The sequence below is a fragment of the Eretmochelys imbricata genome, chromosome 7 (assembly GCF_965152235.1).
Source record: "Eretmochelys imbricata isolate rEreImb1 chromosome 7, rEreImb1.hap1, whole genome shotgun sequence".
Taxonomy (NCBI): Eukaryota; Metazoa; Chordata; order Testudines; family Cheloniidae; genus Eretmochelys; species Eretmochelys imbricata.
The window spans coordinates 68723064-68789007 of NC_135578.1; the positions used below are offsets into that span (position 1 = coordinate 68723064).

Genomic DNA, 65944 nt, shown 5'->3' on the forward strand with positions numbered 1-65944 from the left:
TGTGTCAAGTTCTTGACAGCCTTCCCCAAGGAGAATCCCTTGTTGAACTTGCTTTGTACATTTCCAGAGAGTAGTCAATAGTGTAAGATTTGTAGTCTTTCAGCACTCTTCATAAAAGTTAGCTAACTTTTATGAAATCTAAAGGAGGACAGAATTTTGAAGCACTTAGCTTTGTTCTTATGATCAGTTCAAAGAGTAGGGCACTAGGTTACAGTCACTGCCCCCTTTGTGAAAGCCATTTTAAGATATATCTGAGAATTGAAAACAAGAGACTAGTTACCCTCTCTACCCACATGCCTTTTACTCTCACTCACCATTTCACTTTCCCTAGGCCTATGAAACCTTTACCTTTTTAGAAGAAAGTCATTTAAATATTAGTGTATTTTTCTGATTGTAAACCAGCTTTCATCTTGCTTACTGCTATTTCAACAACCTTTACACACAACTTGGAACTGGTCAGAAAAGGGTCTTTTAAGAAAACTGGCTTTTGCCAGCTACATAAATATTTGTATTAAAAAAAATAAAGCACGCATTTCATTTCAGGACAATGATATTTTTGGGGGTGGTGTTGAGGGTAAACATTTCTACATTTTGGAAAAACTGTTCCCATATGTGAAGACCAAACAATGGTTTGGTTTGGTTTTTAAAAGAAAAAATACCCATAAAAATTGGGTGCTGGTGGGAAGACACCAAGATGGTTCCTTGAAGGATAAAGGTGACTGGGAACTTGTCTCCTCTTCTTCTCCCCCCAACCCCCTATATTGCTATCAGGAGTGCCTTCAGTGATGATGATTAAGGGCACCAGAATCATCTCTGTTTCACACCTGTCAACAAAGACTAAGTCTTCAGACCACCTGGCCCAGACATATTCCCATCTGGTGTTTGAACTCTGTAAATTCATTGTAGACAAGTACTAGACTGCAACTATACTGTAAAACAAGGCCTTTCATCAGTATTTTGTGTTTCTGCAGCCCTCAGCAATGATCTTAAAGGCTATGTTATAATTATGAGCCGTAAAGGAAGTCTTAGCTATTTGAAAGAATGGAAGCAGTTCACCATCTTTTCAAGGCAGCCTGTTATTTCAAGTTCTGATTTAGACTGTCAGTCATATGCAGTCAATGAGATGTATAGTTTAATTTGGACAATGACGACAATAAGAGGCCTATTTGCTAAGGACGGGGACACACAAGTTTGCAATTGTGGTTGGCCAAGGAAAGGGTTTTGTTTGTCTGGTGGCAATATAAACCCTTCCATGAGGTACCTTGTTCTAAATAAATGAATAAATAAATAAAATAAAGGGAGCTCCTGAATCTACTGCCCCTTTAAGGTTCAAATACAAATACAGCTTCCACCAGCTATAGTCCAAAGACAAGGTAGAAAGTGTGGCTAACTTCAAGCAAGTCTGAAGTAAAATGGCTAAAGTGTAGGAGCCACCTCTCAGATCAAGTTTAAGTTTAGCTCTCTGATCAAGTTTAGCTCTCTCTATTTCTCCTAAAACCCCTCCCTCAAGGCATGCTTTGTTGCCTGCTACTATTGAAGAGTCATCAGCTGTCCTTGCTAGAGGCTCTGCTACTCCACCCATGCTGGTCAGCAGATCTCCAGGATGCATCTCTCATGAGTGTCCCTCCTTCCAAGGAAAGTTACTCATTAACATCCCCAAATAACTTATGTTCCACACCAGTTTGGTGTACCCTTACTTCCATTGACAGTGATTTACCTTAGAAATGAAGAGGTGGTTATGGACAGACTTATTTGAAAGGAAAAATTCCATCATATTTTACGTACCCAGTATGAATATTTTTGTTGTGACTGGCATCTAATGCCTTGTGTCCTACATTTGAGGCTTGGCAGGTTGGGAAATATGCAGGATGGTTGCTTGTTTGAGGAGGTGTTTTAAACCTATTTCTACAATAGTCTGCATGCAAGGTCCCTTCACATCAACACAAAGCTATACATGATAGAAAAATGGAATTGAAAGTAGTTGTAGGCCCATTTCAGAGGCAGTGGATAAAATATCCAAATGCTGACTATGTCACAATGAAGCCTGTTCAAATTGACATTGTCAACGGGGTGGGAGGTGGGGGGGGGGAATCATATTGTCAACTGCACCAGATACAGAAGTTAGTTACAATGAACCCGGATGTTTTTTAGAACTGACAGGAGTTAGTAAAAATGTTTCCATTTGCCCCTCCCATCATCATAGTATGAGTGCCTTATGAATTTAGCCCACTTATAAGACACTATTGAAATGGTTGGTTAAAATCTAATTTTGAAATAAATATAAAGGTAAACTGGGATAAAAGGGTGAGAGTTAACTGAGCTACAGCGCCCCATTAATGCTCACATCCCCCCTCCAAATGTCTTACATGCCGCCTTTTTCTGCTCCGTGTTGCATAGTCATTTGAAGTAGGTAATTACTGGGATGAATTTTTAATGTGCTCATTTCATCCCAGCCAAAATTTAAAAGAAAAAAAAAGTCAGTTCTGCTCTTTGTTTCCACTGTGTGAGCAGAAACTGCTATGCACTGTTACACTGGCTTTTCCTTTCCTCTCCGTATTAGCAGCTGCGGGAAGCTATAGAGCATTAAATGGGAAAATAAACTTCGGGTGGAAAAGAATGATGCAGTTGAGAATTATCTGCCTGCGTGTACGGGTTTGGGGGGGTGGGGTGAGAAAAAATTGAAACACAAATGGGAACAGAAAACAGTGGAGGAAAAGGAGGGAAAGGGAAGCAAGAGAAAAATAAATCAAAGGTTAAGACAAAACCTGAAGGAAAACTGAAGGCAAGAACGGAGTGAAGAAAGCACTATTAGAAGAAGAGACAAAACAGGTTAGCAAAACAAAGGCGGGGGAGGATAGTCTGATACAGAGGTGTGGAGAGGCCACAAGGCCAAAATTAACCAGCTCCTGGATAGAGCACACTGTACTCCTGCTGTTCTGGCTCCATGAAGAGTCAGCGCAGCATTAGTCAGAGAAGCTAAAGTGGAGAAAGATGATTGTGTGAAGAAAAGGAGGAAGAGGAGATAAAAGGGGAGAGTCAAAACCTACAAGCCAGTAAACTTTTTATGAGATGTGTATTCTATACAATTGGTGGCACAGGACACAATACAGCTAGCTATACTGAGAGGGGAAATATCCTTGTTGGAATGCAACCAGTCAGGCTGACTATTTAACTACAAACATGCAGCTAAGATAACAATAAGGGTAATCATCATATTCATGCTTCAGGGTGTAATCTGATCTGCCAGGCATCTGGACAGAATTTCTTCCTTCCCTGTACAGCATTGCACAATTTACTACAAGTGAAATTAATTCATCAAGTTACACTTATGTGGCTGAAGGGGAAGGGAGCAGCTTTGCTATGTGCTAGGGAGCTGTTCTCTAAACAGCCTTACCTAGACCAGAGGAGGGGGATACAAGATTGGGGTTTATGGACTTGAAGTTCAAAACTCCCTGCATAAGGGGAGCAGAGTGGGTGCACTGGCACTCCAATTGCCCAGAATGAAAGGGAAACTCCATCTCCCCAAAACCCATGAAAAATTCTTGGATTGGAAGCAGGGTTCAGGATTTGGTCGTCAATTAACAGGTTCTGTTTCCTTTTGCCTAATGCCAAAATGAAGTTCCATTTGGAATTTGCTTGATGATAAATCCCAATGTTCATAAAAAAAATGTCACCAGCAAAATCCTGCTAGCATTCATTAGCAAGTCAGGTGTGCCAGAGACCTTCTTCATCCATGGGTCACAGGATAAGATCCTTATTACAGATCCTTTGCCCTAGCCTTCAAGGACCTGCACAGTTTAACTCCTGCCTACCCCTCTGCTCCAATCTTGCTCCTTTATTGCCATTTGCACCACCTGAGATGCCTGACTTACCACTCAGCTACACACTTTTTCCAGTGCAGGCCCCTTCAACGGACTCTGTCCACCTGTCTTCAAGTTTCTCCTCAAAAGACCTCCTCCTTCAAGGAGGACTATATACGCTAATCCACTCTTAATATAAATAAAAATAAAGCAGCATTAGGACACATGCTAGACACTACATCTCACTCATTTGCTTTCTGCTGCACCATATCCCTCACCTTTTGTCTGTATGTTGTTTATTTAGGCCCTGATCCTGCAACCTGTACAGTGAGGGCAGACCATGGAATACATGCATTGATCACTGCAGGACTCGGTCCTTTAATTACAAGATCTCTGGGGAAGAGATCTTATTCCCTTTCTTGTCCATAAAGTGACCTGCACAATTGTGTCACTATATAAATAGACAGGTTTCAGAGTAGCAGCCGTGTTAGTCTGTATTCGCAAAAAGAAAAGGAGTACTAGTGGCACCTTAGAGACTAACAAATTTATTTGAGCATAAGCTTTCGTGAGCTACAGCTTACTTCATCGGATGCATTCATTTTTTCCACTGAATGCATCCGATGAAGTGAGCTATAGCTCACGAAAGCTTATGCTCAAATAAATTTGTTAGTCTCTAAGGTGCCACAAGTACTCCTTTTCTTTTTATATAAATAGAGCCCATCAAAACTGTATAAAGAGAATTTCAGTGGAAATAGCTTTTGGATAAAATGGAAGTTTGCTTGAAAAAAATACATTTAATCAAGAAGTTTGGGGGTTTCATCAAAAAGGAAGGAAATGCCAAAAACTGAACAAAAATAGGGTTTGAGTTTTTGGACAAACCCCCACAAAATTAAGAAAAAGGTAAATAAAGATGGGAAAAAATGTTTTTCCATCTACATTTTTCACAGAAGAAAAAGTGTCCAGACCCATTCTAATAAATAGCAATAATATAAAGTAACTCTACCAAGCAATTCTGTTTATGAGAGAGTCCAGACAAAATTCAGTGGTTGGATTCATGAAAGAAGTGACTGTGAGGAATGTTTTGTAGCTAATACACTAGCTACAAAACCTGTGTTCTCATTATTAGTCTCTCTTTGAATTCTAGGATATAGTTACAATGAAAATTCATGTATTTTCTACTATCACATATTTGCGAGTCAGTATTCAGTATGTATGAAGTTTTTGCATTTTGTACATGATGGAACAAATTCTCATCCCCTGTGCAAAGTCTAAGTGAGTGGGCTTTGTACAGGACTGTGGTGAGTTGTGTCTTGTCCCCACAAACCTTCCGGTATGGTGTGGAAAATCAGCACTGCTACTTTGTGGCTACCAAATGGCTAGGTTAACAGAAGCAGCCCTCTATGCTCTCCTGTTATAGAGAGGTTTTGGCTCAGTGGATCTGCATGATTTGTGCATTACCTAAAGTCATATAAACATAAGTGGCAGGTGGAAAAGGGTAGCTCAAGGATTGAGACTTCATTCATCTGGAATTTATTAAAACAACCCAAGAAGGGAACTTTAGAAATTAACATTGCTGGGATGAGCAGGTACTCATATCTTCAGTAAAAGAAACTACGGCCTCCTGAAAGAGTGTCTGACCAGTAGATTGCAATTCCTGGAGGAATGCTTCCATAAAACATTGTTTTATTTCTCCTACTTCTGACCCAGCTTAGCTTGTGAGAGATAATAGTATGATGTGATAATAACATGTAGATAATAATATGATGTGGCATAACTTTAAGGTTCTGAAGCTTTGATTTCATCTTCAGAGCCTGACCTGTAAACTATCAGCCTGTAGTTTTATGATAAACATATAAAAAAGTACTGTAGTGCTGACACATATCACCCTCAACTTTACAGGAGTAGAGAACAGATTTGTTTAAAACACCAAACTATACTGCTTCTCCTAGAGCTTTCCCCATCCCGTAAGCTGTTCATATGAGGGTGGCAGTGTGCTATATTACAATGGATATCATTAATGCACTTGCAGGGGTAACTGGCAGCAACCTAGGCCTTCTTGAATGGTTGGGGGTGGAGGGCTTAGGGTTTGTAGTTTATGCTTAGCCAGGCTATTGGGTTGAAATACATGTCTTACCAGTCTACGCCCAAGCGATGTGATCTCACACACACACTAACATGGTTCACCTACCACTGGGACACTTTCTTGTAGCAGGGTCTGAAGATCAGGTCTCATCCATTCTGGCATCCCCTTCTGTCATTTGCTTGTCCCATAGCCTCTCTCTGTCTCTCTGCAAGACTCAGACAGGTCACCCTATAGTTTTCCCCTTCCAGGGTATCAAAGCTTCTCCAGACAAACTGTCTGACACCATCTCAGATAGTCCTCCAAACCAATTCTAAGTCCAGGCCACTCACCCAGTGACTGATAGGGGAACCCAGGCCTGCCCACATTTCCAGCCCAGGGATCCAATAAACAGCAGCCAAAATCTACAAATTCTCAACCCTCACTGCTCTTTCCCTGGGCTTCTTCCTACTCTGCCTTCCACAGGATTTCTTCCCCACAACATCTCTGGGTAAACCCTGATCACAGGGCTCTTACTCCCCCACGTTTCTGCCTACCAACCCACCTCCCTGTACCCAGAGAAGAATACCAGACTCATTTCCTTCTGCTCTCAAATTCCTGGCTGTATATAAGCCTAGCCTGCTCCTGGCCAGCAGCGCTTCATCTCCAATTAATGCTTATCAGTCAAGCCTGACTCTCCCCAGAGTGTGGTTGATAATCTTTGAATTCATAGAATATCAGGGTTGGAAGGGACCTCAGGAGGTCATCTAGTCCAACTCCCTGCTCAAAGCAGGACCAATCCCCAATTTTTTCCCCAGATCCCTAAATGGCCCCCTCAAGGATTGAACTCACAACCCTGGGTTTAGCAGACCAATGCTCAAACCACTGAGCTATCCCTCCATTGGCCTCTTCTGAGCCACCTTCACCTCTTCAAGCTCAGGTGGGGGAAACACCGCATCTCACACACACACACATACACATACACACACACCCTCCCTCCCTCCCTCGCGGCAGGATGTCTCCCTTGGAAGGTACTTTGGGAGATGCTGCTTCACACCTCAGCACTGTGGCTGGTGAGCAGCATGGCAGCTCACAACCTATTGCCCACTAATGCGAGCTGGCCCAAGCAGAATCCCTCCAGCCACTCAAATCAGATCTGATTCTTCCTTTAAAAAAGAAGTCTCGATCCTGGCCAGCTGTGTAACATCTCTCCTGTTACTATAGCTCCTGCCTCCCAAGAGAGGGCTTCTAGTTCAGCTGGGGATACAGTACCTTTATAGGGAACAAGTCTCCACCTAGACCACATATAAGTATCAACATGGCTTCCTGTAGCTCACCTTCCTTCACCTGCCCTGGCGTGCAAATGCTTAATTATAGGATGTAGATAATGTGTCCTCTGCTCACTTCCTCATACTGTCTCCCTTAGATCACACCACGGATTTATCACTCTGATCTGAGCACAGAGCCAGCACTCCCTCCCTCTGCAGCAGAGCTGTCTCCTTTCCCGGTTGCTCTTCACACTACCTTGGGATCTAAAAAGGATACAGGATAAAGTAGGGCTGTCAAGTGATTATAAAAATTAATCGTGATTAATCGTGCAGTTAAACAATAATAGAATACCATTTATTTTAAAAATGTTGGATGTTTTCTACATTTTCAAATATATTGATTTCAATTACAACACAGAATACAAAGTGTACAGTGCTCACTTTATATTTATTTTTATTGCAAATCTTTGCACTGTAAAAAACAAAAGAAATAGTATTTTTCAATTCACCTAATACAAGTACTGTTGTGCAATCTCTTTATCATGAAAGTTGAATTTACAAATGTAGAATTATGTACAAAAAAAACCTGCATTCAAAAATAAAACAATGTAAAACTTTAGCGCCTACAAGTCCACTCAGTCCTACTTCTTATTCTGCCAATCGCTCAGTTTTGAACAAGTTTGTTTAGAATCATAGAATCATAGAATATCAGGGTTGGAAGGGACCTCAGGAGGTCATCTAGTCCAACCCCCTGCTCAAAGCAGGACCAATCCCCAACTAAATCATCCCAGCCTGACCTTAAAAATATCTAAGGAAAGAGATTCACATTTGCAGGAGATAATGCTGCCTGCTTCTTGTCACAATGTCACCTGAAAGTGAGAACAGGCGTTCTCATGGCACTGTTGTAGTTCATGTTGCAAGATATTTCCATGCCAGATGTGCTAAAGATTCATATGTCCCTTGATGCTTCAACCACCATTCCAGAGGACGTACGTCCATGCTGATGACGGGTTCTACTTGATAACAATTCAAAGCAGTACAGACCGACACATGTTCATTTTCATTATCTGAGTCAGATGCCACCAGCAGAAGGTTAGTTTTCTTTTTTGGTTTGGGGTCTGTAATTTCCGCGTCAGTATGTTGCTCTTTTCAGACTTCTGAAAGCATGAAATATGAAATAAAGCTCCACACCTCATCCCTCTCAGATTTTGGAAGGCACTTCAGATTCTTAAACCTTGGGTAGAGTGCTGTAGCTAGGTTTAGAAATTTCACATTGGTATCTTCTTTGCATTTTGTCAGATTTGCAGTGAAAGTTTTCTTAAAATGAACAACGTGCTGGATCATCATCCGAGACTGCTATAACATGAAATATATAGCAGAATGTGGGTAAAACAGAGCAGGAGACATACAACTGTTCCCCAAGGAGTTCAGTCACAAGTTTTAATTAACACATTTTTTTTTAACAAGCGTCATCAGCATGGAAGCGTGTCCTCTGGAACAATGGCTGAAGCATGAAGAGGCATATGAATCTTTAGCACGTAAATATCTTGCGACACCAACTACAACAATGCCAGGCAAACGCCTGTTCTCACGTTCAGGTGACATTGTAATTAAGAAGTGAACAGCATTAGTTCCCATAAATGTAAACAAACCTTGTTTCTCTTAGCAATTGGCTGAACAAGAAGTAGGACTGAGTGGGCTTGTAGGCTTAAAGTTTTACATAGTTTTGTTTTTGAGTGCAGTAATGTAACAAAAAAACTCCATTTGTAAGTTGCATTTTCATGATAAAGAGATTGCACTACAGTACTTGTATGAGGTGAATTGAAAAATACTATTTCTTTGTCATTTTTACAGTGCAAATATCTGTAATAAAAATAATATAAAGTGAGCACTGTACACTTTGTATGCTGTATTGTAATTGAAATAGATATATTAGAAAATGTAGAAAAACATCCAAAAATATTGAATACATTTCAATTGGTATTCTATTGTTTAACAGTGCGATTAATCACGATTAATTTTTTTGAGTTAATTGCATGAGTTAACTGCGATTAATCGACGGCCCTAGAATAAAGCAGAGCTCTGACAAGAACCTTAAACCCTGAGTGATCATCACAGTTTCTTGTTGCTTTCTCCTGGTTTTTTGAATAAGGTTACTATTATCTCAAAACAACTGAAATCCTGAGATGCTTGGCCTGAATAACAGAAAAGAGTTCATTATTCTGGCAGCTATATCCTATTGTGATGGGACCCTATCATAAGCTAGAGTGTGTAGGACAGACTTGACCCACAGCACTTGACAGACGGCACCCTTTCTGCTGAGCCAAAACCAGTTGTAAATCAAAGCGCCACAATGAAATTGGAGTGACCATACACAGCCTGAGTTGCTGCTGTCTTTCTGACAGGCTGTTACACTGAGTTCTTGCCTGCTTGCAGACCCATAAGATTGCGTGGATCTTCTTGAAAGAGTAGGAAGTATTAAGTCTGGTGCTGTGGATAAATTCTGCCTTTTTCCATCATTTCCACTCTATTTTGAATCAGAAAAAGTATCTTTGCCTCTTGTCCAGGATTGTTACGTGGTGGTGCTATATGGTATTAGGCAGCTTCACTCAGAGGTAGCTGCATTTCACTGGTGGATGAAGTGATCCTTGGGGACCATTTGTATTTCATTTCATATTTCAGGTTGTAAAGTATGTTGGAATCCTTTTTGCCATGAAAGTTGCTGTCTGCATTTAGGATTACTTTTCTCATCCTGCTCTGCTAGCAACCAGTTGTGTCACCATGGCCATATGGTGCCATCCTTCCCACCCTTTGGCTGTCTTGTCTCATTAGTCCCTGCCCCAAAGAGCTTACAGTCTATCTCCATGGGCTTGTAAAATGCCTTGAACAATGGAGCCTGATCTAAGGGTGGGCCTCTAAGCATGACCCAGGTTCACATATACCTAATAATTATTCTAAGCTAGTGTTTAGTCCCGAGAAACCACCTGTTTTCTAGAGGTGCATGGCTAGCACTGACAAATCTGAATGGGATATTGAATGAACCTTGTCCATGTGAAACAAACTCCCGGACAAACTAGGGCTGGTTGCTCAGCTGCTGCGATGAGTTAGGGCAGGTCTGTGCTAAATTGCTACAGCAGTGCCGCTGCAGCTTTTGAAGTGAAGATGCTACTATGCCAACAGGAGAGCTTCTCCCATCCCATTCCCATCGTAGTGAATTCACCTCCACGAGAAGCGGTAGCTAAGTCAAAGCAGTAGCATTGTCTACTCCAGGGGCTAGGTCAGTGTAACTATGTCACTCAGGGGTGTGGATTTTTCACCCCCAGAGAGATATAGTTATACAGATGTAAGTTTGTAGTGTAAACCTGGCCTCAGAACTCATCTGGGCCTTCAGTGAGTCAGCCCCCAGGCATGCAGGGGCAGCCTATCATTGAGCAGAGCCTGGGTCAGATGGCCCCAGGATCAAGTATTTCCACAGCCCCAGCAGAGCTGCAGTTCAGGCTGAGCAACAGCACGACCTGCCCAGGAATCCTCCTGCTGCCACACAGTGCACCAGACTCCAGCGACTCTCAGCCTCCTCCTCAGCCTTGCCTGAGCCCTGCACTAGCTTCACTCCAGCCTTATCACTGACCTGCTCCAGCCTTGTCTCTGCCTCCTGACCCAGCCACCCCACACCCTCAGACTCTGACTATCTGGTTTTCAACCTTTGGCATGTAACTGGACCCTGGCTTCGGTACCAACTTGGGTTGCCTTTGAACTCTGACCACTGGCCTGTACCTGGATCTCGATTCCGCATCCACTCTTCACTCAGGCCCAGTCCTCCGCCTAGCTGTGACCCACGCTCCAACCACTAGGCCTGATTGTCAGAGGCAGAGCCTGACGTTGTGTCTCTTTCTATAGCCTTCCAAACATTGCCAAATACTGATTCGGCTCCATTAGGGTTAGTGACATTGGGCACCATAGTGTAGACAGGCCGCTGACATCCATGTCAGGTAATGCTGTTCAGCGCAGGTCTAACTATGCAGTACTTAACACCAATGGAAGCTGGCTGCTCGTTAAGATCAATGAAGCTGAACTGGTGCTGGCCCCATGGGAAATGCTTGCATATTTTCCCCTGCGTAAACAAGACTCTTGTGTCCTGGAGACTGAAATCCGGGATTTCTGTATTGTACATCTAGATCTGATTTACTGTGTGGGCTTGAATAATACTTGTCTACCTCAAAGTGCTGTTGTAATTATTTATTGTCCTGTATTTGATTGTTTGCAGAACAATAAACATTGTTAATCTTAAATAAACTCCAGAAGATTATAAAGATGTGATCTAGTGCAGCATGTGCTAGGCTGGCAGTCAAGCGTTCCGAATTGCAGTCTCAGATGGGCCGTTTGCTGTGGTAGTTAACCCAATCTGTAAAGCAGGGATGCTAAATGCACTTTACAAAAATGGGCAACATCTCTGAATAAAAAGTACTAGCTTTATTAATAAGCTGTTACAGACAACAATTATTCTTGATATTCAAACTAAACTGTTCTTTCTCCATGTCATATCCTTACTCTTAGTAAAGTGAGTGCAAAGTAATCTTCAAGCAGACTTTTTAGAAAAAGACTTACGTGTGTTTTGTCTTCACAGATTCAGGTCTTAAAAGTGAGGAAATCATGGTGGACACTGTCTTGGCACCATGGACAATAATCTTGGTGATCTTTGCTTCAGTGCTGATAATGAGCTTTCTGATGTTTCTCCCCCCTGTTGCCGTGGTGATCTGGAAAATGAAGCATGTGCCCCAGATCTCTTTGCATGGAACTGTGTAACCAGGCCTAATGGACAGTGCAATGCCCTGGAAACCCACAAAGAATCCTGCAACTAAACAAGCTACAAACTTACTCACAAATAGCAACTATTTAACAGAATCCATCACAAAACCTGAGCTTTTCGCAGGCCTATTGCTGCTGAGGTCCTGCAGGACTCTGTATATAACTTTATATTAACTTGCTAAAATTCCTACCACTCTTCCTACATCTAATTGGCTGCACTGTACTTCATATCACTTGTTTCTTGGATTGTGCTTCTCTCTATGACCATAACTGACCAACCTATGACAAAAAGAAAAACAAGTAGCACATGACTTTGTAGTTATGACCACTTGTAAATAGCACCAAAAAGACACAAGGTAACTATATTAGTCTGAAAAGCATGGTAAGCCCTGGAGCTATATATATATATCTATATATAGTTTGATAGAAGCTGAATATATTTTCCCTCAAAGGGAACAGTGCAATGAATGGCATAGTCATTGCTATTAATTAACCACAGTCTTGTGTCTGTTTGGTTTGAAAACTCATTCTTCTGTTTTGACCATTTCTTCTTGTTGTTGGCTTTTTGGTTGGTTGGGTTTTTATTTTATTTTTTTCCCCAAATTCTAAGTGTCCCAACACAAAGCTATCCCTATCCCTTGGCTAAAATTCTTGTGTGCTTTATAACCTGGTGCTCAAAGCTCAACTGTGCAAACACAAACTGTGGCAGGTTAAAGCACACATGCTGCAGGAATTTCCCCTGAATTGTAGTGACCGAATTTACTATGGAAAACGGAATGTGATTATTTAGGTTTAAATATGTCCTGTAGTTCGTGTTCCTTGGTGTGCCTTAGCACTTCTCAAAGTGAATATTTTGGAAAAGCGGGACTAGAACAATTAAAAGCTTATTAGCACTCCTATCAGTATAGTAACCTCCAGCATTTTATTTCGAACATACCCAATGTCATATAAGATTGTGGGCCTGATTCTGCCCTTCTCATGCTGGGTTTAATAAGATGATTTGCACTATATGTGGTTAATGCTTTCCCCTCCCATGTAGGTTTGCTCTGAGCCACATTCTGATCTGTGTCAATCTGGCATAAACATGCGCCACTGATCAGACTCTGAAGTTTGTCCGTTTATTGATAATTATTATGTCAACTTTAAAAAATAATATAATAATAATAATCAAGAGGCTAAGTCGTGTTGTTCTTATTCAGGCAAAAGTATATAGGAGTTTTGTCTAAACAAGGCTCAAAGACTAGATTTCTTTATTTTGGTGAAAAAAAGAGAAAGAAGTCTGCTTCTTTTGAAAGGAGATAGCAATAGTTTTTATCTCACATGTAGGGAATTAAGCTACTGCCTGCACTGTAACTGACTGAACCAGAAGACTTTTTTTCTCTTTCCCTTGGCATCCTTTTCCACTTCCATCTAATAAATAAAGGAGGACTGTCCTGTTCAGTTATAGGGCTGAAACCAAATATTCTGGATAATTTTACAGTCTGTTTTTTTTTTTTTACTTACTAGCTTTTTAAAGCTGTAACTTCACTTCTCAGCTATACAAAGTACAGTTACCCTAAAATGACCTTCAGTGTCCTTGACGACAATGGCTAATGAGAGGGAAGGCTACTGAGGGTCAAGTGCAGCATAACAACTCCCTTTCTTTGAAATTACTGCTAATAGTCATGAGGATTGGGAAAAGAAACTGATATGAAAAAGAACACAAACAGTGGGGGTGTCTGTTATTAGAGCTGTGGACATGGTGAACAGTCAACAAAAAAGTAGAACAAAAAATCTTCCAGACTCAGATTGCCTAGAAAACTAAGTAGCCAACCCTCTGTTTATGTTTCATAATTGTTTGTTTTCATGTTCTGTTACTATGTCACCCAACACAGATTAGTCCCATCTTTGAAAAGGGCCTGGGATTGTTTTCTCACCTTCTGCTCCAGGTGACCAACAGCTAGGTGTTCTTTTCCTCTTCATGTTTCTCATTTAACTTGCTAAATAGTGATTAGATTTTTAGCAAAATGGTCTTAGCCTCAATCCTCCTCCAAAATTAAATGAAAGACCAAATCATTGTGTATCTCTTCTACCAAACCTGCCTCAGTATTGGATTGGAATCAGACAAGGAAGTATAGAAGGAATGTGGCTGGAAGCTTTTGAAATCTTCTTTCATGCAGCTAAGCGAGCTGTACACTCTTTGAAAGTGATGCATGAGGATGGGCTACTGCAAGCTCAAGGCCAAGTGTCTCAAAACTCTTACAAGTGACATCATCAAAGGTGCCTAGAAAAGTTCCATGCTAGAAGCCACCTGTGGTTAAATCCTCTGAAGAAGAATTTAGTGCTTCATTGAAGGGTCAAGGTAAAATAACCAGAGACACTCATTATCCTAGTAGGGCATGTAAAAGTAGAGCATGTTCTCCCAACTGTCTAGCCTTTGCGGGCAACAAAAGTGACTTGTGCTGCTTGCTTATAACCATCAATTGAGTTCATTACACAGTTCATTGCTAAGGCCAGCTAAATAATTGGGGAGGGGAAATAATGACACTTTTTTCCTAAGCGAAACTCAGAGCTTACAGACATTTTCAGACAGGCATATCCATGGGCATTTAAAGTGTGTAAATTCTCCAATATTCTTGGCTATTGAGTATCATTAACTTCGCTCCTGCTCTGTTAAAAAATGTAGGCGGGAGTTGGAGGTTTGTGTGACATTAGGTATAGACTAGAAGTTAGTGCAAGATGTCCATTTGTATCTAATCTGTTTAAAGGAATAATTGCACGTGAGTCTTCACTGAAAACAGATATACTTGCATAGGTTTTTTAAATAGTTTTTCATTAGCTCATGTGAGCTACTATTTGCTCTGCTGTGTTGCAATACATCTTCATTGGCAATGAACTTGAAAACCCAGCTAATCTCATTTTATCTATTTATCAAAAAGTCTGCTAGACTTGACCAAACTGAGTAAATAGCTTTTACCACAGCAGTATGTGACTGTCAAGGTTCCTCCCCCACTCTGAACGCTAGGGTACAGATGTGGGGACCTGCATGAAAACCTCCTAAGCTTATCTTTACCAGCTTAGGTCAAAAAGTTCCCCAAGGTACAAAATATTCCACCCTTTGTCCTTGGATTGGCCGCTACCACCACCAAACAAATACTGGTTACTGGGGAAGAGCTGTCTGGAAACGTCTTTCCCCCCAAATACTTCCCAAAACCTTGCACCCCACTTCCTGGACAAGGTTTGGTAAAAAGCCTCACCAATTTGCCAAGGTGACTACAGACCCAGACCGTTGGATCTTAAGAACAATGAACAATCCTCCCAACACTTGCACCCCCCCCTTTCCTGGGAAATGTTGGATAAAAAGCCTCATCAATTTGTATAGGTGACCACAGACCCAAACCCTTGGATCTGAGAACAATGAAAAAGCATTCAGTTTTCTTACAAGAAGACTTTTAATAGAAATAGGAGTAAATAGAAGTAAAGAAATCCCCTCTGTAAAATCAGGATAGTAGATACCTTACAGGGTAATTAGATTCAAAACATAGAGAATCCCTCTAGGCAAAACCTTAAGTTACAAAAAAGATACACAGACAGAAATAGTTATTCTATTCAGCACAATTCTTTTCTCAGCCATTTAAAGAAATCATAATCTAACACATACCTAGCTAGATTACTTACTAAAAGTTCTAAGACTCCATTCCTAGTCTATCCCCGGCAAAGGCAGCATAAAGACAGACACACAGACCCTTTGTTTCTCTCCCTCCTCCCAGCTTTTGAAAGTATCTTGTCTCCTCATTGGTCATTTTGGTCAGGTGCCAGCGAGGTTACCTTTAGCTTCTTAACCCTTTACAGGTGAGAGGAGTTTTCCTCTGGCCAGGAGGGATTTTAAAGGGGTTTACCCTTCCCTTTATATTTATGACATGAGTAAATAGCTTTTACCACAACAGTACGTGACACATCTCTAAACAGTTAATGCAAAATTTCCAAGCTTTCATTTAATCAGACTTGCTGTCTGTTTATACCATTGATGGGACTCTAGGTACTGTTATACCATCACCTTTCTATGGCATACAGTCCATTTTGAAACACTTCAGGATTTTTTGCACTCTATTTGTAGACCAGGCTATTAAAAAAGACAAGCTTGTTTTACACACAGAGAGGGGATAGCTTCCTGAAGGGAAAGTTAATATCTTATAAATAAAATATAGAATTTTAAACAAAATGACCTTTTTAAAAATGTGTCTACTTTAAAAACGTAATTAATATCTCATTGCTATTATCCTGTATTCACTAAGTGGTCTTAGATTTGACACATAAGTGATCTCAGAATCTTCACGTAGATGGCCTTTGTTTTGTCATTTTGTTGGGGTGAGTTTTGCTCTTTAAGAGGGCTCAGAAGTGATTTAAGTGGTCTCAGTTTTGCTTTAGTAGGGTGATTTTGGTATTTAAGTGGTTGCAGGGGTAACTTTTCCCAAGGAAGTTATCCCAGTTTTGCCACTTAAACGCCAAAATCACCCCACTAAGTGGCAAAATTGAGACCACTTAAGTGACAAAAGTAACCAAACTGAGATACTTAAGTGAGCTCTTTAATGGGATGGTTTATGTGGCAAGTCCGTCCCCGTCCCCCCCGACTTCTTAAGTGGCAAAAGTCTCCTAATGTGGCAAAACTGAGACTATTCAAGAACTAAAACTGGATATCTTAAGTAGGAGAAGTCACCTCAGAAGATAGCACTATTATGGTACTAGTAAGCACTAGATAGTACTAGTAAGACAACTAAAGTGGCAAAACCACCTCTCAGGTCCAATTAAATGGCAATCACATCCAAGACCACTAATGTGGAAAAAATGGGACTCCCTGAGTGGCAAAAAACACCTCTTAGACCACTAAAGGGGTAGAACTGAGAACATCTAAGTGGGAAAAGTCACCCCAAAGGGCACTAAAATGGCAGAAGCCACCACACTAAAATGGCAAAACAGGGGCCGTTTAAGTGGCTAAAGTCAACCAAGAGACCACTAAAGGGAACACTAGTGGTAAAGACTACTTAAACAACAAAATCAGGGTCACTTAAGTGGCAAAAATAACTCATGAGACCACTAAAGTGGATGACACCAAGCTGGGAGGGGTTGCAAGCACTTTGGAGGACAGGATTTAATTTCAAAATGACCTTATAAAATTAGAGAATTGATCTGAAATCAACAAGATGAAATTCAATATAGATAAGTGCAAAGTACTACACTTAGGAAGAAAAAAGCAAATGCACAACTACAAAATGGGGAATAACTGGCAAGGCAGTAGTACTGCTGAAAAAGGTCAGTCCAGGATTGTTAAACTGACATGAAGAAAGTTTGCGCTATCACTACTCATGCACTACCTGTTCCCTAGATAAAGAGAAGATTTCAGTCTCCAAGGCTGTCAATTAAGCATCTTTCATCAGCACTGAACAAATTTAATCTACATAACTGAACACTTTCTTTATTACACGATACACATGTTGGGATATAGACCATATTGCCTTAGCTTCAGCTCTGAATTCTATGCAAACTCCATATTTGTGCGCATCTAAGGGCTGAAGGTAGTTCAAAAGATGGATGTGCTCTTCAACCCTTCCTAAAAATGCCACACGTTCATTGATCTGAGAACTATCCCATTAGATTGATATGAATTAACCTGCCTTTAGCTTTTAAAATATCCTATGGCAATTACAAATATAGTAACCCGCCTGCCTGCGCTATGTTTGTTGAACCATATACCTAGTTACCACACAATATACAATTAATTGCCATTTCACGTTTCTGAGAGATGTCCTTCTCAGCCTCAGCAAGTTCTCTGAAGAAGATTTCTATCTGCTCGCTTTCAGCAGTGGCATTGGCTATTGTTTGTTGACAGCACATGTGAGAGGGGAAGTACGCAGAATCGACTCCACTAACGGCCATTGGTGAGGCTGTAAAGACAAAAGGAGATTAATTACTAATCTGAAACCAGTAGACTAGGTATGGGAAGGGAGTTTGGGTAGTGGCCACAGAGAAACTATGTCCACCCCTACCAAGTGAAGCTCAGGAATAGTATTTGCTGTCTGAAATAAAGCTGCTCCTCTTTTTGACCCTCGCAATCAGCTCAAGTAAAAGTGAAATGAGTCTCCATATTTAAGAGTGGAACGCTTTCACCAAACACAAGAAGGATGGCCTTGTGGGCAAGGCACTGAAGTAAGACTTAATAAGTCTGTGTTCCATTCCTGGCTCTTCTCCAGACTTCGTCTGTGACACATAATCTCTCTAGTCTTCATCTGTAAATGGAAGATGATAATGCTTTCTGTGTGCTCCCCTTTGTCCATCTTATTTATTTAGACTCTCTGGGGAAGGAATTGCCTTTCATAGTGACTTGCACAACAGGTCCCCAGTTGGGTTCTTTGAGCACTACTGTAATATAAATGTCAATCCCTCCTACTAATATTATTCCATGCATTGATATGGATACACTATCTACAGAAGATGTTAGAATCCACACATTCGTCATCAAGCACACAAGAACAAAGTAGAATATATGTTCAGGTATAATGTCATAAAAGGTACCGCACGCGCCAGGATGATTATTGGCTAATAAATGTGAAAAATGATCAAAACTGAAACATAAAAACTCTCACATGACCTTTCCTTTACTGTGGGTTTAAAACTAACAGTATTTCTAAACCAGCAGTAAATAAAACAGTACTATTACCCATACTGGAATAATTGCTTATTAGAATTTTAAGGAGTTTTCTTAAATCAGTGGTTTTCAACCTGTGGTTGAAATCTAAGATTTCCAAAGGGGTCTGCACCTCCATTTGAAATTTTTAGGGGTTCAAAAATGAAAAAAAATGTTGCAAACAACTGTCTTAAATAATAACAGGTTTCAGAAATACTCACAGATACACTCAGCCAGCCTGTTTCCACCAACTAGTTCTGGTGTCCAGGAATAACCAGTAGACGCTCCACATTTCTCATATACCCTGCTTCGTCTCAGAAATCCAAAGTCATAACCCTTGTGTAACACACATGAAAGAAATTCTATGAATTAGATGACATCACTGAATCATGTTTACTACAATAAACTGTAATGTTAGTCCACTGGATTTCAGTGAGAGTACTTGTGTTAATAAATGTATACATGTTTGCAAAATCAAGGCCTTTGTTTGTATATATGTGCAGTGACATATCAGTAGTTACAATATTAATTGGCAAATTGGAGGGAGTCAGAAGAAAGTAAAAAAAAAGGAATTTAAAAGGATCTGAAACTATGATGAAGAGAAAGGTAAATATAAACAGACGATAGTTATGGGATAACAAACTTCGGGAGGAAATAACATTAAGGAGGCATGATTTAAGGTGTAAAATTAAGGAGTATTGACTTAGAACTAAAACAGGGGGAACAACAAGTTAAGTATCAGGACTCCATGAGACACAAAGGAGGTGACTGAGGTGTTTAGAGTCCAACAAATCCAATAAAACCAAGCATAATGTGAAGTCATAATGCAATCTTCCTTCAGACAGGTCTAAAAATAAATACATCACGATTCTGTTCTGCAAAATCCTTCCTATTCCAAGCATCATTCTCCCCAATACAGACAATAAATGCACAGCAATATATGGACATATGTTCATACAAACATTAGGCTAAGGGTAGCCTTCAAACTTAACACTGTGATCTAAGCATTCAAAGATGTCTGTGATGGGTGCAGGAAAGCGCTAGAAAAGAAGAGGAGAGATGAGACCAGAGGAGGGGAGGTTTCCACACTTACCTTTCTGGGTAGAAGGGCTACTGTATTAAAGCACTGAATTACTATAGTACTAACTGTAAAATGTGTACAATACCTGGTTACACATTGGCTTGCAGTAGTGGTCGCTGTCAATGCTGACACACACAAGACCACCATTTTTGGGAGCCTCTGGGACAGAGCAATTTTTTGACGTAAAGGCTTGGCAAGCTTTAGGAAGAGAAAATAATTCAGAGAATTGGAAATTTGGCAACCTTACAAAATTATGCTATGTGTGACAGGGTCAGGCCAGACGGCTACAGGAGAGTGCAGGGAAGGAAGGTATTAGCCTCAGGATAAGCAGGTCCCTCTTCCCCAGTAACTGAGCAGGGGTTACTCAAAGTTAATTAGGACACCTGGAGCCATTTAAGAACCTGCCAGCACGGGTTAAAAGCCTTCCCTGCAGCCAGTCAGTGTGGGTGATAGGTGTTGTGAGAGGGAAGGTGAGCTGAGTGGTATGAAAGTTGACAAAGACCAGGGGAGAACCCCACAGGTGTAGAGATTGGGGAAAAACCCTACCCTAAATAGGAGCTAAGGACTCTTCCAGGTCCAAAGACCTGAAGAAAAGGACCCTATCAGAGGGGAGAGACTGAGCCATGCATTTGGTGTGATGCTGCCATGCCTGGAAGGGCTGCCAGAGACCAGGGGCTCTCCCTCCCCCAGCAGGAGGGTCAGGAGGAACCCTGCCCAAGCAAAGTGGGAACAATAAGCCAAGGGGCATGGGGAAGTAACCCAGGGAAGCTAACGGCTTTCCTGGAAACTGGCAGCGTGAGGCTGCTACTTGTAGGGTCCCTGGGTTGGGGCCTGGAGTAGAGTGTGCGACTACCCTCCACCCCTTTTCCTCTCACTGGATGTCCACCGAGGAGGCCAGAAGCCCCAGTGAAGCAGTGAGGCACAGAAATGGGAAGGCCGCTTGGAGACAGAATTTACCCACCCACTATACGGGGGGGGGCGGAATTCTGAGAGACAAGATGCTAACCCGACCCACCGCTGGAAGGAAGTGTGGGACCCACCGAGGCAGAGAAGAAGCCCTGCTACATGTGATTGAAACAAGTCATAATTGCACTCAATGCAATTATCAACATCAAATTTAGGGGCCATATTCTCTTCCATGCTTCTGTCTCTATGTCTTGCTCAGGAGGCTCAGAGCACACACTTTCTACAAAAATATTAGTTTTGTCAAAAACACAATTTTCCGTCGAAAACTGTTTTGATAGAATACTCTCGACCAGCCCTAGCTGTTATGTTGTAAAAGTTCATTATGTTGTGCATGACTCAGGTTTGCATTTACAATCAGTGCAGAGAAAATTGAAAATATCACATTTAAAATAATTCAGATGTTACACAGTTTTATGGAAAATATGATAAACTGCCCATTCCTCAGTGCTACAGATTCAATAAACCTACTTACTGCAGCTACTTACATTTCTTATAACATGAAAGGCTAGAAACATTTTGTTTTTACTGACATCTCAGGGTTTATCTACACTGGTGCTGAAAAGTTAGTCATGTCCAGTTCAAGGAGACATAGTCATGCTAGCTGTGATCAAATAGACACAGCAACACAAGGGCTGGAACTGGCAAGCTGCCCAAGTATGTACTTAAGGTTTCAGACAGGATCATACTCATGGTAGCTAGTCCCTCCCACCATTTGCACTACCATGGGTATATTTATATTTTTAGCATGCTAGGCTGATCAGAGCTAGTGTGGGTATATCTACCTAAGCAGGAAATTACACCTTCCAGCTCCAGTGTAGACATTGTCTTAGATGCTGTAGAAAATGTGATCCCCAGAATAATACTCTTCACTGCTTATTCAGGGGCATAACCCCAAGTTTGAAAACCTCTGATCTAAAGCCAAGTTGTAAACACTAATATCCTCCCATTTTATATAGATTGTGAAGAAAGGACTTGATGGGAGAAATGGACAGTACTGCTTCCAAAATCTCAGTAAACATCATTGCATCCTCTTGTGCGTTTGGACATGGTGAAGGAGGAGAACTGGACCCAAAGAATATATGTATCTGGAAGGAATCCATGTCCCCAACCAGGCCCATAGCGATCTAGACGAGGATGTATGTACACACATGTGTGCAGTATGTGGAGCTGCACAGGAGAACATCTCTTGCCTCTCAGATGCCCTTTGCATCTCAGCCTACTGCGGCGTGTCTAGAGGGCAGATGGAACTAATGAGGCCCTTTTACCCTTGCTGGGGTTAGGGATACTGGTGGCAGGATCTGCTTTTTCCCCTCTGTCCCCGTGAAGGGGAGGGAGACCAGCAAGGGGACAGATCTACCCCTAGAAAAAAGGAGGCTGTTAAAGGACTCATAGCTTGGACAATTCTTCTCCAAATCCAGTTCAATATCTCTTGCTTCCTGGGTAGAAATTGAGGCAAGGCCTCTCTGAGGTTGCTGGCTCTACACATCTGGCTTTCTGGTCTGATTTCAAGGGTTAGGCGTTTGTGATGTCATTGACTAACCACATCTAAGCTTGCTTGTCTGAGGTCAAGGGACAAGCTGTTGTGAGATCACCGGTTCAGCATCTATAGCTTGCCAGGCCGTTGATGGCACAGGCCCCTGTGAAGTTTCTTAGGCCCAGATCTTAAAAGGTATTTAGGTTTAGGCTTAAGTACCTTTGAGGAGCTGGGACTTAATCATGATTTTTTCCTGCTGCTTCCACTTCGGACCTGGTAAGTTCTCATTTTGTCAGCCAGCAAAGAGCAGGAGAGCGGGTTTTGGAAGAGCTGAAGAGGGTTGGATCTGACATTCTGGTTCAAGCCCATCATTAATGATGCCCAAAGAATTCCTCTGGCTAATACTCTATAAACATAGATTCCCCTTCAGGTAAAAATGAAGAGTTTTTCCAATAGAAGGTAAAATCCTCACCTTTCCCTTGAACCTTTCTTAGGCGATCAAGTACCTGTTGCAATAACCATGCAAGGGAATTAATTTTAGTTCTCTGATCATCGGGAAGCATTTCAAGGAAGCACTGAGAAAACCTCTGTGGAGGAAGGAAAGAATGGATTGTTAGTGTGGGAAAGGCTTATGAAATTCAGAGAAAAGAGAAATCTCATAGTGTTTTTCCTTATCTTAACAAAGATATTTTTGCCTAAAAATAATTAACCTAAACCTGAAATTTGTGTGCTTATAAACAAATCTGCATAAATAAATGCAGACACTATTGCTAGAGAGCACTGGGATATTGACCTTGGTTGTTTTATTTATACTATATATGTATAAGGAGCAGTGTAAAAGTGATTTTAAACACAATTATCCCCACTACCGCCACCACACAACCTCTGATGCCCTCAAAATTATACAGAATTTGCAAAGAGAGGTGAGACAATAAATCAGTCCAAATCTGGGTTCCATCAGTTAGAACAACCATGCTTTGATTTCCTAATGGCCTAAGAGCTAAGGGTATGTCTACATTGCAATGTAAGCCCAACAGCTGACTGGTATTGGGGAATCTGGGCTTACACATCTACATTGTATTTTAACCCTATGTTAAGACTTTTCTAACCTGTGCTTGAACCTAGGGCTCTGGCATCCACACTCCAATGAGCAGACCCCCACAGTCCCTAGCATCCACCTCAAAATGTGGCCGCTCTTGCCCTACAACCAAGGTGCACTGTGGGAAAACTTTACTGCCTGCCCTACTCGTTATCAGGAAGCAGCTCGCTTTCCAAAAGACTTGATCGGTTCGCTCTCCATTACAAACTCAGGAGGCTCTCTGACACATGCTTGCAGATCAGTGATCAGAACAGAATGGGTTAATGCTGCCCTGAGCTACTCCTTCACAGGGGGGAGGGAGTGGCTTCCATTTTCAAAAGAATGGATTCCAGATTGTTGGAATAGAGAAGACTAAGAAAGTTGTCCCATGAAATTGTGGGATACTTCTGGAGATTCCCAGGACAAGCAGGGCTGCATCTACACTGCAAAGCAATAGGGCTCAGACCCTGGGTCCTGGTGTAATACAAGCTCTTACCTTCCAGCCCTACAGGGTCCCGGGACCCTGGGTCATCCCTCAGCTAGTACAATTGCGGTGTAGATGCAAGGGCGGTTAGGCTTGAGCCTGGGCTTAAGCACGGGCTTAAGTTGCAGTGTAGCCATACCCCAAGGCTACTGTGGTACCAAGGAGAACTGCAGGTGGCATGAGTGGAAGGAATAAAAAGCTGCAGTCCATGGATTGTCAGCAGAACCACTCCTCAGAACTGCAGCTGTCCCTGTGGTGGGTGTGCACCTTCTCTATGGTGAGAATGGAAAGACGAATAAATTTATTTGTTTATCTGACTGCCCCATCCCAGCTCCTCCATCTCCCTTCCTCTGTTCCACCCTTTCTCCACAGTGTGAAAGGAGTCTTCTGCACAGAGTCCTGACATCCTGCCACACCATTTCTTCACTGAGTGATTTGCTCCTAATAATGTTGTTAGTCCACATAAAGATGAGGCACAATTCCATGCAGAATACTCCAGCCCATGGCTGCATTTACTCTTGTCTTGTACAGTCTTACAGCTGAGATGCAAACTCCCATCTGTCTGATTAGTAGGGACTAGCTCTACCAGCTGAACTAAAAGGGACTCTCTTCATTCTGGTCTAGGCAAAAGGAACTGTTACAGACTAGTGTACAATGTAAATCCCTGTTTTTTATACAGCTTAAACCTCATCAACTCCAGCCCCATACATGCATACAGCTAAGAGACCACAGAGTGTATAAAGCCAGTTCTTTACCTTCACCTGATGAGTCAAATCACTTAAATCAGCATTTTTACAATTGGCAGTTCCAGCTTCAATAATATCTACAAACAAACAGCATATTTATCTGTTGATGCTTCTGAAAATCAAAAAAGTACATTTTTCTCTGCCTGTTGAAATATCATAGTGGAGCACTAAAAAAGGTGAAGGGTGGAAGTTATGCTTATTATATTTATTATTACACATACATTTTTCCTCCGTAGAGACTCATATCACAGGTACTAGCATCTGTTCTCAATATTATCACAACTAAAGAGACACTCAAACAGCGTAGGCCCCATAATGCACTATTCTAAAAGGAAGTTAAATCCAAAGCCATGCCTTTAGTAGAGGATGACATCAGATGCAATTGTTAATATTTTGCTCACCCCATTCAGGAATACTTTGTGAAATTTGTGGGAGGTAGATTTGAGACCTAAACAGGTAAACTGTGTCCTTTTACCACATGGGACCAAATTCTGCTCTCAGTGACATGGATATAAATCTAGAGACAGACTATTAATTTCAGAGGCGTTATTGTAGAATTATTCAAATGTAATTCAGATCATAATCTGGCCTATAAAGTGCATTGGGGAGAGAGGATTATTACTGCAGTGGCTACTAGACTTTTGTCTTTGGAGACCTGGGTTTAAATCCTGGTTTAAGTCATGAGCAAAACTGAGCTTTGTTGATTTTACCCAAATGTCTCCTCTGAGGGGACTTTCTAGCCCTCCAAGCCTGCGTATGCCAATATATTTGTTGGCCTAATGAAAAGTATCACAATACCTACCTTTAGGGTTGCCAACCCTCCAGGATTGTCCTGGAGTCTCCAGGAATTAAAGATTAACTTTTAATTAAAGATGATGTCATGTGATGAAACCTCTAGGAATTCAGCCAACCAAAGTCGGCAGCCCTACCTACCTTATCCATAGTTTTATTAGCACAATACTGTCTTTAGCCACAGGGTGAGATTTGGCCTAGTGCTGAAGGCGGCACAAGGCCCTCTGCACCACCTAGTTCAGAATTCTAATGGTGCTCACAGCTTTGTGTGCGGCCTTCAGCATTGGGGTGAACTTCATCCTGAGTGGTTAAGTATGTGTAGTCCCTTTGAGGGGGGGCAGAAAGAGCTTAAAGGGGCGCCTGATGTCTCCCCCTTGCTCTGTGTAAAGTAAATCCCATAGAGTCACCAGAGCAGCCCCTACCTCACTCCCAGACCCCAGTCCCTATGTCAGGGAGCATGTTTGAGAGAAAAGTGGTCAAGCCAGGGAATTCCTACCCCCCAGCAACCTCTGGCTGCTTGATCCAGCCTTCATCAGCCAGGTTTAGATTAGACTGAAGGTGCTTTAACTTACGCTGAGGACTGCTTTTGTCCCCGGCCATCCTAGGTTTAGATGGGGAGGTGTACATGTTGCTTAAAGCCACCCTTGCCCCACCTCCCTCGCTTAGCTGCACAGAAGGCAGCTCAGACAGCCCCACAGCACAGCCTTCTTGATAACTCTTCTCCTTATGCATGACTAGTAATCTCCCTTTAAAATTACTGCTAGGTCCCTCTGGCTCACCCACTGTGGTGTTTAGATGTTGCTTGTAATTATTAGAATTGGGAGCACTGGCTGTTGGGAGTCTGAAAGGACAGGGAACAGGAAGGAGTGGGGAGGAGTTGAAGAGGCTGAGGGAGAGCTACTGAGGGTGCAGCAGCAGCTTGGAAAAGAGGTTTCCACTTTAAAAAATAAAGTCCTGTTGAAGTTTGCTAGTACCTTGCCTGGCTAATACAACAACCACTCCCTCCCCTGAAAAGAAATGACAAACTTTATGATCACATTTGTCAGGGATAAATCTACCTTCAAGTTTCACTGTGAAGAGGTGACAAATGTAAAATATGTAAATAGGAGATTTAAAACAAACAAACCTTGCCTGTCAGACAGACAAAGGGTATCAAATAAATAATCTCTACCAGCACAGTAAGAATAAGCAAAGCAAAAAGAGCAGGGATCACTTTGTGTGTATTTTTGCAAGATCAGATGGTTATGGTTCAGATTCTAGCTTGGATAGCTGAGGATATCAATTTTCAAATTCAAACCAACTGCAGGAGGTGCTCAAATACCCATTTTAGACACTGCCTTGTCTATTTGGGTGCCTGAAGGTAGAAGTAACTGCCTATCTTAGGTTGAAAATTGTTTTCTGTAAGGTATTATTAAAGAATGGTCACAACTTACCTGTAACAAGCCATACTGCACTGATGAAAAACAGCATTCTCCAGAGCAGGTGGGAGTTGTACTTCATCTCTGCTACCATGGAGCAGGTAGTAGTTACTCTTTCCTTTCGAAGTCTAAAACAAAGGTGCGGGAAGCACAGACAAGGCTCTATTTGCACTGGGTCACTGGTTATTTAGCTTGTGCTTTATCCAAAGTTAACAGGCTCCCGTCATGGAGTATGCACATTACCCAAGCTGCTGGGAACCCACTGGAGACCTTGCCAGGAATGCACCTAGGAAAGATGTTTATTTACATAGTATTGGATAGGGGTGCCCACAGTCCCTGCCACTGCTGCCATAACTGAGAAGTCCTCTGACTAATTCACTGGTTTGCTGTAAACGTTTTGATCACTTATTATTATTATTTTCTAATCTTCAAATGCCTATGTCACCTTTAAAAAGAAAAATCTCAAAAAAAATGGCTCACTCACTACTAGTTTTCACCCATTTTAGCGAAAATGGGCCAGACTCTCAGCTGGTTTTAGGATACTGCAGTTAGTTAAGGGGTAAGGGCAAGAGGTAGTTGAATCATTCATGGAGTTAACCCTTTTGGGCCTGATTTTCCACTGCTTTCTGCCTTTAGTAGCAAGTTACAACAGTGCAAAGTGAGTGGAGAACTGCCCTAAATGCTACCACTGTGTAAGCAAGTGGAAAATTCTGATTTGTTAGCATTTTGCACCTGTTTTGTACCTATGTAAATGGCTACACAAGTTAAAATACGGTGGAGAATCAGACCCGTTCTCTGGGAATCATTCACATATTAATCCTGATTTCTGCTATTTACTGGTAAGTTTTTGCCAAGTTCAGACAGTTTACAGACTAAAGTTTGTTAACAGATTGCTTGCTTTGACTATTTGTTATTCATTATTCATGTTGTCTGATTGGTCAGCTAAAGTCACATAAGATTGATTCTGCTCCCTCATTGGAGGACTTTATAAAAAGGTGAATAATTGATGGTGAATAGCATGTAATAAATTGCAAACAGCAAATACCCCTTCTTTCCCTGTGAAAAGAGCTATCCATGCCAAAGAAACAAAAAAACAAAAACCCACACACACTCCAACTTCAACCATTCCCAAAACTTCCATGCAAAGAAAAACCTGTTCACATTAATGAATGTGAATAGCAAATTAAAGGGAACATCAGCATGGACCCAGAGAGCTGCTAGGAATTTGAAGGGCTGTTGGAGAATACTGTTTTTGCAGGACTCCACCTGCTCTATTTGAATCACTCTGGTAATATGCAAAAAGCCCTCACTACCACCACACATGAGGTTGTCCCTTCTGTAGATAAAGATAGGATGGCTTCAGCCTCCTGGGTTGCCAAACCAGCCCCTTTCACTAGTGCTAAATTCACTCTGATAAATCTTCTAGCATAGCTTTATCTAGATGTCTCTCATCAGTTGCTCACGTGACCTCCTGAGGCCCAGATCTTGATTTCAACGGGAGTTAAGCACCTAAATACCTTTAAGGAGCTGCGCCAACTTTCACATCTCATGGGGAAACAAATACAGAAGCAATCTGTGAAAATGCTGATCGTGGTTTTGATATATTACATGACTTCTGCATATGGGTTTCCAGATCGACATAACAAACAAATGAGCTATTGTTTGCACTTTTATGGGAGCTTTGCAATTGACTTCAGTGCTCTCAGGACTGGTTGTTTAGCGTGGAAGACTCTGAATGCGAGTAGGCCCCCAGCCAAGAGGAAGGGTAAGTATTTTAGCAAGGCCTCGAGCCAGATATTTTCAGGAATTAGGCACTGACAGACAAGGCGCCAGATCCTTCATCTCGCTCCAGCTGCTTTGTACTGGTCTGACAAAGCAAGCCAGCGACAATGCTAGTTGATCCAGTCAGCTGAGGCTTCCCCTAAAGTAAGGGGAATCTCTGGATTCTCCATGACAATACTTCCCCACAGCCATGCTGTAGGGGTCTTCTCTCCAGTGTGTTCTGTCTGTGGAGTGTCTATGTCTTGGCAATCTCTAGCTGCTGGGACTCTCCCTCGGGGCCATAGACAGCTGGTGTAAGCTAAAGGAGCCCTGAGGCTGCTCTGATTTAGGCTAGAGACTGGCCTGGAGATGGGAGGGTAAAGTTGGTGGATAATCACCTTTGTTGCTGTCCCTTCCCTGTGTTGTGCCAACTTGAAGCAAGCCAAGGACCAGGACCTACAGAGTGTGATTTTCATAAATGCCTAGGGGCCAGATTTTAAAAGGTATTGAGGTGCCTAAAGACGTAGGTAGGCATCGAGAGGGATTTTCCGAAGTTAGGCACCTCACCAATTTAGGTTGTTAGGAAAAAATCCCATGAGTTGTCTGCCTGCACCTTTAGGTATTTAAATACCTTTGTAAATTTGACCCTGGGGTGAAATTTCGAAAGTGCTTAAGAAAATGAGAAGGCCAATTCTCACTGACTTTCAATAGAAGCTGGGTGCCTAATACTCTTAGGTGCTTTTGAAAATCCCACATTAACTGACTTAAGGCCACATTTTTAAAAGGCACTTTTGAAAATCCTAGTGAGTATCCATCTACATCTTGGGGCTGTCCATTAATTGACACATTAGGGTGGATAAGTGGGTCCTTAATTTTGCATGTTTGTTTCAGTGTTATAAGGGGAGGGGGATCTTGAAAAATCACCCACAAATGTGTTACGGAATTTATGGAAAGCCCTTTAAATGTCCAAATACCTTTACAATTCTGACCCTTAAGACCTATTTTCAAAAATGACTTATGCATTTAGAAGTAGAGCTAAGTGAATAACTGATTTTTCAATACACTAACATTTCCAAAACAGTAAAAAATTTGTTTTGGGTCAAACTGAAAATGAATTTTTTTGAAATTTTTGGTGAATCAAGAAGTACAACAAAAATTATTTTAGGGTCAAACAGAAACTTTTATTGTGACAAAATTGAAATGTTTTGATTCAATTTTGATCATTTAAAAATATTAGGGATTTTTTAAATAACATTAAAGAAAATGTTAAACCAAAAGGTCTTCTGAACCGAGAAACTGAAACATTTAATTCTGAAAATGTCAAAATGAAACATTGCACATTTCTCAGATTTTTTTTCACTGAAACACTTTGTCAAAATCAATATAAATTTGCAAAATAGTTTTGGTGTCACCAGCTCTGCATTTTTCACTGAATTTTTTTTGGCAAAAAAAACCAATGTGCCTGTTCTAATGAGAAGTCTAAGTTTCATTGAAAAATCAATGGGACTTGGGTGCCTAAATCACAGGTTCTTTTGAAAATTTTACCCCATGTGTGTAGCAATTGTTTTCCTACAATTAATATTAACAGGAAATAGGATCCAGTTTATGACATGGGTTTTATTGATTCAAAACTACTGTACATTGAAACATGACGAAATAGAAATTAAACTCAGAGGCCCTTTGTTGTCTATTTATTTTTCATACACAGAACTAATAGGAAATGGATAAGGAAAGATGTCGGCAGTACACAAAGATCTCAACAAATAAGACCGCTTGGAAGAGAAACCAGAAAAATACTTTAATCACAAATATGCTTGGAGGTGGATTTTCATGTAAACATCATAGGTGTAAAAAATGTCACACAGACAGGCAGCTCTCTGACCAGCTACCCAATGGGGCTTTGAAGCATTCCTACTACCCTCATTACCGCTCTGCAGTTGCCAATCACACAGGCTTTATCCCAAACTCATCATTACTGGTTTTGCAAGGTATATAGGCTCCACGGGCCAGATTCTCAGCTGGTGTAGATCAATGTACTTTCATATTAGACTGATCCAGAATCTTTCTGGACAACCAGGATGTAGGCAGTAAATAGCTAATTGAAATCAGTAGTGCTTTGGTGATTTACACAAACTGAGGATCTGACCCTACATATTTTTAAACTTTAAGAACTTCTCCTTCTATATTTAGAAATTAATCCCTTGGTAATGATGCTCCACCCAGAAACCAGAGGTGGTATTTTATGCCAACAAAGGATATACATTTCTAGTCATGCGAAATTGGGGCTCTCGGATGAGAAGAACCTTAGCTGGTCTGTTTTATTCCATGATATAACGTTCATTAGTATATGCAGAGTTTTAATTCTTTCCAGCAAATGAAGCCAGGAGAACTACTGACAGCCACTTGGTCACTGCAAGTAGCGCTGTCAGACTTTGGAAAAGGTTGGGGGAGTTGGGTCAAAGTGCTTGTGGGAATTGTGGGCAGGCTTAGCAACTGGCAGTTAGGCATATGGAAGGGTTTGGCAGCTGAGAAAGCCAGCTCGGGTTGGGACCTTGTGACAGGGATACATTATGGACAGTACTGCTTATCTGCAGAACCGGTTACAAGTAAACCCAACTGCAATGTTAATACTAGTATTTCTACAGCACCTTTTTACCCACAGATCTCAAACCTCTTCCCAGTCACAAATTCACACAGTCACCTTATAACATTCCTGTGAGGTAGGAACATATTATTCCATTGCACAGACAGGGAAACTGACACAACTTTGACTTGTCAAGGATCACACAAGCAGGGCCAGGAATAGAACCCAGGATTTCCGATGCATACATTCCCCACTCTACCTACTAAACCAGTCGAGAGGAAAGTTTCCAAGATGGACAAAGGGAGGGCAGATGAAAGATTCACCCTTCTCATGGTTAGTCGTTATTCTCATTCCACATTTAAATAACAGTATAAAGAAGCATGGGCATACAAAGTAGCCACTATTATGAAGTTTAAATTCCACATACAGACAGGAAAGCCAAAACTCAATCACAGTCTCCAGTTGTGCTGGAAACAATTTTCTCCTGTCTGTACTAGCAGTTTAAACTGGTTTTCTCACTATTTCTGGTGGGACGCCCTGCTGACAAGTGACCTTAGCAACAGGTCAGTTTCCCACAGACAGACTGGACTTCAGTGTGTTCTTGAATCACACATTTAAAAGCAGTAGTGATAGGATATGCAAAAGAACAAAAGCAAATTAGTAAATGCAATTTAAAATATAAAGACTCATTTGCTAACATGCTTATAAATTTTTTCATGCAAACCCTGCTAGGTAAAATATATAATTGGCTCAGTGTTTTTATGTACCCAACATAAAATCCTTAGCCATTTTTATTTCTTCATGTAATGGGCTTCCCTTGCCCAGAACTGTTGCTACCATTTCCTATGAAGCAGCTTGAGTTGATCCTGATGGGATCATGGCACTTTTATAAGAGTATCAGCAATTTTTTTATGTATATTGAGTTCTTTCTAGGATTGGGTTGGGTGTTCTTTGTTGATGGTGGCTTACTCCCTCTCCCAATAATGATATAAATCATTAAGGTCCTAAGCCAATGCTCAATGAAGGCAATGGAAAGATCACGACTGCAGGCGAGGCTGCCTGTGGACTCCTGGTGGAGTTCCTGGCTGAAGAACAGGTGTAGAACTGCAATTTATTTTTGCATACTAATCCTGAGGCAAATAGAACAGGTCACGTGCTTGTTATTAGTAACCTCTATCTATTAGTAACTGTCTATCCTTGGGTGCAATGTAGGCCAATAAAGGTTCATTAGGTAGTCTTTGAAAAACAATAGCACTTTTTTTTTGTAATGACATAGCAGCAAAGCATGGCTTTTATTATCCAACTAAAGTTACTTTGCAACAATTGGCCAGTATGGAAATCAATGAGAGCAGGAACAGATCTGGTAATGCAGTGGATCGCCTTGTATTGCACTGCTAGGATAATCTGACCTTACAATGGAAAAATCACCCAGGGAAGATCAATCAGGGTAAAGATGATCCCCCTACAGCAGAACCTATGTAGGGGCTCTTATACCACTGACCCTCGGTGCTCCTAGCATAGCAGGGAAGAGAGGTAGTGGCTGGAGGAAAAGGGACATGGCCAGGGTGCTCCCGTGCTACTGTAACGCCGACAGACCCTGGTCGTCGGCAGGTGGGATCAAACCTTGGGCCTTTGGAGCTTAGTGCACGAGCCTCTACCGCATGAGCTAAAAGCCATATGGCTTTTAGCTAAGGCTGTAGAGTAGACTCATTAATCCCTCTCTCTCTAAGTGGTCCCAGTGCCACTAGATGGGACAGAACACCACACCCAGAAGGTGTGTGGGTTACACTATCACCAATCCATAGCCCATTTTTGGACCCTCAGGGCCAGTTGCAGATAGCATAAGTTAAAGCAGGCCTTGGGCTGTTCCAACACAGCACAGGGAGTGGACTTTACAGAGTTGCTACATACCTAGCCCTGACCCCTGACACTCAGTCTGAGTCCTTTTTATCCTGGGCATCATAACTAGCCATAGGGCAGCTGAAGGTCAAAAAATGCTATCAAATTCACCTGTGTGAGCTCATGGTCTTCAAATGATGCCTTCAGGTACACCTGCATAGCCCCATTAGTCCTGAAAGGGTTTTCACAGGTGGCAGTGAGAGTGTAATATGAAGGCAATGGAGTAGCATAGGTGTATTCCAAGGTGTCATGGCCTCTATTACTAGTAATGGGATGGAAAGAAACCAGCTCGCCTTTCTGAGCCTGGGCAGAATTTTTTGGGCTAGCAGTTACAAATAACAATTTAATTTACAAACTCTGCAAATCTGATCTGGAAATCAGTGAATCAGACTGACTACAGAACCCCACTGTGTCTTTTTTGGCCAAATGACTCTTTTACGTGCAGCTGCACTTTGATGTTTTCCTACCAAAGGGCAAGCATTTGTGTGGCTAGAGGACACGGATTAATGTTCTGATTTCTTTTTTCTGGAGACATGGGTTCCAAGCCACACGCACAGAAACAAATAGTTTTGAGGTTGTTTTTTTCATTCTAGCTGGTACACATTGCACAGTCTAGCACAGATGCTGAAGAGGGGAAGCTTGTTCCTTGAATAGGAAGGAGGCATGTTGAATTTGAGATGCACTGAAAGGGGAGAAGTTTGCACAATACCTGGCTAAATCATGCCTACTGTTAGCCAGTGCTATTAGTTCTTTATTTTAATGATCACCAAACTTAAACACACAGCAATGAGTCAGGTATTAGATTATTCCAACTGCTTCCATTTTCAGAACAAGTCAGGAGACAGTGTGCAAAGAAACTGCATTCCCCTGAAGCAAAATTTCTCCAGTGCAGAAATCCCGTACAAGGGCCACCTAACCCCTTAACCCTTATGTGAATTTTGAGTGGCATTTTGGGTCAACCCCTGCAGCAGCATTAATTTCACTCTTGGTGCCTACTACATCAACATGAAATGTTGACAGTGGACCAGAGCCTGGTTTCATTGAAGTCAGTGAGAAAACCCACCCATGACTCCAATATAACCAAGACTGGCCCAAGTCCTTTGCAGAAATGGACTAATCCCATTTCCTTTCACTCACGCTTTAAGACAACACAGTGTGTGCATCCACAAATGACACACTCTCCCTCAACCAGCTATTGCCTGGATCACAGAGATCCCACGTCTACATTTTGTAAGCAGAGCTGCTAAAATAAAAAGCAGTTGGTGACTTTTAACTTTGGCAGTAACATGTACACAACTCAAGCTATTCTGGAACATTGCCTAGAGCCAAGTGTTTTCTACAGATGTTAGACTTATAAACCTAGGGTGGATAGTACTACCATCTAGAGGATGACTCAATCATAGTCTTTCAGTTAAAGATGCTGTCAAATTTGGTAGATCCAAATTTTAACATATAAGGACCTTTTATTTTTATTTCCAATGTGTTCTGGTTGTTTTATGTGCATATTTTGTCCCCATATAGCATTCAATGTCAAAAGTCAAAGCCTTGAGCCTACCACTAGTGAGCAATGCTCCAACAGCAAACCAGTGTATGCATAAAAGTAACGGACAGCACATTTCAATAAAGAAACAGATTTCAGTGTCATTCTCCCAAAGGGCTGTTGTTATAAACACCAGTGGGAGAAAAATAACTCCATAAATTGTGGGTGATACCTTGACACCATGCCTTTAAAAATCTATTAAAATAGGGTACTCTACAGTGTTTAAAAGCACTGTCGCTACTAGGCAGTGTTCATATTAGCACAATCCACGAGAAGTCAATGGAGCTCTAATGTGCCATACATTGGGATGAGCCACTGACTCCAAAATTTGATGTGCTAAGATGTAAACACATAGAAAAGAAGCCCCTATAAGTACATAGTAGCTAAAAGCTTTTTGCTGCAAGGTCAGTATAGAAGAAAAAGTTTGAGTCACCAATGAAGGAGGTCTAAGCACCAACAACATCCTTTAAAGGAGCAGCTATGTCGCAGTTACATGATAACGAATCTCTTCCAAGCAAAATGCCCCATAGTTGTATGCAATACCAGCTCCTATAAGAAAACTGTCCCCCCCTCTCCCCCCCCATATTTCCTAGTGTCCAGTCAGGGTGAGGAGACCTACTGCTCCTTAGCTAGACTCATGAGGAATACCTTTTCTTTTGAATGTAAAATCACACTGTAACAGAGTTGAGGCCCAAACGCTGGTTTGTATGTCCTAGTCAGATTTTGCCTTTGTCAGTGGAACCAACATAGCAGCAGTAAAATAAACTGTATTGTGTCTTCTTGTGACAATAAAAACAGACTCTGCCTTTGGTGTCTTTGACAATGAAATAGGATAAGGCATTGAGAGTAAGTATTAATTCCCATGAGAATATCCTGTCCATTTAAAATCTGAAATTCCTTGAGCTGATTTCTGCCAACATCTTATTGACTAGTAGAATCCTCTGCACTTCTGCTTTGGGGATGGACCCATTATTATTGAAACACAAGTTTCTTAGGCACCTCCCATGAAAATTCATTTCTTCCAAAGTGACCGTAACAGGCAGTCTTCTGATAAATTGGCTTCTTTAAATCCAAATCCCTTAGTGTTCAAGAAAAAGAAAAGAAAATAGTGTTACACTTTAGACTAAACTATAAATCATTGAAGTTCTGCTGACTGAGGCTAGTTCCTCCTTTCAGTCCAGCAAGTGGGCTGAATTTTGGAAGTGCAAATGTACCAATGAACTTGTTTTATGGAATAATGACCATGAACGTGGCTATAAGGGTTAGTCTGCTCAAAACCCATTGAAGTTTATGGAAATTTTGACCCAATTTTCAATGACATATTTGTGAAAAATAGTCTCCATTTCTCAAACAGCTCTAGTAAAAATGAGATAACATTACTAGGAGCCAAAACTATTTCCATGACACATACTACAGAACACACACATGTAGCTGTAGTAACCCCTATGCAGGCCAAATTCTGAGAGGGGCTGAGTAGTTGCTGAGAACACAAAACTCCAGCTGAAACCACTGGGAGTTACATCTGGCTTCTTATAAAATCTGGAATATTGTTAGGTCCAGAAATAGTTACAGTTTGTGTACACAGGTGAAACATCTTTTTTGTACTATAGGGACCAATACTATACTAGAACAAGAGGTTGGGCAGGCTGATTTAATAGCTCTTTTCCTTCTGTAACCTCAATATTTCTTTGAGATGAGTTCCAGGAGGTGTTCACTCTGATTGTTCCATATACGTGTGCTCCTGCAACATGCTTACTTGACAATGACTCCGGGTCGAAGGTCAAAGTTCTTGTGCACAATGTCCAGTAGCTCTTTCTCTGTTCTCTGAGAGGTTCCATAAGTGAATAGTGAAATAGAGAGGGGTTGAGCAACTCCAATGGCATAAGAAACCTTTGGCAGACAAAAGCAATAGTTAGAAAACAAGGATGGAGCCTCATATGGCCAGCAGGACATGTGACAGAACAATGTAGTATCAGAACACCCTCCTCCAGCACAGCAAGAAGAACCCCTAATGGGGATAGTCGATACAAGAAGACTGATGGACCCAGTAAATATCCAGAATAACCTCCTGTAAAATGTAAACTATCCAAAAAGTCCCAGGCCTGAGGAAGCTACTATGCTGAAAGCCCCAGTGACTATGATCTTGAACTAAGCAGAACAAGATCTTTCTCCTGATCTTCCTTTTAAACTCAGTCCAGCTCCAAGCTAAGCTTCCAGAATTCCATAAACTTCTGATTTCTCCCCACCTGCCCCATCGCAGACTAACCAAGGCCAGGATGGCTTGAGAAGTGCTGGCCACCTCATCAGCTCTGTCCCTCACAAACCCATATTTCTCAGGAGGATTTTTCAGGGAAAAGGTAAAAATGAAAAGTGTATTTAAAAAAAAAAAGGCAAAAATCAACAAGATTCAAAATGGAACATACTTGAACCAGAACACGATGACACAGCCCAGCTTTCACCAAAGACTTGGCCACCCAGCGGGCTGCATATGCTGCCGACCGGTCCACCTTTGTATAATCTTTGCCTGAAAAGGCACCACCTCCGTGGGCTCCCCATCCTCCATAAGTGTCCACAATGATCTTTCGACCAGTAACGCCAGCATCACCCTGTGATATTCAAACAAGCGTTACCTCTCATGCTTTTATTAGCTAATAGCTTTTTTGTGAAAAAATAATTCCACTATTTCACTATCATGTTATTATACTGGCTCCAAGGAATGAACGCTTAAAATGTCTGATGAATACAGTAATTTCCTCACAGACAAAGAGACTTCTAGAAAGCAAGATAGTGAGCTGTGCATTCTTGAGGTGCAACTGTAACAATGAATCTACCAGTATCACATTGAATTACCATGACAGTGGGTGGCTATGTATGTTCTTTTAGGGCCAGATTCCAAGCCCACTAGAATTAATGGAAAACTCCCACTGATTTCACTGAGCTTTGGATCAAGACATTAATGAGGAGCATTTAGCGGTCAGGCAAAGAGGTTGCAAGATGGCTATTTCTGCCAGCACTATTTCCTAATGCCTTTTTCAAAGGCAAATATTATAAGCTTTCTTAGCTACCACCAGATCCCAAATATCTGCTTAAAAAATGACTTTTATACTGGAATTATACTGAAAAAAAAATGCATCTACTTGCAAGATAAAAAGTTCCATTGATGTCAATAGGAGTTTTTCCATTGACTTAATGGAAGCAGGATCAGGCTCTGTTACTTTGGATAAGATCTAAAGCTGGGTGAATAATTCAATAAATACTGTATTTGATTTCCTCACACATGTTCACAATTTAAAATGAACCAACTCACTTTCAGGTGGTTTTATTTTTACTCTAGGGATATGTTGGTATTGTTATTAATAATGATTTGTATCATGGCTGCACCCACAGATCTTAGTCAGGACTGAGATCACATTATCCTGGGTGCTGTGCAGATATCCAGAAAACACAGTCCTTGCCCCAAGGAGTTCACAGTCTAATTTAAGACGAGATGCAACAAATGAGAGTAACAGAGATAACTGGTAAAGGAGGAAGAGGCTAACAGTGACAGGAATATGAGGTTATCTAAACTAGTTATACACATGACTTGAGGGTTCTTAGTCATTTTAAATGTATGATTATTATGTATATTAATGAGAAAATAAAACAGACATTAGTAATCCCCACTGGCCATCTACACAGCTACCTTGATCACCACTGCTAACAGTGAGCAGTTGATATTCCTATTCGAACTGTGTTGGTCATTTGCAACTCATCAAGTCCCATGGTATTCTTACTGCTCCCAGATTTGCTGAATGCTTAAGTATTTCCTGAGTGAGGAAATTTAAAATGTAGCATGGGCAAATTTAAAGTGTAGTTTGTATTTTTGTGTGTGAACCTTGAAATTCTCTTTATAGAGAATTCAAGCCAGTAAAACTCAATCACTGGAATATTTGCAGATAGGAAATATAAAAGGAGAGCCGAAGCTTTACTTAGAGAGATTGAGCAAATATTCACAGAAACTCTTTGGGTGTTTGCCCAGTTCTACTAAGAAATTTCTGAATGACAGAAAATGGAATTACAGCTATCTGAGCTTGAATATAAGCTCTCTCCCCCTGAGAATCTTCTGTTAAATCCTGTAGTACATTCAGAATTTAGGCTTGGGGTAGCACATTCAGTTGCAGTGGGAATGATTGGGATGTCATGAACTTAGCATTATTATGACTTAACTGAAGGATCAAATGAGACTATGAGATGTGTAAGTGAGAGACAATGTATTCAAGCACAGATCTCTTTTAAGGTGATAAAAAGAGCTCACATATATTTGTAAACGTTACACAGTGTGGAGTCATGCTTTAAAAGGGGGTTGTGATGTAATCAAGGAGCCACTGGGTGCTGCTGCTGTTGGGAAAATGGTGTTTAGAAGTTTCATTATAACTTGGCATTCATCAAAGCTCTTAAATTGCCAAGGCCAACATGCAAGTCATCATTAGCCTTGAAGATGTGAGGCAGAGTCCAAATGAGGTAAGCAACACAGACACTCCAGAGTCAGCGTTTACAGCTTTAGATTCCCTATAAGCCTGCTGTCCATAGCTAACCATTTCTAGTTTTGTTGCCATTTCCCTTTTTGGGGTGTTCTGTCTATGAAAGACAGAACGGAGTAAGACATGGAAGTAGTAGATTTATAGCTGCGTTGGTCCCAGGAGACCAAGAAGAAGAAGAGAGAAGAGCTCTGTGTAGCTCAAAAGCTTGTCTCTGTCCCCAACAGAAGAGGGTCCAATAAAATATATTATCTCACGCACCTTGTCTCTCTAACAGAAGAAAGTAGGCATTTATGTTGGTTGCCACAATGAGCTGCATATCGTTATTTATAGGGCCAATATTTGTCAATGCTGATGGTGCTTGTTAGACCATTAATACTGCACAGCTTGTTTTATTAGTCATATTATGAACTGACCACTTCTAGTCTACATTTCTCATATGGGTTATAGTACAATGATGAACTAACTTTGGCAACATGCTTTATACCCCAGTGTACTGGTGCTTAGATATTATGGTAACAGCCACCCTAGAAATACCTGAGATAGGTTTGAATAAAGTGAATGAATTTCAACAATGAAGGATAAGTAGGTCTGTTTGGGATAGACAGAAAATTGGCCCTACAGTCAGGAATGTCCCTGCTAAGAGGATGTGGTGCTGGCCTAGTTATGCAAGGAAGCATTATAGGGGGAAGCGGAACAAACAATGGCCTAGGAAGATGTTTTTCACAAAATCTGGACTAAAGGCCTGGTCCTGCAATAGTGAAGTCAATGGGAATTTTGCCATTGACTTCGATGAATGCCACATCAAGCTCTAAATCCTGGCTCCTAAGCCTTAACATGGCAAATCTCTCCCTCCCGTTCTCCTCTTGGACAAACCTGGCTAGGGTCTGATTTTCAGAGGTGCTAAGCACCCGCAGCTCTCATTGATTTTAACTAGAGTTGTGTGTGCCGAGCACCTCTGAAAAGCAACAGTTGCTAAATGTTTGGCTATGTTTGGCTATGTTTGGCTATCCCTTTTACTTCACTGAGTGTTTTGCCTGAGAAAGGACTGAGGGCCTGATCTTGTGAGGATGCCCAGCACCTTGCCGGGCTGGACACTGAATACACAAAGCAGGTCTTGGCCCAACTTGCTTATATATATATGACATAACCATGCCCTCAGAAGTTTCTTTGGAATCCAGTGCATTAAGGCCTTGGTCTCGCTCCCATGTAAATTAGTGGTGAAACTCCCATTGGCTCCAATGGTGCAGGACTGGTCTCTTAACATGTGTTTAGTCTGTGTCCTTCTGTTAGAAATACAGGCTGAGGACACAAATTAATCTGTAGAACAATATGATGGGAAAAGGAAAATTGGCAGAAAGATCAAAAGAATACTAAACACACACCTGTGGCCCCCCAATGACAAAACGCCCACTGGGCTGAAGGTGGTAAATTGTTTTCTCGTCCAGGTATTTGGCAGGAACGACAGGTTTAATCACACAGTCTCTCAGGGTTTTGCGCATGTATTCCAGCGAGATGGTTTCATCATGCTGCACAGATATCACAATGGTGTGAACACGGACCGGGATGACGGCTCCATTTTTCTGGGTATACTGAACAGTGACCTGAATATGAACAAGGGGGGTAAAAGAAACAGCTGTATGATACATTACCATATTGTATATATACCACACCAGGCAGTACAACAGCCGACGTACAGGAAGGTGCCTGTGGCAACAAAGTATAAAGAGACAACTGTTTAATGGGTATGAGGAATGAAGTGTATGGTTTTCATGTTTGCTAAATATATTGGTGAGCAAAGATGACCCAAATTCAGAAGGCTCATATGCAAAGCAAATATTTTACCTCTATGCACCATAGCTCAGGGGTTTTAGCATTGGCCTGCTAAACCCAGGGCTGTGAGTTCAATCCTTAAGGGGGCCATTTAGGGAACTGGGGTAAAATTGGGGCTTGGTCCTGCTTTGAGCAGGGGGTTGGACTAGATGACCTCCTGAGGTCCCTTCCAACCCTGATATTCTATGATTCAAACTCTCCAGTGACACTCTTAGCAATACATACTTAGACTGGGATTTTCAAAGGAGCCTAAAACAATTAAATCCCTCAAATCCCTAAACTCTCAAATCCCACTGAAATTCAAATCCTTCAGTGAAAACCACACTTAATTTGTAGGCACTGATGAACCAGATTTGCCCTTCAGATTTCCTGACATGTTTTCAGACAGCAGGGAACACCCCGCTCCTGGTACTCAAGGGTTAAATGTTTCTTCAGTGCTATGCAGTGTCATGTGTCAGACATCCAGGTGCATGCTAACAGTTTTTGCAACCCTCAGGAGATTGTATCCTGAGCAGAGGAACTGCTTTATATACAATCAGTAGGAAGCTGAAAACAGACTGTATGTTATAATGTGGAAATTCTGGATTATCCACTTAAAACGACATTCTGAACTGAACAAATAGCAGTAATTAAATATTGGAAAAAGAAATCCAAGATTTTTTGGGTAAAACAGTGGCTTTACTGAACCAGACAGATAGTTATTAATAGCCTGCAAGTGATCAGGACTTGAAAGGATTCTTTCCATGACTCCTGTATTGAGCAGAGGGACATGCTGAGTGAAAGCAATATTTACCTGTGTCTTAGAGTCAGGTCTAAGCCAAGGGAGATCACCACTGTGTCTCAGCTCTGCTAACTTGGTGTTCAATTTGTGAGCGAGAACAATAGTGAGAGGCATACATTCTTCTGTCTCATCTGTTGCATAACCAAACATCAACCCCTGTAATGGGAGAGGAGGGATAGATTTTAAATCACTGGGGCAAGCAGGGCTTTCAATCCTGTTAAATTATTAATATGAGCATTACAGAAGTGCCTAGAGACCACAGAATCTCATCTGAGGCAAACAGGGCCTTACAATTACTTTTTATTGTTGTTATTACTGGTGTTACAGTAGCATCGGATGGTCTACACTGCCAAGTTTTTTTGCCAAAAGGTAGCTTTTGGCGATGAAACAGCAGAGGTGTACACACTGCAAAGCCACTTTTTGCAACGAAACTCCTCAGTTGCAGTGCTGTAATAAAACCACCTTGACGAGAGTGATAAGGCTTTTTGCACAAATGTTTTATCACCAAAGAGCCAGTGTAAACACCTTGCTTGCTTTTATCACTATAATTGGCCTCCAGAGATGTCCCACAATGCCCGCAGTGACTGCTCTACTTACGCATGCATGTGCCCCTCTCCTTTCAAAGCTCCATTCTGACAGCCTGCATGCTGTGCTGCTCTGGGAAACAGAGCAAATCTTTGGCTGGAATGCTCCTGCTGTCTCCCACACTAAGAACACAGAGGCAGGCAGGCAGAGAGGTGTGTGTGTGTGAGAGAGAGAGAGAGATTCTGTGCGGTGCAGAGCCAGGGAGGGAGGTGGGGGCTGATGTCAGGGTTTCCCCCTCCCCCTGCCTCAGGACAGGTTGCTTTCAGCTGCCTGGCTGAATTTAGGAGACAGCCTGCTGACACACTCACTCTGCCCCCAACACACACTGTCTGTCTCTTCCCCTCCCCCCATACACACATGCTCCCTGTCACACACTCTCCCCCCGCCCCTCTCCGCCCACTTCAGCTGGAAAGCAGCTAGCAATCTAGTAGAATGCCCATAGAATGATGGGATTGAGAAACCTGCATCATGTGACCCTGTACCTGCCCCATGAGGCATTGCAAACCCTTCCCAAACCACCCTGTGGCCAGTTGCATAGTGGGATAGTTACCCACAGTGTAATGCTCTCTTTGCCTTTGCAAGAGCTGCTAGTGTGGATGCGTTCCAGCAACACAAGGAGTAGTATGGACAGGCAACACTGGTTTAATTAAAGCCCTTTAATAAAAGTGGTATAACTTTTGGCAAAAAAAAACTTGGCAGTGTAGACACAGCCTTAGAGGCCTCAATTGAGATCAGGCCCCCTACTGTGCGAGGTACTCCCTAAACACATAATCAGAGACAGTCCCTGCCCAGTAGTTTTTAGTTTTTGTTAAAACATTTTCAATTTTTGGCTGAAAAGTTTGTGACAGGACCTCAAACTTTTCTGTGGTAATCAGACATTTTTCGTGGAAATTTGTGTTTTATTAAATAACAGTTTGGATGGACAATTTTCAACCCACCCTATTGGCAAGGACTATACCCAGATAATACAAGTGATTTGTCTAAATGCAAAAATGGAAATAAAATATCTGGGCATATTTTGGACCCAAGCCTTGCTTCTTTCTTAGGCAGAACTCCACAATGAGTAAGGTGGCCTGGACAGCGTTAGAAATACGGCTTGGGGCTAGGGCTGATGCTTCTCCAGTTTTTCCCAAGATCACCCCTTTTTTGAGGTAGCTGTCCTCAGAAATCTATAGCCATGCTCGGTATACACTGCCAGCTGCCGGATTCATGGGCTCAGGATCATCCCAGATGTCGCCGTTTTTTGTATCTCAGAGGTGACAACCCTATCTGAGACTTTCATTAACGAATGTTGTCACAGTATGTCTGAACCGGCCAATGCTGGGAGTTAGCAGGGATATTTCCTTGGTGTTACTGCTTCCTGTCAGGCAGTCCAGTGGAATGGCAGCTCATAAATGGAATTATTTAAAAACTGAAGAGAGGAAGCATGGCCAAGTGCTTAGGACTTGGGAGACCTGAGTTCAGTTCCCTGCTGTGACCTGGTAATAGTCATTTTGTCTCTCAGTGCCTCAGTTCTGCACGTGTTACATGGGGCCAATAGCACTACCCTACCTCACAAGAGTGCTGCAAGGATAAATACATTAAAATTTGTGAAGTGTTCAGCTCCTGCAGTAATCAGAGCCATGTAACTACTTAAGACAGATGCATTTCTATTTGGTCCCTCTGCTGATAGAAATGCATGTTAATTTAGTTCTCATGAGGATTTGGGGGTAATATGACTTTGGTTCCAAGACTCTATCATGGTTCTATTACAATTCTCAACAACATTACCATAAACTAGATATTACCACTAATGAGAACTACTGTAAATGTTAAACACACATTCATATTGGCTTCAATTGGAGTTGCAGGATTTTCATGCTCTTGGGGAGAACTGTAATCATCTCCATTTGCTATTCAGCTCACAGAAATATGAGTTGGACAGTATTAATTATGTGGAATGCCAATTATACTAACACTGATCCCTGCCTCTGGGAAATAAATGAGAGTTACAAATGTTCGGGCAGAATTGCCTTCATTTTACAAACACTGCTCTCCTGCTTACGCTTGAAACATGGACAGAGAACACCTTTTTACAACATCAAAGCTCCAGAGTTATGTAAACATGGCACGACCTTATATGATTTTATTTGTTTATTATTTATTTAGTTAATCTTACTGGGCAAGTCCTGCTGCAAAGGCAAAATCTGATTAATCTAACCCTACTAAAACAGAACTATGAAGCCTACTTGAAAAAGCTAACTTTGCTAAGCTTTAGGGCCCAGATCCTTAGCTGGTGTAAATTGTCACAGCGCCATTGACTTCCATGGAGCTATGACAATTTAGCTTAGCGGAGGATCTGCTGCATGGTCTATTGTGTGGACCAAAACTGTCCTTGGTGTAACTCCACTGAAGTTAAAGAAGTTACACCAGAGATTAATTTGGCCCTGTGTGTCCCATGGGAGCTCCATCAATGTATTCACACACATGTGCGTTTTCTTCTATGTTAGAACAGGATGAGACTGGGCAAATTCTCATGAACTGTGACCAAGCTGGTTTTAATTTAGAAAATAGGACAATGGGGTGGATAAACCCTCACTTTCTAACCCTGACCTTTTCAGAAGAAATGTTTTCATTTTAAGGAGATACAGTGATCCTGTCTCTCGTAGCATTGGGAGTAAACAGAGCTGGGAGTGTACTGGCGGGCTGCCCTAATGAGCTAATAGGATGATTGTAGAGTGTGTTTTACTTTACTATTGTTTTTGTGAACAGGGATGACTTTTGATTACCTGGTCACCAGCACCAACATCCTCTTCATTCCTGTACATATGAACACCTTGGGCAATATCAGGCGACTGTTGTTCCAGCGCCACCAGAACGTTGCAAGTCTTGTAGTCGAAGCCTGTTTAGAAGAAGACACAGGAGTAAATTAACTTCCCTGCACAGTGAAGCATAGCTACATGGAACCATATGCCAGAAATTCCAATCCTGGACAACAGTGCCTTCAAAACTCAGAATCTGCCTGCTATTTGCTTTTACATTTTTGTCAATGCAACAATTCTAATGTGTTCTTCTCCGTTCAACCTCACAGCATGGTCTCATCTCTCTCAGCTGCTTGGCACAGGCATTTCGTCTAAAGCAATGCTCAGGAAAGTCCCAAACAGCATGAAAAGTAAGAAATCACAAGAGAGAAAATGTATGATCACAGCTGCTATGGTCCTTCCCCAGCAGGGCTTACACATGCTATTTCATCATTGGAAGGGTCTAAACACCAAGGAGGGAGAGTCTAAGGAAATATCACTAGGGATAATGAATCAGATTAAGTTAAGTAAAGGACCACCTGAATATCAAGAATATTTCTTATCAGGGCCATCTGTCAGACTGGAATATTCTCCCAAGGGAAATGGCAGAAGCCCCATCACATGAGCTCTTTAAAGCTGAACTACACAAAATACTCAGTAGAAGATCTTAGGGTACAATCCTGTGTTGGCAAAAACATAAAGATGATAATACTATAGATATAGGTCATCTTTAATTTCTCTGATTCTGGAACATCAACCCAAGGCTCAGTGACAGAACCATTAGTATTGCTAACATTTTCTCTCTGATCATGATATCTAATGTCCCTGGGAAACAACCCAGCAGCAGAGCACCTCCTGAAGAATAGCATGATCTGTGTACAGTTGGAGTTAATATTTTGGGAAACTCTATGACATTACTGAACAACATGAAAGGCCCACTGTATTTTCTGACAAATAGATATTTTCAGCAAATTCTCCTTTTGGTAGATCTCGCTCTTATATTCTGTTTTCCATGTATGCAAGAATCTCCCGTGAGGGTCAACGGGAGATCCACACATGTAAGAAAAGCAGATTTGAGACTTGCCATCCAGATCTGAAAGCAGAGCTTTGCCTTCAAAGGACAAGTGAAAAGGTTTATACAAAATTGTCAAGGACTTGCAGAATATTATGGCAGAAATTCTCATTTTCTTCCCCAGTTATGTAGAGGATAATCAGCTTTACCCTATGCTCACCTCTCCCAAAATTCTAGCTACTGACAGCTGCTTACCAAATCTAGAATCAAACACCTATACATCAAATATACACATACACACAAGCGTCCACTTGAAGAACACTCCATGCCCTCTTTCCTTTAAGTAGGCTGTGATGGGAAAGAATTCCATAAGGGAAAAAGTTGTATGCAATTCTGCCCCTTTTAGCTTTTTCTCCTATAGTTTCTGTAGGGCAGGGTTTTCGACTGGGTTCACTAAGGGACCCACACTGCTTTGGTGGTAAGGGTAAAAGAGGAGATTTCTACACTACTGGATCTGGCAGTATTTTCTGAGAGCAATGTTATTATGTTACATAATATTCTGCCTTTGCAGCCAACTAGCAAATGTGCTTTTACAGCATTCTCCCACCATTCTCTCTTCAGAAGTCTTGTACCAACAAGATTATATCAACCAGGAAATACCGCTAACAAAGTTTTTTTAAAGAAAAAAACATACTTAATCTTCATGATAACTGTAAAACATTTGAAATATGTAAATAATACAATACATTTATAGATATTGCAAACTGGATGTTGAAATGTATCTCGGATATAAACCACTGTTTTTTGCAACAGTACTACACTCCACAGTGCTATGAAATTTACTTTGATTGTAAGCTCCTCAGGGTAGGGACTGTCTTTTTGTTCTGTGTTTGTACAGCTACTAGCAGAATGGGGGCCTGGGCTATGATTGCAGTCCCTACGTTATACTGTAATAGATAATCATAATTAATTATTAATAATAATACAGATTCACTAAGTCTTCTCTTTCCACTCCATCTAACTAATTTACATTAGTCTGATTGGTCATTTGAATAACATGCAAGTTGCAAGGAGTTAAACTGAGAGTAAATTCTATAGCACAAGTTAGCAGCTACTCTGCCAACATGCTCCAGTTCAAAAAATATCCTAGCTGCCTTTTCCTGATGAGCACTTTAACCATACAGTGAAAAGTTTCTCCTTGGTATGTGATGGAGTCAGAATGTTTTTCTTATGACAGTGTTTGAGCAGCTCCTAGCCAAGACATATGATTTGATTAGGCCTGCAGAAGCACAAGTATGCAAGTGGAGAGAGACCTGTTCTGGAGCTACTCACTGACCAGCACACCATGTTGGCAAGAAACAGGATTCCTGGAATTTTTCCACCAACCTTTAGCTGAATCATCGTAGCCGATTTGCTTAATTGTGTCTCGAACTACTCGCTGATAGTCGACAATGGCGAGGGATGTGATCTCCCCACAGAGCAGCACCATCCCTGTTTTACACACTGTCTCTACAGAGAGCGGGAAGACAGAAAGAAGGAAAAGGGATAAGGGAGGGCTGGATAACTCAACATGCTATTGCAAATAACTCCATTTCTGTCAATGGTGAATTCTGAACAGCCCCTAACGAATACAAATAATATAGGTAGTTATCGCTCCCATCTCCATAGTATTAGATCCTCACACATATGGATCCATTTATCCTCATTACACCCCTTGAGGGAGGGAAGGACTAGTATGCTGGAGAAACTGAGGCACAAAGTGATTTGATGACTTGCTCAAAGTCACACAGGAAGTTTGGAGCAATGTAGGAACTGAACTGAGATTCCAGAGCATCATTCCAGTGCCTTAACCAGAAAAGCATCCTTCTGTCCTGCTTACGGAGTAAGTTTGGACCCAACAATCCACACTAATGACCCACTGGTTTGCAACCTTGCCTCCATTTTAAGGAGGGAGGCCCAGATCCTGAAAGATCCTGTCTCCTATTCATTTGAATGGGAGTTAAGCACCACAGTTGAGGAACTGGACCAGAGAGACAAAAGCTGGTGGTTGTTTTTTCATGAATGCACAAGGCCAAATTCACCCGAGCCCCAATTAAACTCTGTTTTAAGATCTTCAGTTGGACTTACATGGAACACAGGCCAAGTGCCAAATCTCACCCTCAGGTATGAAGGTTGAGGGGAAAATGGGTCATTTCCATCATGAAAATGATGCCATTGGCCATTTACAAATCTGAGAATTTGGAGACATTTTGCTGACTTTCTCAATGCGGGTCAAATTTCAGCAGTTTCAACATGTTAATAACAACAACTGGCAGACATAACCAAAACAGGGTTAAAACATTTTTCTTTATGATGAGCTGTCAGGAAAACACCTAGAGTTAGCAATGAAAAATTTAAAGTATCTATAAAGCCAAATAAGTGCACTTTGCTACAAATGGTCACGGTTCTTTGGACGATCAACTGTAGTGGAACTAAATCTCTTTTCCTCTGGAATACTAATTACATTTACAAAGTTAACTCTACCACTGGTTTGGTTATTTTAGGCTCTTGCTACAGTCCTCAAACACAATGTACTTTCAAAATTTCTTTGAGAAACAATGTAGTGACGCTGTATAATTGTTTGTTCAGATCTTTTTTGTTTTGCTGTACATATATTTTTGAACACAATAATTAGAATAAAAAATGAACAGGCACATGTTCCCATCAACCTCCTACATTTATATATTACAAAGAGAGAACTACAAGCAGGTGATAGTAAAGCAGTCACTTTTCCATCTAGTCTAAGTGAAAGAAGAAAATGTGTGTGTCCTTACCACAAGCAACCTTGGCATCTGGATCTTGTTGAAGATGGGCATCTAGCACAGCGTCGCTGATCTGATCACAGATCTTATCTGAAAGAGAACAGAGCCAATGTGTCTAAAAACAGTGTTCTCTACAGAAAATATGGACTGTTGACATCACAATGAACTAGAAAATAGTTTGTGGGAGCTGTTTTTTGCTTATCATCTATCTGTCTAGCTAGCTAGCTATCATACTTATATGGCCCCCATTACTGTAGTAACTAAGCTTATATAGATTTTAAAAACCATATGACACATTGTCCAGGCAAAGAAGATACACAGTGATGGTGCCTCAACCTGATCGACATCAGATGCAGTATAGCATTTATTTGGTGATGTAAATTAGCACTGAATACAACTTTACCTGCCCATTTTGCCTGTTCATTTAAGGGTGAAACATGACAGGGACAGTCTTTCCAACAAGACAATATTCAGCTATTAAAATGACCCCTTCCAGTTCAACAGAGAGTATAATACATTTCTAGGTAATACAGCAATTAAAGCCTAAGAAAGAGACATTGAAAAAAAAACTTTAAAGAAATTATAAACATACGTAGATATTCTCTTGATTGTTTTCGAGGACAAACATTTGATGACTCCTATTGTCCTCCACAGCCTTCTCCCCATAATCCCCACACTCTACTAAGTGTGGAAGGGAGGTGGGGTAGAATGCAGGGGAGAGCAGGAGGGGATTACAAATTGAAGTTCACTGAAGGCACAAAATGCCCAGGGCCAGTCCTAGATACATCTAAGGTTATGCACCAAGCAAAGATCCCAGCTCCTTCTTTTGCTAAACAGAGATATTTTCATTTGGTTTTGGTTTCTCGTCTTTCCAAATAAATAAAGCGTATTAATAAAAGATGTATAACGGTCCCTTCTGACCTTATTAATCTGTGTTGAGATTTTAATTTATATATAATTATAGTTGTATATATATATATAATTGATATTAAAATCATTTCATCTCATCTGCCATAGTTATATGACCTGAAGATTATTGATTAATCGGGATTCAGGTTTACTGGTTATCACATGAGAGAGTGCTATCTACCTGGCCGATCAGCTGATCCATACACTACATTTCAGGAAATTCAGCTGCCTATTAGTTTTGGTCTCTAATTTAAACATTCCTGGTTTTAGCAGTGATTCTGTTTAGCAGGATTTGCATATACTGGATTCTGCTATTTAAGTTTCTGATCTCAGCTGTCCAAGTCTTTTTATTAGCTCCTAAATATGACAGGATATGTCAATCATTATTATCTTATTACTGCTTTACCCATCTCTGGGAATGCATTATCCTCCACAAAGTTAATAAAAATATCACAAACTTTTCTAATAGATAAATAGTGAGTCACCAGGACCATGCACAATGTACTATCCATTTCCCTAATTTGAGAATAAGGACAACAGGACAGTGATTTGAAGGTAGAACAGCACTGTCAGTGATTCCCTTCACTAGTTTCATGGGTTTACTAGACCAAATAAATAAATAAAACCACACCCTATCAGAGTGAGAAGAACATCTCAGGTTATCCCAAGAGAATTATGTTTGGGAATTCTCATCCAGAAACCCAATCATCTTGTAGGTGGAGTTCCTATAGCAGATGTGCTGATTGTGTAGAGAAACAGCTTTCACTGGCTACAGAAGGAAAGGCAGTGTCTAAGAGAGTTGATGACAGAATTGTCTTAAAATGCCCCACTATTAACTTATCTCCTTTAGTTGGTATTTTTATGAAAAAGCTGATGTCTGCAAATTAGGGATACCCTGTGTGGGTGTGCGTATGTATATATAGAAAGTGAATTCTCCATATACTTGGACATTCATTTGTCATAAAGACATCAGTTTGTCCAAATAAATAACGATTGATTTTTAGAAGTGCTGAGCCCCCACAAGTGATACCATCATCAGCAAATGGAATGGGAATGGTAGGTGCTCAGGACATTGGAAAATCAGCTGACAAGAGTCTTTGGATTCACAAGTTTAACTGACTCACAGAAACACTTTTCTATGAGTGATAGAGGTAGCCAGAGGATTGATTCCAGAAAAGTGCATCGCCTCACCCTGAATGAATTTCAAATAGGCAAATATTAAAATTAGAGCAGGCCAGGAAACAATTTTACTGTTCCAGGAATTATTTTTGAGATATCAAAAAAATTTCCTGTTGTGAATCAGGACAAAAAGCCCAAATCGTAAAAAATTTCACAAAATAAAAATCCAAAACAAAAAAATAAATGGTTTTGTTCAATTGAAACATGTCATTTTGATCTTTTCAAAACCTAACATTCCAATTGTGACCTTTTTGTCTACTTTTTTTATTCTACATTTACTAAAGTTTCTAAACAAAAAGTCATTTAGCCTGGAAACAGAAATTTTTTGTTTTGAAAAAGTTGAAATGGGACATTTTGACAATTTCAAAACTTTTCCCCCTCAATAATTTTTTAAGTTGAGAGATTTGTTCAAACTGACCTTGTTTAGTGAACAGTTTGGGTTTCAACAAAAAACTTTTGTTTTTTTATGAAAAAATTAGTAACTGAAAAATTCCTTATCTCTTGTTAAAATATGTTCATAATCAAGTGAGTAGCCAAATAAATATGGTACTTTCTTACTTCCTGTTGTAGAAAAACAGGTTCTTCAAAAAATATCTTCCTTTCCTCTCCTATGTGTCTTTGTAGCTCATCTACTTCTTTAAGAACATGAGAACGGCCATACTGGGTCAGACCAACAGTCCATCTAGCCCAGAATTCTGTCTTCCAACAGTGGCCAATGCCAGGTGCTTCCAAGGGAACTAACAGAACAAGTAATCATCAAGTGATTGTTTCATTGAAACAAATTAGATTTTACTGCCATCAACAGTACTGCAGAGCCAATATAACTAGGGTAGGGCAAGGTGGACACTATTATGTTTCATGCATCATCATCAAAACTGTCAGCTAATTGTGGAATGCTGAATGTTTGTTATGATGCAAAAGGCTGCAGAGAACCCAGCTTGGTTTTCCGTTCCCAAATAGAGTTTACAATGAAGGTAGCTGGAAATCTCATCTGATCTGTAAACAAATCTGATATGGAAAACGAATATTAAAACTCTCAATGTCATTTGTAAAGAATATCCTTTCTGAGTACAACTAAGTACAACTATGCTTCAAATATGATTATTTCCATACTTTACTCATATGAGTAGATCGGGTATAATGAATAACACAACTGCATATTTTATATTTATCATTAAATACGTATTTATGTACAGAGTTCATGACATAAGAGATATACGTGCCCAGGACAGCTTATTAATCACAGATTTCTAAGACCATATAGTTTGGAATACTGCATGTCTACTTTATCATTTATTATATATGATATCCTTACAAGGTCAGCTAATATGGCTTGTTACAATGTTCTATGATCCACTGGGTAAGGATTTCATACTACTATATCTATGGGAAGACTTCCATTTATGTACTTTAATAGACTTTGGATAAGGTCTGAAGCACACTGAGAGACAATATTCAGCTTTTCTGCATTCTACTTAAGGTGCATATATATTATTTTCACACTTCAAAGTGTGTGCCATTCCAATAAAACCATGTAGTACTTACCAGACTCCCAAGTTGAACTGATCAGAAAATGGGAGGGGTCCAGACAGGATTTTAACTTTTCGTTAAAAAAAATTAGATGTTTTTGATTTTCAACAACCAAAAACTGAAGAAATGCAACAAAAACTTGAAATTTTCATCTAAAATCTGCCAAAATCTGAAAAATTTCAGTTTTCAGCCCCCAGAAATGCAGTTTTCTGACCAAAAAATCAAAAAAAAATGGGGAAAGCATTTTCCACAAAAATTTTCATTTTGTCAAAACCCCAACTTTCCATCCACCTCAGTGGAAAACTTTCCATCGGCCCTCTACACGTAAAGGTGGTGGTAGAAAGTGTTTCCACCCCCTTCCCATGTTTCCTCCTGTTCCATTGTTTCTATTTTACAAAATACACAGGACTGTTAAGTAAAAAGACTATGACAATGCAACATTAAGGCTGCACTGTTTAAATGAAAAAAAGTCAAAAGTGTAAAAGTGAGGATACTTACAGAAACATGAATTCAGCCACACTGAATATATGCAATACTTTGCATTTCTGTTCTCTTTGTTAAATATATTGCTTAGTAATATTATTGTATATGTTGTTAAATGCCATCAAATATACAGGTGGTGCATGGTGAATAAATTAAGCCTGCTGTAAGACTTTCTGATACTTCATGGAAAACTCTGAGAGGGTTTCTGTTTGGAGGCAATTCTGCTTAAAGTTACATCAGCCATTCTGGGTGGAGAGGAAGGTTTAGTTTTAAGTGCCAAAGGTTTGGGACCTGGTACGCACTGAGACTCAGGGAGAACAATGCCTTCCAAAGCATAATGCACCATCATCAAAGAGATACAGCATGGCTTCCCTTTCCTGGCTAGAGGGTTTCTTGACCAGTCAGTTCTCCTGTACAATTCAAAGTAGAGCAGATCTTAAATGGCTTGGAACCAGGTGACCTGAGAAACCATCTCACTTTCCATAAGCAGTTGTGATTAGTGGAGGTGCTTGAATTGGAATTTGGAATTCACTCTCCTTTTTAGTCTACCAGAGCCCAGGTTTGTTAACCTTCCAGGAACAAAATACCACTTTTGCAACCCCCCACCTTTATTCTGAGATGTTTGTGATGAGGTTGAGCTGCTGAGGTGGGATACAGGGAGTTCTTATATAATGTTTACTTGGCAGTCTTGTGTAACAGCAGTTCATTAATTATTGTCAGATCTCAACAGTTTGTGCTGAATCTGGTCTTTTTAATACATGTGAGGCATAGAGCATGCTGCAGGAGGTCATTACATCTAAATAAATAAATAATGTATTCCCTGTATTTCCCCTCCCTCTCTTGTCAAGAGGACGTTTATATGGAAAAACCAGCCAGATCACACCAGCTGAAGATCTCGTCCAGAAGCTTTACTTCTTTGAGTGTTCTCAAGCACAATTTTGTAGAAATTATTCTAATGTCCAGCTAGGAGAGGGATAATCACCAGTCACAAATGAAACACCTTTTCAAACAAATGTCCCCACAGAGGAAGAGAAATGTAAACATTTTAGTGCTCTCTGTGTCTAAACAGAATGTTCTAAAAGTTTTCCATCAAGAGTTACCTTATCTGTAACATGAGGACTCTGTCATATTCATTATTATATTAATATAATCAAGATAATTTAAAATATCTATTAACCTTTTTAAAAAGGACTATAACTCTGTTACAATCCCACCTCTTCAACTAGAGGATCCACCAACAGCAAACCTAGGCTGCTGGATTTATTAATATTGCACATGTGACATTAGCACATGTAGACAGTGCCAGCCTTTTGCTTTTGCTGATTACTTCAATTTCTGTAAAGAGTCCAGGGTATAGAGAACATTGTGGAGATAGTACATAGTATGATTCTGTAAGTGGTAAATTCTAATAGTATACCCATTTAGACGTGTGGAAAGATGGTGTGACCTATACATACACAGCTTCAACAAAAGCCAGGTCATTGAGTGCAATGTCCAAAGAAGATTCCTCTGTCCTCCCTGATGGGGTCTTTGGTATAACTGATATAGTAACTTCCTCCAAAGAATCCATTCTAGATTTTCCATCAAAAACTGGGAGCACTTTTATGAAGCGCTGAAATATCTGCCATCAGTCACATCAGAGAACACACTGGCACTTTTAAGAACCTTTTTTTCCAGAAGAAATGTTTCTTTGTGCTACAGAATCTTTATATTCCAAGAGGCACCAAGACAAACAATGGGCATTTTAGACATTCTACTGACTGGAAAGGCTAATTACAAATTAAAAAGGGATCACAGAGAAATGTTCACAATTAAACCAGAAACTATGCAAGAGTCAACTGGTGTCAGTTTTAGCTACAAACTCAAAACTCAGGATGAAATCCCAACCCCATTGAAAACTACTGTTAGCTCCTATATGGGCAGTATTTCAGCCTCTGCCTCAGACCCGGACCTAGTTTTGAGAAAACCAAAGATGATTTATGGTTTTGAGCTGCCACCTAGAGAAATTTGTGGTTTCACACAATTTTGCAGCTGAATGCCAAGTTTCACCTTATATATTTACTGATTTAGATTTCTACAATACTTTGACTTATTGGGCTTGTTCTCACTGGAAACTCAAAGCAAACCTCAGGAGTAACTCCACTTTAGACAACAGAGTTCCATCAGTGTAAGTGACAGAAGAATCAGGGCTGCAAATCCATGCAGGTGTAAACCAAAGTAAACATTGGCATCAACCCCAGTGTCTCAAATGGTAGATTTTTTACAATTTTACTATTTAGTTTTAATTTAATGTTTCAAATAAAAATTAGCTTTGGCTGGTTTGTTCAAATCTGGATCCGGATCCAAATGTCTTGAGAGACTGTGGGCATTCAGCACTGGGCATTTGGTTTGGCTCATCTTTAATTAAAATTGTGTAACTAATTCCTCTTCTTCCCTGATCACAAAATTAAATGTATTTACAGGTAACAAATGCTCATCTGTTTCAGTGCTTTATAATGTATAAGCGCTCCCCTGCCTGCCTCTGACTTCCGTTACAAAGTGTTCTCACTTGCTGTTTGCACAACTGCAGCTTGGCAGTATTTGCTATCTCCTAACAGTGCCTGGGAATTTTACCATATACATTACTTTTGTCAGTTCTATACAGACACCTAGCCAGAATGAATGCATTCAAGGAAGCTTATTTTTTAACATTAACACTCAGCAAACTTGAGATCCTGGAGCAAATTCATATTTTTGTAAAAGACTGTGCCATGAGTCTATTGCTGTGGATATTACTGTAGTGTAACAAATTCAGTCTTCTATAAAAATAGACTAGGGGGAAACCTGTATTTGAATACAGGTTCAGTGGGTTGAGCAATTAACAAATTTAACAAGAACACACTTGCGAAAGGTAGAATTTAAGAATTTAGTCTGATATATTTGATAGCGTTCTCCCATCAGATGCCCCTTTTCAGACCTTAGGGCAGATCCTCTGCCCTGTTAAGTCTGCTTTGCACCACTCACGCGTCTGAGTCAAGTCAGTTTGTCTGTACAGTGAAATCTGCAGAAAGCAGATTTAAGCCTAGCTTAAATGGCCAGCTGACACAGGGAAATTCTAACCTAAGGCTAATGTTTCAGATCCTACATCACCTCTCCCTGGGCCTTGTGTAGAAGCATAGCTAGAGAAAAGAGGGTTTTGGCTACGACGCAACTGCATCACGCTGACCTCCAGCAGCCAGATCAGCTCCTAGAGGCCACTGACAGCTGAAGTATGATAGAGCCCCAGAATCAGGGAGCTGCAAAGGGTGTCTTGGTGCCAACCTTGCCTGCCCCAATCTGGAAGCCTGTCAACTCTTCTTTGGGAGGAATGATTGTTTTTCACACTGTTATATATGAGGATGGGTCTGTTGGTTTGGAAAGAACAAACACTGGCCCATATGTTAGCTCAAACGTTGACTTGAACCAAATAAACCCAAATATTTTCATATGATGGAATTCAAAAAGCCCTGGCATGTTTCACCTTCCCTCTCTCTCTTTTTTAAATCTACAGCAAGCCTCCTTTCTTCCCTGAAATGCAATTTGAGACCTTCAGAGATCTGGCAATCACTGCTGGGGGAGATGCTATCCACAAATCTTATAAATTCCTAAATTTTCCTAAGGCCTGAGGAAGTTCCAGTTACCCAGGAAGCAATGAAATGTGGGAGCTTTAAATAGCACAGCCGAAGAGTTCAGCAGGGAGAGAGACAAGCCTGAATACTCAATGAAAAATCATCAGTGGTGCAGTTAGTTCTCCTGTTGGTGATCAGAATGGGAACTGGGGGATTAAGGTGATGCTGGGAACTGCAAAGAGAGAGGAGGACATCAGTGAAGCCCTTGCAAGCTGAGAAAGGGACTTCTGGAGATGAGGAAAGGAATCTGAGGGTCAGTTAAACTGAAAGATGGATCAGGGCAAAGAATGGGAGACAGAATAAAAGGTGAAAGGGAAAGAAGCTAAGTGAAGCACTTTTGAGTATTTATCTGACCAAATGCTTGGAGGCTCACCATCACTGACTGAGGAATTAAAAAATAATTAAGAGACATTTTGGACCTATCATCCTTTAAAGTGTTGCTTTAAATTAAAAAGCGTTCTTTAGAATGACATAAGACTCTTGGTGCTGTTAGTCACCTGTCCTCTATAGTTGCTGAGCAAACACTACGGTGGAACCTACCCTTTAGTTGGGTGTCTTGTTACATCAGCCACTGACAATTGGGAAAGATTACCAGGCACTGTAAACTGGCATAGCTCCATTGAAGTCAACAGAGATACACCTGTTTGCATCAGCCAAGGATTTGTAGGAGCCAATTAATACTATGGAGATGAGCAAAAATTGAAGAAAAGCAGAGATGGTTTTGGTTTTGCCATTTTCTTCTTATCAGATAGGTCATCCCCACCCCACCCCTGCTCAATTTCATTATTCACCCTTATATCACCCAAGTGAGTGCATAGACCTGGAAGGCATTGTCATGACAAAAGTAACACGATGAAAAATGGTTTTCTAAAATATACTTTAAAGGACATCAAATAGGTCATTGTCCTCTAGCCTCATTTGTAGGAATTCTTTCTGTTGGCACAAACTACATGTTTATGGCAGGTGATCATTTGTTTTCAAAATAAATTAAATTAAACTTTGCTGACAATACACAAAGTTTAGAAAATAACTGTCCACTGCCTGCTTAAGCAATTCCATATGTTTTAACAAAAACCAGATCATGGGGGGGAGGGGAGTCAGGGGGCTGCCATGCATAGCTGATGGGGCCTTTCATTTTTAACTGTTTTTAAATAGCCTGCTTAGAGATATTCCTGTCATTGTGACTAGCAGTTTTATGGCAGAACATGTATGCAGGAGAGTTTCACAAAACTTCGAGGTTGTGGAACTCAACATGTGTGAAACCTGAGGCTATCAGAGATGCAGTATTATCTCAAATGTAATCTGCTGAAAGAAAGGTGCAAAACAAACAAGCAGAAAAGGAAGAGCAAATTGCCACATGGAAGGAACACACAGCCAGTTCACAGACATGAATTAGAGTGGCAACTCACCATATCCTACAGCAGCATCATAACCGCCAGCATTTTGAAGTCTAAATGGAGAAACATCCAGTGGAAAAATACTCCACCATCACCACCGCCCCATATGATAATACTTACATTGACTGGATTCTTCACCAGACTTTCTTAAACAGACTTTAATTGAAAATATTCTGACTTGTCTGTACCCCCGCAGCCAGTTACTTACCTGGATGCCCTTCTCCAACAGACTCTGATGTGAACATGAAAGCACCTTCTTCATTTACAGTGTGGTCACATAAGCCATCCACCACTCTATTCATGATGTTGACACTTTTCCTGATGGGTTAATCAAAATAGTAGTTCAAGAGCTCTGTCTTTAGTGCCTTTCTCTTTCTGAGTGGAAGGACTAAACTTTATCAGCAGGGCTAACACTTCTGTCAGTTACTACTTTCCACAAAAACTTGGATTGAGCATGTGAAGTAAGTGTAGTCTGTGTGTCTGTGTCTGTGTCTGTGTGTGTGTGTGTGTGTGTGTGTGTGTGTGTGTGTGTGTGTGTGTGTGTGTGTGTGAGCACTGATCAGGCATCTGTCTGAGGTCTGTACCTCTACCTACTTCAGCTGTCACTCTGTGAGTTGCTCCTATATATGGAGAAGTGAAAGTGCCTGGATAATCATGTGAGGAAACTGGGAGAGCCCATTTCCTGGGAGGGGAGCAAGTTAATATTGGGATATTTCACTTATTAACTCCCTTTTCAGTAACTCAGTATTCAGCCTGTGCAAGATCGGTAGCCATAAAGATTCAATTCACAGGAGTTAGTAAAGGAGTTCTAGCTTCCATTCAGTTCAGTGGTTCTTTTGGTTTAGCTCTCCCCGAGTTTGGGGCTGTTTGCTGTGAGTGTTCTCAAGCGTGTGTTGTGATCACACAGAAATAGAAGAAAGTTGTATAAGCATGTCCCTTTCCTGTCAAAAGGGTGAGGGATGTAAAGTTTGTTAAGCACAATATGACTTTGTTTCCTGGTTTTCATTTTCATCTCTAAGTGTGATTCTCCCCTGGAAGGTCTTGTACATTTGCACTCTTTGTGTGCTGTTCTGAAAGGAAATACTGTACATGAACTAGTACCTGAGTAATAGAGATTCCGCTGATCTGATTTTATAAACAATCTCTATTCAGCCTCCTCCTTCTTCTGCTTTCTCATCTGCTAATTAGAGTCCATCTTAAAATTTTTGTAATTCCTACTAGTCACTAGCAACTAGACATGCACTGACTGTCACACCTTTAATTTAAGGGAGGTGGAAAACACCACCATTTTTCTAAAAAGGCTGATTAGGAAATCTTTATGGTTGTGCCTGAACTGTTCTGGAATGTACCCAACCTCAGCCCAAGCCTTGGGGAAGAAACAAAATATTTATATGTAGCTGGGATGCTGAGATCGAGTTACAAATGGATCAAAGGAAACTATTGCTCAGGCTGTCTACTGAAATCTTTTTTTGACATGCAGTGTAGTTGTAGCCATGCTAGTCCCAGGATATTAGAGAGATGAGGTGGATATCTTGTATTGGGCCAACTTCTGTCAGTCAGAGAGACAAGCTTTCAAGCCACACAGAGCTCTTCTTCAGGTCTGGGAAATGTACTTCAAGCATCAGGTAGCCAGTGTTTGGTGTGGGATGAGAGAGAGAGATTTTAGTTTGTGTGTGTATGTGTGTGTGTGTGCAAATGCATGTTCATTGAACAAATGTTACCAAACACAAACTAACCATACAGCAGAAACAGACTCCCCAGCACCTATTGTACCACTGCAAAAGAGAATCGTAAAGATTAGTTCATTTACAAAAAATCATTATGGGTTCAGTCCAGTGCCAACTGAAGTAAATGGGAAAGTTTCCATTGACTTCAGAAAGCATCGGATTAAGCCCTATGATATATTTTTCATCCCGTTGCAATGGTGATGTACCTGATACATGGATCGGTACTGGACATATTGGTTGCTCTGTATACGTTGCAAGTTAAACAGCAATGAAGCTGTTACTCTTTGTCACTCTCCAATTTGGCATCTGAGTATATACTTCTCCCCCACTGATTATTATGACTATTTTACAAGCAGGAGGAGGACTTGATAGACACTTCTGCTTCAAATCTTTGCTTTAATACATACTTGCACAAGTATTCTTGAGACTTTCATTTTCTGCATCCATTCCCGAGAACAATAATTTATACCAGTACTTTCCTGCATTATTTGCCCATGTCTAATGACTATGGCCACACAGTGGGACAGCTCTTCACTTGGTGTCTGTTGTCATTATTCCATTGCCATGGGATCTGCCCGAGTCTGTATGCAATGTGGGTAAATGCGGCATTGATATGATTGAGGAAAAATTGATATGTTGAAAAGAAAAGTTTGTCATTTTTAGAAGACCAAAGAGTAACACCAACCTACAAGGGTAATTGTATTAACTCCAGTTAATGTATAACATTCAAAGTTCATATTAACTTTTAAAGTTACATAAAACCAAGCAACAAACATTCCTCTTTGTTAAATCCAGACAAACACCTGAGAGAAAAGCTTTCTGAGTGAAAGTTTCAGAACCTTTTCCTCTTCAACTGAAGGCAGAAAAAGTTTTCACTCTAGTTCTCTAGTCCGCCAAGGAAACCTCCAGCAAAAACAGAGCAGACAAGATTTGACATTCTAAATATTTATACGGTAAAACACAAACAGAAAAATCAAAACCCATAGACAGACCTACCAGTCTACCTACCAAGAAACAAGAACTCCAAAACACAAGCCCCAGTCCTGCAAACACTGATGGATGTGGGTAACTAAAGGGGAACTGCCAGTGAGCTTGCAGGGACCACTGTTTGTTTTGCCTTTGCAGCTCCCCTTTAGTAATCCACATTTCTGGAGATGTGAACTAATCTTGCAGACCTTTAGAGGATCACCCATTCTATGGCCTGTGTTAAGTGAGAGGTCAGACTAAATCAGATTTTTCCCTTCTGGCCTTGGAATCTATGAATCATCAAGTATAACAGAAGTGCATATGCTGATAATATTCTGGAATATTACTGATCCTTGTAAGAGCTACTGATCCTTGTAAGACTTCCAGTTTGAACTGCTTCTAGATATAGTTTTAATATCAGCAGTAACACAACCAGAAATGTTTGTGCATGGAACTATTACATGGCCATGGATCCCCTTGACATGTTGTTTTTTAGAAACTTTGTTACCAATCATGAGCCATTATAGGTTGCAATAATATTTAATTTGGCTTCTTTTCCCAAACTCCTTAATTTGTTAAATATTTGTAAAATGGCAAGACTGTGTAACTGTCAAGGCAAAAGGAACATAATAAAGTACTGCATATGCCCAATTTTCCCCTTTCCCACTCTCGCGATAGTGGGCTCGATGCTGCAAAATCTACTCAATCTGGCTGACTCCCATGATCTGAAAGTGCAGCCATTGTCAGGAAAGTTATTTTGTAAAAACAGCACCTCCTTACCTATCAGGTCGGCTCCCTGTGTGCATTCATTCAGATCAGCTGACTTTAGTGACTAGAAAGCAATATCCAAAGCCAATGAAGCCAGTGTGAATCTTTCCTTTGATTTCAATGGTCTTTGGATCAGGCCCTATAATGAGCTTTTACTATTTTTTACTCTTGGTAGCCCAACAATGGGAGAATGTATTGTACTAGCTTCTGTCTCATACATCATTGACAGAATCATTCGTTAAAGTCAAAATGTAGGGCCAAATTCTGCTCCCAGTGAGCCCTGTGTGATCTCTTTGAAGACAATGTGGTGGCACAGATGTTAATGAGGACAGAATGTAATGCACAAAATTTCAATCGCTGGTGACAATGCACTACCCAGAAAGATTTTAGGTCCCAGGTTGGTCCAGCAGGCTAGGCAGCAAGAAAAAAAATTTGACAAAATAAAGAGTCTAAAATATATAGATAGCAATCAGGAAATCATCCAAAAGCCAAGGAAACTTTATAGCAAAAATATAGGTATTATTTCTCTACAAAATGTTCCTCAGAGGCCAAGGAACTGTCATGATTTTCTTAGTTGCTTAATGCTCATGCAAATACTTCCAGCACTGGCTGGAGTGCCAAGCATGCATTGTGCACAGCCCACGCACAGCTTTTTCTGTCAGTGCACCTCGGTGTTGACATGATGCAATAATCTCTTCTCTTGCAGGTCAGGGTAGGATTTAAGAAAAGTGTCCTTCAGGGTGCACATATGTTGAAACTCAGGCAGCCTTTCCACACATTGTACTTTATTTCAGAAATCTAACAAGTCCCTATGTTGCTGATTCTTGGTCATTTTTGTCAGAGCCCCCAGAGAATTGTTATTTCTGCTTTTTAATCCCTGGGAGCTGCACAAATACTTGTGGTGTGGAGGGCTGTGTAAGAAAATAGTTTAGATATGAGATAGAATTGATGCTTTGGCCTGGCCCCAGACAACTTGTGCCTTAATGTCATCAATCCCTTTTATTTGCCCATTTCCCCCCTCCTTTTCTCTATGCTGTCCTTATATGCTCTTTTTGCCCCATCTTATCCTATTTTTCTCCTGTGTATTTTTCCTTCTGTTGTCCTCTTACCTTTTTTATTCTTGTTTGTCATACCCATCACTCTCCCCTTTCTCCCATACAACTCTCCATAAAGCCACAGACCACTCATGGAGAATCTATTGGTGGTGCTCATGGAGGAAATGGAGTCTGTGGGAACAGAGAAAAGAAGCTTGAGTTAACACATTGAAGCCAGGACAGCTTACCGGGAGCTGATCCAGTGGAGAGCTACACTCAGGGTTTTCACAACAGAGAGGGAGGAAGAGATAGGTGTCTAAGAATTGGTCACCATCACTTTACCCGAAGAAGCAGAACCATGTTTGCATGGGAAATAGATTTGGAGTCATTCAGCTTTCCTCACTATCATTGGTCTTCTATTCTTGGTAGCTCATAAGCTATTCTGGTGACTCCTAGAGAAAGAGGGAATGAAACCAGGGCACAGTCAGGTTGGGAAATACTGCACTTTTATGAGCAGATTTTGAGAAGACGTTCACTTAAATCATCTGTAATTTGATTTAGTGCAGCCCCTTGTCTCTAGAGATACAACATTTTAGGCCCTGATTCAGGAAAGCATCCCTATTAAGGACAACACATAAGCCAATTGTTTAACTTTATACATGTGTTTAGCTCCACTGAAGTCGTGGGATTTAAGTACATGCATAATTTAAAGCATGGGTGTAAGTGCTGTCATGTATAGGAATAGACTTAAGCACATGGTTGAGTGTTTTCCTGGATCAGAGCATTACTCAGGAAAAAAACAACCGAGCAGTGAACTCTCTCACCTTTTATGACTGAATAAGATAATGACCATCTTAATGAGTGTATTTACAGACATCTCTTCTCCTCTCCTTCAAATTCAGGTACCCTAAACAATGGTTAGTAATTTAAGTTATTTACCACTTTGCTTTCCTCTGACACTTCAACATTATAAGGAATTAGCTCCAAACCCAGTTTATGCCTGAAGGTATAAAGCAGTTTTCTACAGTGCTCTGTTAGAATGACTTCCCAGTTTCAATACTGGTTTCATGTATACACTCATTTAATGGGAGTAGTTCATATAGCACAGGGATATATAAAATGTTTAAGAATCATGGGGGTTCTTTTTTTCTCCTGACATAGAAATGTGCACAAAATTATGGGATCCTCCCTAGGTTTTGTTGTTAACTTTTTACCTGTTTGGCCTAAGAATCTTAGTTGGTATGGCAACTTCCACCTTTTCATGTTCTCTGTATGTATATATATCTTCTTACTGTATGTTCCATTCTATGCATCTGATGAAGTGGGCTGTAGCCCACAAAAGCTTATGTTCAGATAAATTTGTTAGTCTCTAAGGTGCCACAAGTACTCCTGTTCTTTTTGCGGATACAGACTAACACGGCTGCTAAAATATAATAATGTAATATATAGTAATATATTATATTAGTAATATAGTAATAACGAAATATAATAATAGTAATTAGCTCTTACTGAGCACTTTTCATCAGTAGATCTCAAAGCACTTTACAAAGGAGGGCCTTATTATTATCCCCTTTTACAGATGGGGAAACTGAAGCAAAGAAAGGTAAAGCAATTTGCCAAGCTCACCGAGCAGGCTAAAGGCAAAACCCAGATGTTCCATAATTCTCACTCTGTACCTGTGCATTCACTGATAACAAGGGATCTTATTAGCTTCTACATATAGTGTTAAGCTAAAATGAACAATATAGGAGAAATGGGAATTTGGCAGGTAAGGTCACAAATATATGGGCGTGAGGATGCCTGAATAGATGCAGCTGAATGCTCAGCACTTTTGAAAATCAAGTCACATTGGGCCTGATCCAAAGCCAATTGAAGTCCATGGAAAGACTTCCATTGACTTCAATGAGCTTTGGATTGGGCCTTTTATTTGGAGTCAGGAGCCCAATGCTAGGCTTCTATTTTTGAAAATCTTGGCCTATGTGAATATCATGGCAGATCTGAATACAGAGTCATAGAGTTTAAGGCCATAAGGGACCACCAGCTCATTTCATCTGACCTCCTGTATATCACAGGCCACCAATACCACCCAGCACCCACACACTGAACTCACCAACCAAAATTAGACCAAAATATTACAGCTCACAGCAGACTAATCTTTATGTGCCCCAAGCAGAGACTAGAAGGGTCTGAGATGCACCAGTGCCTGAGGCTTCCACAATGGCAGAGAAATGATTAAGTGAGATATACCCATATAATCCTGGCAAGTGACCCACACAACTTTGCTGCAGAGGAAGATGAAAACCTCCCAAGGTCATTGCCAATCTGACCTGGGGGTAAGTCCTTCCCGATCCCACTTATGGTGATCAGTTAGCCCTTGCATATGTGAGCAAGAACCAGCCAGCCAAGCACCTGAGAGACAGAGAATGCTCGGTGCCACCTCAGAGCACTGACCCAACCTGTCCAGTCTCCCATCTCTAGCCATGGCCATCTTGATTCTTCAAAGGAAGAAGACAAAAAAAACCCACAACAGAATACATGGGGGGAGCAACAGCTGGAGGAAATCTCTTCCTGACCCATGCAGGTGGCTGGCTGAAGACCTGAATTCAGCATGAGCATTTAGGAACGTAAGACATAAACTGCTAGGGACTCCCTGGATTCCTGAGCCCCACCACTCAACTATCACAAGCAATGCCAACATATAATCACCCTTATAAATTTGTCCTGCTCTCTCTTAGAACTAATTAAGTGGTTTGCCCCCACAACTCCTAGAGGGGGGCTGTTCCAGAATATCATCCCTTTGATGGTTAGACACTTTCTCCTAATTTACAGCCTGAATTTGTTCATGGTCAATTTATATCCCATTGTTATCGTGCCAACATTATCCTTTTACTTAAATAGCTCTTCACCCTCCCTTGTGTTTTCCCCCAATGTATTCATAGAAAGCTGTTGTATCTCCTCTCAGCCTTCATTATGCTAGGTTAAGCAAATCAAGCTCTTCCAGTCTCTTCTCATAAGATAGGCCTTCCATTTCCTTGATCATCCTAATTGGTCTTTCTGCACCTGTTCCAGTTTGAATTTATCTTGAATATCTGTGAGCAGAATATTCACTTTGGCATGTATTGGTGGACCAGAAACAAGCATCCAATCAGAACCAGGAAATTTCAAACTGAAAACTGAGCTAAGCAAGGCGTTAGTTACCAGTAATGATCTTCATTTCAAAAAGAAAAGGAGTACTTGTGGCACCTTAGAGACTAACCAATTTATTTGAGCATGAGCTTTCGTGAGCTACAGCTCACTTCATCAGATGCATACCGTGGAAACTGCAGCAGACTTTATATATACACAGAGAATATGAAACAATACCTCCTCCCACCCCACTGTCCTGCTGGTAATAGCTTATCTAAAGTAATCGTCAGGTTAGGCCATTTCCAGCACAAATCTAGGTTTTCTCACTCTCCACCCCCCCACACAAATTCACTCTCCTGCTGGTGATAGCCCATCCAAAGTGACAACTCTTTACACAATGTGCATGATAATGAAGTTAGGCCATTTCCTGCACAAATCCAGGTTCTCTCACT

The 65944-nt window shown here is 40.8% G+C and overlaps 1 protein-coding gene across 1 annotated transcript; it reads right to left on the minus strand.

Moving 5' to 3' along the window:
* Nucleotides 1-35389: 35389 nt before the first annotated feature.
* Nucleotides 35390-58173, minus strand: MAT1A (methionine adenosyltransferase 1A). Its single transcript, XM_077822253.1, has 9 exons — nucleotides 58080-58173; nucleotides 48739-48816; nucleotides 47312-47434; nucleotides 44902-45014; nucleotides 41561-41704; nucleotides 40320-40538; nucleotides 36841-37023; nucleotides 36174-36307; nucleotides 35390-35495 (listed from the first exon to the last, which is right to left on the minus strand). The coding sequence occupies exons 1-9, from the start codon at nucleotides 58171-58173 to the stop codon at nucleotides 35390-35392; spliced, it is 1194 nt and encodes a 397-aa protein (XP_077678379.1).
* Between the last annotated feature and the right edge of the window lie 7771 nt (nucleotides 58174-65944).

Excerpts from the sequence above, each read along its gene's own strand:
- MAT1A (XM_077822253.1), bottom strand. The coding sequence starts at position 58,173 with ATGAATAGAGTGGTGGATGGCTTATGTGACCACACTGTAAATGAAGAA. Across the intron at positions 41,705-44,901 it reads ATGTTGGTGCTGGTGACCAG|GGGTTGATGTTTGGTTATGC; the intron begins GTAATCAAAAGT and ends CTCCCATTACAG. Across the intron at positions 40,539-41,560 it reads GACCTGACTCTAAGACACAG|GTCACTGTTCAGTATACCCA; the intron begins GTAAATATTGCT and ends GTTCATATTCAG.